The 72,089-nt window shown below is 38.4% G+C and overlaps 2 protein-coding genes across 3 annotated transcripts; one reads left to right on the forward strand and one right to left on the reverse strand.

Moving 5' to 3' along the window:
* Nucleotides 1-19,670: 19,670 nt before the first annotated feature.
* Nucleotides 19,671-25,683, reverse strand: LOC110713235 (keratin, type I cytoskeletal 9-like). 2 transcript variants are annotated; one of them, XM_021891697.1, is made up of 3 exons: nt 21,356-25,683; nt 20,016-20,149; nt 19,671-19,912 (listed from the first exon to the last, which is right to left on the reverse strand). In XM_021891697.1, exon 1 carries the CDS (start codon nt 25,294-25,296, stop codon nt 24,640-24,642), a length of 657 nt encoding a protein of 218 aa, XP_021747389.1. In that variant the 5' UTR covers nt 25,297-25,683; the 3' UTR covers nt 19,671-19,912; nt 20,016-20,149; nt 21,356-24,639. The 2 variants fall into 2 exon arrangements, with proteins under 2 accessions (XP_021747389.1, XP_021747388.1); XM_021891696.1 differs by having other exon boundaries at nt 21,109-25,683.
* A 5,869-nt stretch (nt 25,684-31,552) lies between these two features.
* Nucleotides 31,553-31,897, forward strand: LOC110713187 (uncharacterized mitochondrial protein AtMg00750-like). The gene has a single exon (XM_021891652.1). It carries the CDS (start codon nt 31,553-31,555, stop codon nt 31,895-31,897), a length of 345 nt encoding a protein of 114 aa, XP_021747344.1.
* Nucleotides 31,898-72,089: the final 40,192 nt, after the last annotated feature.

The raw sequence follows: 72,089 nt of genomic DNA on the forward strand, positions 1-72,089 counted from the left end.
CATAAATGGCACGGATCAAATTCCCCCAAGATAAACTTTTGGTCATCCTCGAGCAAAACAAAATCCAACCCAAGGGAAAAATGAAGACATTATTCAAGCAAAGAAAGAAACAAGAAAACTAGAGAAGATGGGAATATACACTAACTCACTTTCGTAGGAATCACGGTCAATTTTAGCAACTAAAGACAAGCCATTTAAACCCCTAGATTGCCCTAGAGGACGAGTGATGCTCTTGTAAAGGTTTCCTAAGAGATTCACCTATAACTCTCATAATAATACAAACAAGGCAAAGCATGAGAAGAAAATCAAAACAAAAGAAGAGCAAACACATGTTCATGAAAGGACTTTTCCAAATGTACAAGCACAAGTGAATGCAAATCTTTCTAAACAAGTAAAGGAGTGCACGTTCCAAGATACCCGAGGTTGATTGAAATATAAATATGCTAAGCATAGGAACTAGCTTTCGCAATCCACTTTCATCCCAAACGGTCTTACCGTGTTCTCCGTACTAGTCTCATATCTTCCCTTAGTGAGCATCTCAAAAGTTCCTCGATGGAACCGAAAAAAAGAGATAATTTTATGGCTACTCGATGTCTTGACAATGCATCCCCTCTCCTTAGGCTTTAACTCATAATGCCCTCCCCCGATATGTGACTCAACCTCCAGGTCAAAAGGGCTTTCTCAAAGATTGTAACATAAGGGCAAAAGGTTAGAGGTAGGCCTTTTTAAAATTTGGCGGTATTCTTAATTAGTGAAGTAAAGGGTGATCAAACCTTCTCCTCATAACCAAGCAATCGCCACAAAAAAACAAACTAACACCCCCAAGCTTATTCAAAGCTATTACCACAAGCATATATACAAAAAGCGTAAACGCTTCTCCCCCAAGCTTAAAGGAAGCATTGTCCTCAATGCTTGAAAAGGGGAAAAGAATCACATAAAAATATTTTTGATTTTTCTTATTTTCATTTTTTTTTAATTTTCATTTCTTTCAAAGAAACTGTCCATGCCTCTTTAACTTAGGACGGATTTTACAATTTTGCATTTATTATGTCATTGCCTCTTTTGACTTTGGACGGCTTTTTCCATCATTCATTTGCCATTATTCACACAAATATAAAAACATAAACTTGCTTTCAAGAGAACCAAATATCCAAACTCCTCCACCACAAACTCCAACAATAATAATCAATTGCTTCACAAAAACCAAGAATGGAAACGAAAATGAAACAAAAGGCTCAAGATCTAAAGATGTGGCTTGAAAAGAAGGGAAAAGGCTCAAATGGTTAGCAAGAAGGCAAATGTAAACCTAAAGAACTAAAAAGAAAAATAAAAAACCTAGAAAAGAAAAATTACCACCCCAAAAAGATGCCTTTGTCTTCCCTAGTTGGTTCGGTCTTGAGTTTGAGAATTATGAGTCAAGATTCTTGATTAGGTCCGCAATAGTCAAGGATCCATGACGCTCATCCAATTATATGTTGAAGGCTTGAAAAATAATGAACCTCACATGGATGTAGCAAAAACTCACTATTGGTGTCAATTCGACTATAGGAAGCAACTACTAACTTGCCACAAACAAGTAGAATCCGGTTTCATGGTTCCACTAATTCTAACCAACTACCTTAGCATGCTTTGATAATGCTTTATCCTAGAATCAACCAAGCGTACTCTCAAACTGTGCACACCGTTACCATTTAAGAAGAAAAGCATTCAACTATACAAGTCCAAAAGTATTATGTCCAAATCAAGAACACAACAAAGATACATTGCAAATTTGCCTTGATATAAACAAAAATCTTATTGGGATTTTTCAAAATAAAGAAACATGGAAAAGCATATACAAAGGTGCATGGCATATATGAATCAACATCCCACCAACACATGATAGAATACCCTCCCCAAGCTTGAATGAGACATTACACTCAAACATAAATCCATGGGAGGGGAAAGCAAGGAGATTAATCCAACAATACCAACACAGGTCCAACAAGGCATCAACCATTAGAGATAGAGAGCAAGGAAAGATATTACCGGATTTAGGTGGGTGTAAATACCCGCAAATGACCCAAATTAACCTTTCAAAGCTAATTTCCTCAAGAATTAAAACTTGCTTTCTATATGCTAGCAAAATAGGAGTCAATCTTTCTTGATTCTTGATTCAAACCAATGCACCAAAATATATCTTCAAGTCATGTACCTAGAAAAAGGCACACAAACATTTCCATGAGAGAAAATCTATTCTAAAAAAAAAAGAAAATGAAAGCAATAAAACACGGGTTTCTTCCCGAGAAAGGCTTGCTTAAGGTCCAAGCTTGACCGCTCTAGTAAATAGTATTGCAACGAACACAAGAGCTTGTCAAATGCACTACTAATCATTTCATAAGATAAACGGTAGGCAAATGACGGGATAATAATGTGCAACAAGATTATTGAAAGTAAGCGAGAAGGGAGATGCCAAAAGAAAGAAGAAGAGGGATCAAAAGGAAAAAGAAGAAAATAAGAAAAAAAAAGGGGGAATAAAAGAATGGAAAGAAAAAGAAAAAGGCAAATCCTCCTCACTAAAATAATTTTGGGTGGGAACATCACCCTTTTCCTCAATTGGGGACAAATCATGCACTTAAGACTCGTCAAGATGGGAAAGAGGGTCAGGATTTTCAAAATCAATACTCTCTTCATTCTCAACTCCTTCACCATCACTCAAATGCTCACCAATGGGATCCTCACACTCTCTTTTTTGCTCAAAATCATCATCATCATCCTCAACACACTCATTAAATTGGGATTTTTCACAAACAAGCATCAAGGATGACAATTGGCTTTCTAACTCTTCTCCTCTTCCCTTTTCCTCCTCAATACGCACCTCATTGTTTTTCATTATCTCTAATTGACCTCTCATAAAATTAAGAATCATCTCCTTACTAGGCCCAAGCTCATTATCAAGCTCAATGCACCTAATTTGAGACTCAAATATATCAACAAGAGATTCAAAAGATGTAGAAGGTTAGGGCTCAACAAGAGAAGAAGAAGTACAACCACGATTGGAAGAATCAACATTAAGGTCATGATCATATAAATCACATTGGGGAGTGGGGGAACAATCAAACACATGAGATTCATCATCAAGGGAATGAAGCACGTCATAAGAAGGCATGGTAAATAATGAAGAATATTGAAACACACCATTAGCATTAACTTGAGCATGCACTTCAGCATCATGAACAAAAGGGAAAATAAAGTTGAAATCATGTGTTCTTGGTTCACTTAAGGGATCATGTAGCATATCATGGGAATTCATGCTAATATTAGAAGAACCAACACATTGCATATCAATATTAGAATGACGATTACCCATATCATAAACATCCCTAGCAAACCAAACATAAAAATCCCAAGCATCATCAATTAACAATGCTCTAAATCTACCATCATGCATGCATTTAACTTCATTTCTAGTTTTCTCATTAAAACCAAAATAACAAATCTCACAAGCCTCCCAAATATTACAACAATTATAGTCTAAAAATCCCTCAAGTCTAATAAAATATTCACAAAAGGCTCATTGTCAAATTGAGAAAATGATAAACATGCCATTTTTTTATTTTTTTATCACAAAACAAACAAAAATAAAATAAAAGAAAAATATATGCAAAGACCTAGACTCCAGCAATAAAAAACACTTAAACATAGACACCGTTCCCGGGCAACGACGCCATTTTGACGAGGGAAAAACTAGGTCGTTATCTAATTCTCCCTTGGTCAAACTAAAATTATAAACACTTAACAAACCTAAAGAAGAGTATATAGGCAAGTCAAGGATCGAACCTAAAGGAACGGTAATGTCAAGCACTTTCAATTATGCATCTAAGCTAGGTCAAAATCGAAGGTAAGAGAGAATACTAACAACTAAAAAAAACAAGTAACCAAACAAATAAAACGCTAGGAACGAGGATCAACAAGTAATCATATCAATTGCAATAACTTGGAAAGAGCATGGAAATCAAAGGTTGTGAAGACTAATGATAAGAGCAATCAATTGGAATCAAAGAGCTATCTCCTGATTGTTAAGCTAGGGTTCACTATGAATAACAAACCAAGAGAATCACAATCAAAACCAATTGATAATTGCAATTCCTAAATCAATTGTTCGTGTCATTAGCAATTACAATGCAATCTAGCATAATTCTCAAGGCCTAATCGAATTACACACATGCAAACCTTCATTAATCATTTTAATCTCAACAATCAATCAACACAATTCCCAAATTAATCACAATTAATCATACAAGTTTCACCCAATTCCTAGCCAAAAACTACTCAAATATCATCATATATCAACAATCAACTGAAGGAATCAAGAATCAACAATATATCAAGAACAATTACACTAATTAAACATCAAACATCAAACATCAAAATCAAACTAAACAAACATGAAATTAAACAAAGCAATAAGGTGAGATAGAGTTAAGAATGCTCATTGATAATATAGAAGATCTTCAACACAATTGTCACCCTTGTATCTTCAATCTCTCAATCACCATTGAAATCCTTCACTTTCTCTCTCTAAAACTACTCCTAATCTAGAGAGAGGAACTCCTAATCTAAGCTAATCCTCCTTAGAGGAGAGAGAAACTATTCTAAACTAAAGTATTTCATCTATGAAGAATAAAGAAGGTCGTACACTATATATACAAAAGGAGAAAATAAAAGAAATCGTAAGTAAAACCCAGAAATCCGCGCCCACAGAGAAATCGGTCGCGCCCGCGGAGGAGAAAACCCCTAAACTCGCGCCCGCGGGGTTAGGCCCGCACCCTGCCCTTGAGAAGTTCCTGCATCAAATCAAGAAAATTTGGGCAGTAGCCACCCGCGCCCGCGGCTTGCCCGCGACTGAGTTGCTGGGTGCGTGGCTGCTCGCTGCGCGCAAGAACGCTCGGGGCTGCTGCGATGCGCGGCTTCTTGGTGCTTGCGAAGTTTGCTCGGCTTGGCTGGACTTGTGTGCTTGGCTTTCCTAACTCGGCTCCGTTAAATTCCTTGAATGCACTTGAGCTCCTTCCTTGATTATTAAATCCGCGGGAACTCGACATACTTACAAAACAAGACAAAGAAACGGAGAAGCGAGAGAAATAATCGAGAAATGAATAAAATAATAAGAAAACCATTAAAAGCACACATTTCTCTAAACTAACACACAAACACGCAAATCGAGCATTATTCCTTAAAAACACGACACAAGTAACTAAAAATGAGCATAAAAAGGAAACATAGCCTAAAGGTGCCATAAATGGAACGGATCAAAGACCGATCATATCGGTGATTAAGGGCTTGGTTCGTGGAATTGGTCCGAGAATCGGACCAAGGTAGAATAAATTTTGGGCCATAGAAACAATTGTAGCCCAAAGAAAAAAAGAAGAAAGAGTTTCGGCCTAGAAAGACCGAGCACGATCGGGCGATGCCTAGAATGTAGAGTGGAGAAAAAAAGGCGGGCCCAATCGGGCGGCTCTTCACTCGATCAAGCGTTTGTTTTCCTAGGTGGTTTAGAAGTCTTCGTTTTAGCTAATCTTAGGCTTAGTATTTTAAGTTCTTTTATTAGCTATATCATTACTTCTTTCATACTTAAACTTTAGAGAGATTCTTAGTTGGTAATTATTGTTGAATTCAAGTTTTCTCCTTTTAGTGCAATTTCATAATTCATTCATTCGGTATTATTTCTCGTCTCTTTTATTGCTTTGTTCATTGCTTTGTTAATTTGTGTTTTGATTCCAATCATGTCATATTCATATGCTGATTAGTTTAGATTTAAATATGTGTGAGAATTTTAATTCTAGGGTTCTTAGGGATCCATAATTAATATGAAGGGATAATTTGTTGGTGTTGATTACTAATATTACATGATAATTTCTTATTGAATTGTTTTAATTCTTTAAAATTTGATTATGAATCAATCAGATGTGATTTGATTGTAAAAGTATAGCAATATTGAATTGATGAATCGAGCATATGTTAATTTGATATTAAAGACTATTTTCAATAGGAACTTAGATCTAGTAAATTGCGAGAGCCTGTTAGATCTATGTTGATTAATAAGTTGCCAGAGCTTGTTAATCATGTTATATGTGCAATATTAATTGTTGATGTGTTTTATCCAAGAGTATTAATTATTGGTGAACCTGCGACCCAAGGCTTTTTATTATTGATTTCTCCCTAATTATTATCCTTTGTTTAATTCCCTTAAAAAATAATTTGGTTAATTAATAGTTTAGATTATATTGATTAATTAGGAATATATAGACTTGTTTCCCTGTGAATTCGACCATACTTCCCTATCTACTTTAGTAAGAGGACTTAGGTAATACTTTTGATTAGGTGATACAACTTTAGCCTATCAATGTCCAGAATAAGAGACTGATCCTAGATATAATACCGCAAATCTTGTTCAATGTAGAAATTGAAGTGTAGTAGGTGAGAAGGGTTGCAATGCATTGTCATTCTCCGAAAGAGTTTGGAGAGAGTTTAGTTTTTTTTTTCTTTTTTTTTCCAAATGTATAGAGAATAAGGAGTTGTTTAATGGGTGTTTTCACGGTTGTTGTTACACGCGAACCATTGACTACAAAATTAAAATGAAGAATTTTTGCTAGCATGTGCTTGCAACGTATGGGAGAAGAATAAGAATATAGGAAAGTCACCGTTGATTTTCATTGACATCTCTTGGTATATGAAATACGGGATGTCAAAAGTGTTAATCGAAAAGTGTGATTTTGGTAGAAGCTTTCTGAGAAGGAAGTTTAGTATGGTCACCATCATTTGTGGGCATTGGTAAAGGGTTTTGATAATGTATCCATGGTAGTAGCGGAAGCAAGAAAAGATGGATATCAAAAGTTCATGATACCATGATATAGTTATGAGAAAAATAATAATGTTGGAAAGCTTGATTATATTGAAGAGTATGAAAGAGTATTTATTGTGTATAAGTAAGCATTAGACTATGACTAGATACACTAAACAATAGTTGAGGAAATCTTTGTCAATCAACCTAATTGTGTAAATCAAGGAATAATGACATTTATAATATCATTATCCTTTACATTGTTATCATAGCCAATAACAAGCTCTTTTACCTATGGAGTACCCATTCCTACACCCACAATATCAAGAAAAATAGATTCAAAGCTCTCTGTGCTGATAAGTTGACGTTTATTCACTCTAACTTGAGACGACTTATCTCACGCTTCACAAAAGTATTAACAAAACGTGTGGGATATCGACCCAAAGAGATTATATATTGAAGATTCAACTCTAAGAATGGATGACATAAGGTGGGTGCTCGTTGGGGATAATACAAATGCAAAGAGAAAGAGAAGTTCGTTGTGTAACTGCTAGTCATAGTTTATCTTTTAATTATTTGTAAATTTTTTTTTCGTTTTTTAATTTGATGTAATTTTTTTATGTAATTTGGAGTTTGGATTTTTAGAGTCTTGAAGAAATATTGGAATATTATGTTTTCGTATTTATGTTTTTAACTTTGAATATTCTTGTGAATTTGACTAATTATAAATTTTTTAGTCAACCAAAAAATTAACCTAAAGTTTCGGGAAATCTAGACCACATGTATTGCGTGACTGTTCCTATACCACGTTCCTGTAACAATAACCCTGAAAGATGGATTTTTATCAAGCATCCAATTAACAAATGCTTTTGTGAGTTCTTTTTTGCTTTCTCTAGCCAACCAGTGCCAAGCCTCATTTGTTTTTTTTTAGCAATCTTTTTAAAGTTCTACTTCACGGGCTCTCAATCTTGCAATCAAATTTGAAGGTGGTTGAATGGCTACAATCGGATTTTTTACGAAAGTAAGCTTAATTGGCAAACAATTTACCAATCTAGACGCGTGGCCAAACTATTTACGAAACTGAGCTTCTGACATAAAACGCTGCCTCGGTCAGCGTTTTACCTTTGGTTATTATTTTTTTTTATAAAATTTCGTATTATGTGAAATACAAATTTAAAAAAAATAATTGGAAATACAGTAAAACGCTGACTCAGTCAGCGTTTTTCTTGTATCCATAACAGAGAAAAACGCTGACTGAGTCAGCGTTTTATCTGCTGGCTGAAGGCAGCAACAGCAGGCCCCCAACAGCAGCCAGTGCAGCCCCCTTCCACATCCACCAACACCACCACCCTCCTCCTCCACATCCTCCACCACCCTCCTCCTCCACATCCACCACCACCATCACCCTCCTCCTCCACATCCACCACCACCACCACCACCACCACCCTCCTCCTCCACATCCACCACCACCATCACCCTCCTCCTCCACATCCACCACCACCACCACCACCCTCCTCCTCCATATCCACCACCCTCCTCCTCCAAATCCACCACATCCACCACCCTCCTCCTCACATCCACCACCACCACCACCCTCCTCCTCCACATCCACCACCACCATCACCCTCCTCCTCCACATCCTCCAACACCTCCACCACCCTCCTCCTCCACATCCACCACCTCCACCACCCATCCTCATCCACATCCACCACCTCCACATCCACAATTTATTTTGAACGAAATGAGTCAAACGTGGACAAATAAGGAATTTGAAATTCAAACAAGACATAAATTCATTCAAATAATTATTAAAATAATAATGTAATGTAAGTGTTATGTACAACAAACTAGAGAAGGTCATTACAACAAATAAATCAGATAATTATATCCTATGCTGACTCATCAATTTGGTGTAACGGCTCTCTATCCTGTATGTCCACTCTCGGCCTTTGACGACGGCTGTAGTGACGGACCGTGGTAAATGGGTTCGGTCGTACTGGAGGAGTCAGCTGGCTAGAAGATGGGTCATCAGGATGACGTAAGGGCGCGGAACTACGAATGTCGTACTCCTCTGCGCCCGTGAATGACGAAGGATCACCCCCACAGCTACTCTGGCCAGCCTCGAACTGTGAGTGACTAGAGTGGCCGCCATGATCGTCCCGGGGGTGGACGATATAGGCGTGACCATATCTCTGCAAGGTAGCCATGCCCATATCTCGCACCCGCTCGACCTGTGCTCTGGGCGGCTCAGGTATGCCTGGAAGGACGTCCGACAGTGTGTCAACCATCGCCGTCATATCTAACGCCTGCAGTAATTAAGGATGGGTTAGTTGAATGATATACAAATTTAAAATTGATAAAGATAAGTTAATCAAATACACTTACATATCCCCTGATCACGTCAAAGGATGGATGGTAATGTGCGGATGGCGGTGTGTAGCTGGGGTTAATGAAACGCCGTGTAATCCGCATGTACCACTCCATGTATGGATCGTATGGATCCATAACGCCGTGGATGGGGTCACCAGTGACGACGAACTCCAACTGTCGATGCCACAAGTCAATGTACTGGGCATGCACCGTCCGCCAGTTCCTGTCGCTCTTTCCCCGACGGTCAATGCGGTGCAGCCGGGCACTAGTGTCACACTGCTGGGGGACAGTCTGTCGTAGTCCAAACTGTCGCATGAATCGATCTGGTAGGTGACCCTCGACGACCTCAAAACAGATCAGGGGGACCCTAGAACGCCACTGCGCCTGATGATCTAGCAGATGTGGAGGCATGGCAGCAACTAAATCAGCTTCATACGGGTCCTATGTCATCTGCGATAACACATAAAAAGTAACATAATAAACAGGTTAGTGCATATTAAATATGTTAAGAGTATACATAATAAATAACAATTTCATAAACAAATTAAAGATTTCACCTGATCCTCGGTCAGTCGATCAAGGGCGTCTCGGTAGTACGGCAGGCCCCTCGCCGCATGCGCATATGTCAGCTTGGGGACCGCCCATCTGCAAGCGTACGCCTTGTCAGCGGAAGACCGTGGTGGAGGAATGTACCGCTCATACTGCTGGTCCTGATCCTGCTGCCCCTGACGATGTATAGCAGGCCTACCTGGCCTGCCTACATGGATGTGCTCCCAAGACCAATACTGGACATCAAACACACAAAACTAGGTTAATTGTAAACTAAGTAAGAACTTTCCGAATTAAATTGTTAACAGATAGGTAGGTTACCTGAAGCAAAAATAACGGTCCACTGATCTCACGAGAACCCCGGCGGGATGCTCTTCACAGATGGCAATACAACATCGCCAGACAAGCACTGCCCCAGCTGTAGCCACGAATATGCTCCCAGTCGTGGTCTACCAGCTGCAGGTAAATGATCTGTAAATGGCTGCCACTCTTGCCACCGAACAACACACCCGAGATGAGAAGAAAAAGGTACGCTCGAGCATGTCTCGCAATAGTGGCCTCATCAGCACCATCAGGCAACACACGAAAAGTGTCGCGTATCCAGCCGGTCCTCAATCCGCCGCCCCTGATATTGTCCGGTCTTGGCTGAACCCCGAGAACCTGAGCTACATAAACGGGGGGATCGGCCAACGCAGATCCAGACACCGAACTCCCATGAATGGGAAGCCGTGTGAGTATCGCCATGTCTCGCAACGTCACGGTCGCCTCCCCAACAGGTAGATGGAAGGAGTGCGTCTCCTGCCTCCATCTCTCCACAAGCGCAGTAACAAGCGCTAGGTCAACCTCTCTGAAAGCCATCCGATGTATACCCATGAAGCCAGCGTACTCCACGAAAGGCAGAATGCGGGGATCGATAACCCAATCGCCAAGGAACGCAACAGTGTAGTGACTGCATGTCAGTATGCCCGCCGGATCAACCGACTGACTCCAAATGTCAACGCTACGATGTGTGTCATGTAGTGTAAGGACAGAAGGGTCGGTGGGTCCGGGTGTCCTATCTCGGGTGTCCATGGTATCTGTTCATAAACAGTTATAATCCAACAATTATAAAGTAAAAATTACATATAAGTGATAACAAAATACAAAATTTCAAATCTCATACTTCAATCTAAAAATCCAACTGTTACAATCATTTGAAATGTAGAAATACAATCACCATACTATTCTACTACATCACTCTAGATAACAGAAAAAATAAAAAATTAGTGCCCGGTCGATCTAGAGGGACACGATCTCTTGTTGTGACCCTGCTGGTGACAGAGGCCGCATTTGCTCGCGGGACGGTTGGTCTCATCCATTTCATTGCGTATGCGTCTTGACTTAGGGCGACCTTGTCCTCGTACCATGCTGTTGTCGGGAATGAGTTTAGGCCCTCCATTCTCTCTCCATGTCGTCTCACAAGGGATAGGCCAGAATTGGGGAGCGTATGTGTTTGTGTAGGCCTCTGATTGTAGTACCCGGTCCACCCATGGCCGCTCTGATGTCGAATACTTCACACAAACTGCTAGAACATGAGAACATGGGAGGTGGAAGATCCGTGGTTTATTGCATGTGCACGTTCTTAACTGAAAGTTAACAGTATGTCTATGGCCTCCTTTTCTACCAATTTTATCTCCCCTCTTTGTTTCAACTTGATATATATGCAGTCGACGGTTATACGCTTCCACTTTGTGATATCTAGCCTTTGCAATTTTTTCTCCATAATGGATGTGACTTTGGGGGAGTATGCAAGTCCCTGTTCAGATCTAGTCTGAGATAATTCCCTTCTATCAGTGAAATACTTATTGACTCTGTGGAATGTTAATTCAACAAGGGACATGATAGGTAGAAATCGAGCACCCTTCAACACATTGTTAAATGTTTTTGAGAAGTTCGTAGTACATATCCCATATCTGCGACCAGCATCGTGAAACAAAGACCACATAGGCAAGGGCACTTGGACAATATATTGTATGGCCTTGGTACACGCCTGACCGATCAAACTCATATCAGCTACCAGTTTTCTTTCCTGCCTTTGGTACGCAGCAGCCTTGAACATATCTCTCATGTCGTTTCTTCGCACGTGAGTCTTCAAGTTAGAAGCCAAGTGCCGAACATAAAACCTGTGATAGGCTCGCGGCTCGGTGAATCCAACGTTAGGGTCATTCATTGCTGCAATGATCCCAGCATTTCGATCAGATATAACACAGAGGCCATCTCGTTGAGTGACATGAACCCGAATGCAGCCCAGAAACCAAGACCAGCTGGAAATGTTTTCCCCTTCGACTAACGCAAATGCAAGCGGAAATACTTGGAAGTTTGCATCCACACTTGTAGCAACCAACAATGTTCCTTTAAATTTCCCGTACAAATGCGTCCCATCGATACAGATGACAGACATACAATGTTTAAAACCTTCAACACAAGGGCCGAAGGCCCAAAATACTCGTTCAAACACTTCCATGTTGCTGTAATAAACATCGTCTACCAGAGCTTTGTGTTTCCATACAACAACGGTTCCCGGGTTTGACTGTTTGAGTGCTTCCATGAAGTGCGGAAGTCGGCCATAAGAACTCTCCCAATCTCCAAATACTTCAGCTATGGCTTTCTCCCTAGCATACCATGCTCTTCGATAAGTAACGTCGAACTGAAAATGCTTGGATATGAGTTCCTGTATAAATTCAACTTTCAAGCATGGATCTTTCTGCACAAAAGACTTCACAAAATCGGAAATTAAGGATGAATCCAAGTGTGCATGATCTGTAGATAACACTTCAGTGACACAGGTGTCCCGGTGCGGGCCTTTGTATGTGACTATGGTAAAGGTATCTGAGTGCTCACTTTTTTTGGTGCCTCGTAGCGACCAACCACAATTCTTCTTGCACCGCAGATGAAGGACCTTCTCATTCGAGGTCACTGTGGTGTAGAATTGGTTCCTTTGTATAGAATACTTCTTCACCATTTCCTGAAGCAGTTTCTTATATTCAAAGAACATACCCTTCTCAAACTCCCCCCCGATCACAAATGTTGTATGACTACCTGATTCGGCCCAATATTGATTAACCTCATAATTCTCATTTACTTGACTTAACCAAGGAATAGGAGTTCTAACCATGGCCTCCCCACCTTCCATGTCTGTAGAATCAACATCCATGTTATCCAGAATTGGTTCCTCCTCTTCGCTCTCAGCCTCATCATTTGTTTCCCGGAGCGCATCATACAGAGACAACTCGTTATTCACCATATGTTGTAGATTTTCAAGATATTCACCAATGGTTAAGACGGTGATGTATGATCATCATGCTGCGTAGGTGAATAACTTTGGAGTTGCATGGGAGAAGATATAACTGTGTTCGATGTCGAAGGCCCAGATTGGCCAAACATTGTCGTAGATGTTCCACCATATAGAGGTGAAGCTATATGTGAACTCAACGGCATCTGGAACCGATCGTCATGAAGCAGTCTGCTGAAGGACCCCATCCCATATTCAGTTGATGGAATGTCTTGTGAGGGCATTCGGAAGGACTCTGTGTAACCGGAAAAATAGGTAGCTTGTTGATCTGGTCGAGTACTTTGTTGCGTACACGTAGACACTATTTCTACATATATCTCATGTGGATAACCCCTCATTAAAACAGCGCTCCTCAAAGCTTTCAAATGTCTATCGTTAGAACAAGGTAACACTTGAACCGCATTATTAGTCTCAAACCTCATTTGAATGTTAAGTTGTATATTCATTCGGTTTAAGCCAATAATGCTATGAACCTCGTTCATCAGATCGTTGAAAGTCATGTCTGGTCCAAGTGGCAATGGTTCCATATTTCCACCACTATACTGGACATTCGGTCCATCAGACACAAATTCACCCCCCATCGGCATAACAAAGCTGCGTTTTGTGCAGCCATATTCTATACAACAACCAAAAACACATCTTAATTGCATGCAATCTCCACCAATTCGCACAATAACAACCAAGAAATTCACACTACAAACATAATTAACCATCATTGTTCCAATTCACATAACAACCAAAACAAAGTACACAACGAACATATTCACACTAACAACCAACGTATTCTACATAACATAATTTTCGTAATTAAACGACAATGTAGGCTATTTTATCAAATTAAAACAACAATTTCATCAACAATATCAACAATTTCATCAACATTTTCAACATTTTTACCAAAGATTTCCACAATTTCATCATAAACTTTCTTACTAAACTAACATCAATTTAGGGCTTTTATACTAAACTATTATCAAATTACAACAAACTAACTTAGAATTATCAACATAATTATCAATTTACATCAAACTAACTTAGAATAATCAACAACATTATCAAATTAAAACAATGTACTATATAATTATCAAACTAACCTAAGTTTTAAAATTTTAAAAACAAATAAGTGAGAAGTACCAAAAATGTGATTATAAAGAAGAGGAGAGGCGCGGCGGCAGCAGGCAGTAGGCGGCGGCGACGGTGGCAGGCAGCAGGCGGCGGCGGCAGCGACGGCGACGACAGAGCTTTGACGAAGAGTGAATGCGTTGCGTGAGGAAGGGTGAGTTTGAGTTTTTAGTTTTGAGGAAGAGTGAATGCGTTGCGTCTGCCTGAAAGAATATACCAGGCAAAACCGCTAACTGAGGCAGCGTGTTTCTAGTATTAATGAAACGTTGCCTCAGTCAGCGTTTTAAGGCCTGTTATAGCCTAACACAAAAACGCTGACTGGTGCAGCGTTTTTGTGTATTTCAGTTTTTTTTATTTTTTATTTTGTATTTCACAAAATACATAATTCAAAACAAATTAAATAAATAAAAATGAGGAAAAACGCTGACCGAGACAGCGTTTTACCTCAGAAGCTCAGTTTCGTAAATAGTTTGGCCACTCGTCTATATTCGTAAATAGTTTACTAATAAGGCTTAGTTTCGTAAAAAATCCGCTACAATCCTAAATTTTTTTGAAATATTCTAACTTTTGAAGAAATTAGAATATTTTTGGCCTAAACGACCAAAAATTTGGAGAAACCCTAGAAGAGAGGAGGGGGGAAGAGGAGAGGAGACGAGAGGCGTCTGTTTGTCACAATTTAGCTACAGTCCTAATTTAGCTACTACCTCCAACATTGTAGTATTCACTACTACCTTTATTACATGCATCACGGTGATAGTCAAACTCATAGTGCATTCTACTTTATCGTGCAGAAAATTCGATTTCTAGATCATCAACATCATCATTATCATTACGTATTAATCTTCTTAATTCATTCTCAACCTCCATCAATTCTTTGTTTATCTTTTTTCTTATCTTTATAATCCATCAATAATGACATCATATTACCTCTATTTACACTTGCCGGCACACTTTCACATGGCGCAACATCACCTTTCTTATGAGCTAAATGTTGTTTCCACCTTGTTATTCCTCCATTAATTATTTTATAACAAAATTTACACTTTAATTTACGTTTGTTAGCGTCAATTGCTGCTACAAATTTCAGACCAATATCTTCATCTCTTGGTGCCATTAGTTTGAATCAAAGTGCTCTAACATTTTAAAAACATTTAATTATTATATATCATATGTCATATTTATTATTCAATTAAAATCATTTAATTATTATATGTCATATTTATTATTCAATTAAAATCATTTAATTATTATATATCATTTGTCATAATGCATCGTTAATTTTTTAGAAAAAAATACTACATTTCACTCATAATAAGAATGTGGCAAACTTTTCTATACAAAAATTGAAAAACTAAATAATTATCCAAAAATTATAATGCTAATATGCCATCTACAATTCTACACACATGGAAGAGTATCTAGAATATTTATTTCTGGTCAAATGTCAAAATAACAATGCCTTTTTTATTATAAAATTAAAACTTAAACCTACTAGTAAAACACTTCTACAGCACGTTTCATAGTAAACACAAAAAAAATAGTTCATTCTCTCTTTCCCTCTTTATCATCCTCTTTCCCTCTATATTTCTTTATCGGATCTGCTCCACTATTCTTCTTTGTATTTGTTTTTCTTCTCATAATTATCTAATTCAATATGACTTGGAATTCGGATTTCAACAAAAAAATAAAAAAATCAAACTTGCTCGAACTGGCCCGTGGTGGGTGCATCGCGATTTTTGCTAAAAGAGTACCACACTTTTTAAAGGTTTTTCTACTCCTTCTATGCTTGGATGCTTGATTTGGTCTCCAACAAGTCAAATCTAGTATGTTTTTCAATTGTTGATTTTCTCTGAATAGTTTTTTCAAATTTTGGGGATTTTTCTTTATGCTCTGAAATGTTCTTGAGCTTTTTCTCTTTCTTCATTTTCTATACATCACTCCTTCAATAATTCTTGTGGAGTGGACAAAAAAAAGGGTCATTATTGATGTGAAGAATGTAGTAGATAATCTCTAAAAAAACTTGATAAAGATTAAAAATGCATGCAATAACGGAGGATTCATTAATGTAACACTTGGCTTGACCGATATGGACCGGTTGAATTATTGCTGTGATTTAATAACCATTACAAAGCACTAAATAATGTTTATATAAAATTGAAATCTGCTACGTATCGCTTGCAACGTTACAACTCGATCGCATTTTGATACCCTGTTGTAAATAAGTAGTATTGCAAAAAATTTCTTGGTTCGATGGTAAGGATACATGGGTTTCATAACAAAAGATAGGGGTTTCACTCTTATTAAGAAAAAAAATAAATGTCTTTTGCCAGTTGTACCCCATTACTTTATATAGTATTCCCTCCGTCACTTTATTACATCCCTATTTCCTACTTTTACACGAGAATTAAGGTATGTGAAAATTCCTTAAACAAAATAATTGGGAAGACAGAAGTGCAATGACAACATTAAATAAGTTAAAGATAATCCCTTTAAATAAAGATGTACATGTCAGCGAGGAATTTTAAAGGGAGGAATGTTAGGCGTGTAGAAATTCATAACAAGGGGTATTCATGTAATTATACATATGTACAAACGAATGCATATTCTGGTATCATGAGATGATCAAATGATACCATTAAATAAAGTGATACTATATATGCATATAATGGTATTATATATGCATTCAGTTGTACTAAATTTATGCATAAATAGTACCACTAAGAATTCAATGGTATTTTATAAACTTTTAGTGGAACAATTAGCACGTGGCCCCCCATCACGTGATACAATCCGACCAAAAATAGGTGGGATCCACCTACAGACCTCTCTTCTTATCCCTCTCATCTTTTCTCTCTCTACCATGTATTTTTAAAATATTTTAATCAATGTTATCTATTTACAAATGCATAACATTCTTCCATTTCCACTTCCTCACATGTCAGCAATCCATGCCAATAAAATAATCCATACCAAACAAAATAATCCAATCACATTCAATGCATAGGACAAAAATGGACCAATCACATTAAAGTTTTGCTTGCACATGGATTCACCCCATAAATTTATTTTGGTGAAATTTTCAGAATCCCGCCACTTTATGCACAATAGGGAAAGTATATAAATAATCTCCACTTTTGAATACAATTTCCATTTCTCATAATCACTTTTAAAAAAAATTAAAAAAAAATAATAATTATTTGGCATCATTGCCTTGTTCTTCCATGGCTTCAGGTTTGGATTTAAATCAGCCTCCAAATGATGATGTTAAGCTTAGTGATGATGACAACAATAACAATAGTGGTGATGATGAAATGGAAACTAATGGGGGACTTGGTATTGATTTGAACATGCATCAACATCATAGCAACACTCATCACCATCAAAATGGTCAGCAAGGTCAGCATCAACCAAACAATGGCAGGCCACCAACTCATTATAAGCGGAGAACAGGCTCAGTACTGAACAGAGGTTTAATGTCCTCATATTCCTCTTGAAGAATTCTTATGGGTACAATTTAAACAGGAGCAATTAAACAAGCAATGCAACAATTCAATTCTTGTAGAAAGATAGTAAGTAAATTGTGGCATGATGCAAAGTAGCAAAAGGAGGAAACCAACAATTACAATCCATGCACAAAGTATCATCTTGTAGGAAGGAAGAGGGTGCGAATCCAGAAGATGCAATCAGTAAATTGATCATTGGGGAGTGGACTTTCATTAGAGATGTTGCAGAAATGCTACAAATATCAAGAAGTACAATTCTAAGGATGATTCAGAGAGCTGATATAAAACCACACACTAATCCACTAAAGCCAAAGATGACTGGAGCAAACAAGATCACAAGACTAAAGTGGATCCTTAGATTGTTGATGGGATCAACACCATGAAAAAAACCCAGATATTATCCAATGTATGACTTCGTCCACATTGATGAAAAATGGTTTAATTTAACCAAAAAAATCCAAAGGTATTATTTAGCATAATCAGAGAAAGGTAAACACTGAACAGGTCAATCAAGCACCAAATTACTAAAGGCTATGTTTGTATAAATAACAGCTAGACCAAGGTTCAGAGATGATGGAAGTTGTTACTTTGATGGGAGATTTGGTAAATTCCCATTTAATTTTCAAGAGCCAGCCAAAAGGAATTCAAAGGACAGAGAAAAAGGAACAATCGTGACTAAAGTAATAGAATCAGTTACAAAGGAAACAATGAGAAGGATGCTCATTGATAAAAAAAATTTAGCAATCAAAGCCAAGTGGCTAAGTGATGGCACTTCAAATCCCATCTACATACAACAAGATAATTGCATAACACATATCATAAAAAGATGATCTTGAGTGGCAACAAGTTTATCAACAAGGGAAATTCACTTACATATTAGTGTTGCAGCCACCTAATAGTCTAGATTTAAACATCTTGAATTTAGGTTTTTTCAATTTCATACAGACACTTCAACATAAAAAGATGCCAAAGAATGTTGATGAGTTACTATCAGCAGTTAATCAAGTATATTATGAGTTAGAGCCTTAAACATTGTGTTTTGTGTGGGTTACACTACAAGCAATAGTGAATGAGGTGTTAAAGGTGGAAGGAGGCAATGACTTCACTACCCCAGATATGAACAAGGAGAAATTACTTATGGAAGGGAAATTAGAAGAAAGGATGCACGCACCAACTTGGGTTGTGTTACAACCATGGGAAGCATGTTATGGGGACATAGGTGAACCACCAATCGATGATGAAGGGATCAATTCAACACAAAGGCAGCAACATGTTACACCAAATGATATTGAAAATATGCAGGCACATGTCAATGAAGTGATCACAATTGAAGAAGAAGACAACATGGAATACATTGAAGCATACCCGGATGTTATGAATGAAGACCTAGCCTACAGGCATCACAAATAAATGATGAAACATTATGGGATGAATCACAGTGCATGTCAAAGCATAAGACAAAAGCATGTGCTAATGACTATGAAGCTTCATCATCTAAACAGAAGAAGTGAAGTACGTATTCAAACTAATTTAGTGTAAACAACTTTTTGGGCACAACACTACAATTTCCAGAAGTCACTAGTAGAAAAAATGCTATTTGTAACTGGCGAAATTGATTTTTTGTAACTGGCATTGTTGGTTGCGATTGCCACCGTTACAACTAGTGAAAATTATTTGTAACCGGCTAATGTTGGTTACTAATAATATACTATTCATAACTGACTTAACCTAACGCCAGTTACAAATAGTCTATTTTTCAAGTTAGAAATCATACTATTCGTAACTGGCATTAAGTTACGCTGGTTACAATTAGGGTATTATTTGTAACTGGCATAGCCTAACGCCAGTTACAAATAGAATTTTTTTTTAAAAAAATATATATTATTATTAACTAGCATTAGATTACGCTAGTTACTAATAAATAAATAATTTTTTTTCAAATAATTATTTGATTCGATACAAGATTGGTAATATATCCTACCAAACGACCCATCGGCAAATGGGTTATAACCTGCTACAATTCAACAAAATAAAGATTGAATCGTACATACATACATCAACAAAATAAAGCACCAAATATGATCCTCGAACAAAACGTGTCCAATTATCAAATAAAAATGTTTAAGCTAATGTAACATATTGCATACATCTAAAGCCTTTTTAGACCATATTCTTGGATCATTATATGAAGCAATGCAACATTAATGGATACCCTTTCTGCAAGATTAATTAATAGAGCAAATTAGTATAAGAGCAAAATAGTTGCAGAAATTCATTTAAAGCAGTAAATAGACAGCTAAGGGGTAACACAAATACTTACTACAGCCAAGGCACAGAATGAACACTCTCTCCGGCACGCAGCTTTCTCAAAGGACCACATGTTATGAGTTTTCTCCAAAAAACACAATGCCGAAGAGTGTCCCGAAGTCTCATAAGTACGCCATCAACTCTTAGCTATATAGAATTTAAACCATGTTTAGATAAGTATGTAGACAGATGAAACAACATATGAGTAAAGATCAGTATGCTCCCTGTATACAATTATTTTTCATCAACATGTTCAACAGTTCAGTAGATATTGTCAAAAAAAAAAAGCATGTTCAGTAGATATAGAATAGTTGCAGCCTTTGCATGAAACATCTTGATCTCTCTGATATTAACTGACCTTGACAGGAGCAAGTTCCTAAAGAAAGATTATGTCCTTTTTAAATAAAATTCTTAAGTTGCAGCATTGGCACCATATAAGAATTGATAATCTGCATACCTTAGAAAATTCTTCACAGTTACTTTTAATTTTATCAATCTTTACCTTCAACTGAGAGTTTTCATTCAAACCAATTTGAACTCAGAATTCAGATGAGGACAGAAACAAAATATAAGCAGTTAAATAAAGAAAAAAAATCATAAAAATGCTTCATTGATTTGATAAATTAAAGGAAATAAAATTAAGCTAATTCTACAAGCATTATAAAACAGAGATAGTAACACATTCTAAATTTGCTACGGAGAATTCAAATTATCGCCTATGACAGTCCATGTATATAATTTATTTCAATTAGGATTATGATGACACAATCATAGAGGTGGGTGCAAATTTATTTGCTTAATCGATTAAAATACTGGTTACAATTAAGAAAACAAGAATGATTGAATATAATGTGTAGTCTATTCATGAATTGAATATAGCCTCGTCTTCCATGATCTATACACACAGTATGTGCACAAAACAAAGCAAAAACTGCAGCACAACTTGGAACAAAATCGCATACAAACAGCAATAACTATTAACTCTGACTAAAACTGACACGGTTGCGGAAAACAGTCCATTTTAATAGCAAAATAACTCGAACAATTATGACATTTTGCAGGCAGAAAGTAGACAAAATTTCACCCAAATTCAAAAAAATAATCACCTAAAAAGACCTCTTAACGAAGGAGAACGAGCCTTCTGAAGTTAATCGAGCAAACTGATCCTCCGAGAACAAGTGCGACTGATCAGTAGCTTTAAGGGGTTATGAACACAATAAAATATCAAAATTTAAACGCTATGAACTAGTATTTTATGGAAATGTTTGTTGCTTTATCTAATTATATATAATGTATATAAAATAGACAATATTATAACTATATATACACACGTAATAATAATATACCAAGTACCTTACATTGCATTGTTTGAGTTGCAGAATGCAGGGGAGGCAGCAGAAAGAGGGGGGCAGCAGTAATGGACTAATGGAGCAGCAGATCGAAAGTAGGGAGTAACACCACGGGAGCAGCAGAAGGGGGGCAGCAGCAAGGGATGCTAAATAAGTCGTGCTAACTGGTATTCGGATACGAACTATAGGCACATCTTGCCAAGGATAGTGATCTAATGATGGTTGTTAGTTTGTTACAAGTCTTACTACTTATAGGTAGCAGCAGGTGTAACAAATTCAACAATAGCAAGGTATTAGTGTCAGCAACAGCTTTAGCATGTCAGCAACTAGCTATAACACTTATACTGATAATAGTTAGAATCAGTCGCTTGTTTGTTTAGTATAATAGCTTCATTCAATTCCGTGATACACAAAAGCTTTATGAATACTCAATCTATAATTTTTATACATCAAGATTCGATAAAATTCCCTGAGCTGACAAAAGATCAGCAAGAAATTCAGAATAAGATAACTCAGACACCGATGACCGATCTTCCAGCTCCTCAAGTACATTAAAATATAGCAACCATTTTCCATATATCAAAAAACCAAGAAAGGTAAGGAGTGAAATGAATTTTCAGTCTATCATATACAAACAAGCAAGTAAAATAATGAATTAATTGATGTGGTCCTGTAAATAGACAACACCAGCATTAAAGAAAGAAATATGTAAGCTATAACAAAATAAGCGATTCTAAGAGCACATGAACCTCTAAGTTCCTAGGTGAATTCCCGGAAACATCTATAGCACTATGTTGAAAATTGTTATTCACAGTCGATATAAACATCTCAATTAACTTGCACACACAAATTTACACACGCTTCAAAGAGAAAAACAGCAGCCTAACATACTCGGCTAGTGTACCCCAATTAGAGCCTTTATCTATTAAACCTCAATCAAAATAAAATCACACCAGAAGACATAAATCCTTCCTTGAAACTGAAATCAGATCAAATTAAGAAATAGCAGACCAGCAGCAAATACAATTCTAGAGTATATCAAATTCATACATAATCTTAGGGTATTCGACTTTAATAAAAAACAAAATTCAATTCCAATATTAGGGTGTAATTTTAGAATTAAGATTGGGAAAATTAGAATAACCCTAATTTGAAAAATTACATACCTTTGAACAACGATATAGAACGTATTTTGCTGAACCAAAATTCGAAAAAAACAAAGTAATTATGATTGGAGCAGTTTGTTGGAGCAAAGGAGGAAGAAGCTGTGGAGGATACAGGAACCTCTGTGTCGCGCCAAAGAACAATGAAAGTGAAAATAAAATTTTTTAAGTATGTGTTTGTTTTTAAGGAAAAGTCTATGTTTTAGTGTTAGATTAAAATTAAATAAAAATAATTTTTATTTTTTTTGAAAGAACTAATAACTTGCGTTTAAAAACAAGTTACTAAATAATATTTGTAACTTTCTTCAAAATAATAATAATAATAATATTTGTAACTGGAATTTGTAAGTTAGTTATAAATCTTTTGTCAAACTTTAACTGATTTAATATTTGTAACTGACGTTTGTAAGCTAGTTACGAACTTTTTGGTCAAAGTTTTTTTGACTTAATATTTGTAACTGGCATTTATATAGTTCGTTACTAATAAAACTTCAAATAATGATAAACCACATATTAGTAACTTACATTTACTACGCCGGTTACAAATATCATAAAATTAGTAACTGGCATTATTTTAGTCGGTTACTATTAATGCTTTCGTAACTAACATAACATACGCCAGTTACAAATAGCACTTTTTCTACTAGTGAGTAAATGAAAGAATATAATCTGTTAATCTTATTTTGTCTTATCTTTCTTGGGGGGTAGCAAAGTTAAAAACTTTTGTATGAAATTGAAATTGTATGATCTATTTCAAATTTATAATGAAAAAACTTAGTTGAATTTACTTTTGTATTTCATTTTCTTTATTACTCACACACTTATGATAACATAAACATGCAAAACAATCATCTCAGAAGCCCCCATCTATCACTGATCAGCACCCCTTTACTTATTCAACACATAAGCCTACAAGTCTCAACAACCAAGTGTATATGGTTGGAAGCTAATGACAAAGTAAATTAAATAAAAAATGGGATAATAACCACAAATACTGGAGTCTCATCATTGATTAAAAGAAAATGAAAATAATGGTCTCAAATTTCCCATACCAATCATTGACCATTAACAATAATTTCACAACAGCTATGCCTAAAGAATGTTCATCCATCAACACAATTATACTCTGTATTGAATGATGTTTGTCAATGGCAAATGCTATTGGAAAAGGTCTCGTTGAAGTGACTATCATCATAGACTATTCATAGAAATAATGGGAAAAAAATGGACAGAGTCATCAAAACAAGTACATATATATATATCATAATTGTTCTCAAAAAAAGGAAACAATTGGTTTTAGTCTCAGTTGTCCCCAAAATACAATCATTGACCACAATCCCAAGTAAGGAATAATTCTGCCCAAAGAGTTGACACTCAAACACATATGATGATTGGGTGGACTTAAACAATGGCAAACACTATACCTCACATAATGAAAAGTGTGGTCTCATAAACCCAAGGCTTTCATCATAGACTTTATCAAACTTTGACAGTAAATGGACAGAGAGCAAAGGTTTAAGATAATAATCATACTCATGCATCTGATAAAACAATAATACTCCAAAACCAAGTAAATGAATGTGGTAATGACCACTACATGAAGCATAAGCATCAAGTAAATAATGCATCACATCACCAAATTTTTAGCATCATGAACAAGGCAATCATGCATCAAGTAAATGAACAAGGCAATCATGCATCAAGTAAATTATCATTCCAGATTAATAATAGTCAAACTCATATTAAACACCAAAAGCGTACTGAGATTAACAATAATATCTAGCCATACTCATGCTAAAACTCCCACTACTAACACCAACAACACTAATACTCCAATCAACACCACCAAACACAACATGTGACAAAACTCCTGGCCAGCAACAGATCACAGTTGCTAGCATCCAACCAAGTTTTACAATCTAAATAACCTAAACAATATTAAGATGAATTAATTAAACACATAAGTAAATAGAGATCAGGAAACTTAGCTATGTGATTCACAAGAATCACTTGCATATCCAGAGGCAACACCATCAACTTGAGGGGAACTTGATTGACAAGAATCACTTACGTATCCAAAGAAAGTACTAGGTACATAACGATCAATGGGAAAATTTTCAGAATCTCATGAATCAGAAGCATAACAAATAGGGTTAACAGGGGGCTCAGTTGGTTGCTTGGCCACAGATTGAACCTCCTCACCATCTTCGATTCCATCTCCACAACCACCAATTCCATAATGACTATTATTCTCCCAAGGATCAAGATACCTACCAAAACAATCCCTCCAAACATTCAAACTATAGGAAACATTCAAACTATATGAATTTTCACCACGACTAGAAGTAGTAAGATGACAATCACGATCGCTACACTCATATGGTTCATCATCACCACTCATATCATCCTCCGTACAATCCCCAAATGCTTCATCAAGATCAAGGTAATACACAGAGGAAGGTGGGAACTTGTGGCTATTTTTAAGGTTCACCTTCTCCTCATCATTACTACGGTAACATGAACCACCGTTACCACCACCATCGGAACCACCACCATCGTTACCACAACCACCAATACCACAACCACTGGAACCATAATCATCGTGACCATACCCACCCTTACCACAACCACTGGAACCATAATCATCGTGACCATACCCACCCTTACAAACACAACCGTCACCACAACCATCCTGACCACGCCCACCCTTACCACCACCACTGTAACCACAACCACTTTTACCATAACCACTTGTACTACAACAAGGAGATTTTTGGGACATTTTTAAACAAGCTAGGAGTGAGAAAATTAGTGGAATTACCTTTAAAATTTGAAGAACCACACAAATCCATCTAAGAACTCACACATATGCAACCAGATCGGATTTTTAAGATGACAGAGAAAATAGAAATTAGTAGCAAAAATATCATATCTACACCATACAAGTCTTAATTGGGTCTAAATAAAAAGGGGGATGCTGTTGTTGGGACTATCTGCTGCGAACAAGGAATTTTTTTCTAAAAATTAATCAATTTGTGCAACTAGTAGAAGAATTAAAGAGGTTGAAGATGAGTTTAGAGAGAGAAACAGAGGAAGGAAGAACCCAGAAGCTTGTGGAAAATTAAGGAGAGAGAGAGAATATGTCGGTGTGAGTAAATTCCCAAAAGAGTCAACACAAAAAATAAGAAAGAGAGTTGACAGGTGAGATTAAAATGAGGACATGTACACACCTAAAAATGTCTCCCCGAAATCAAACCCGATGATGAACAATTTATCACCTCCATTATTGGTTGGGTTTAGTATTTGTAGACATCTAATTTTGGCCTCCTGTCTCGACAGGAAGTGCAATGACGATAAATAAATTCATCTTCGTGTTGGATCAAAGTGAAGAATACTTATGGATAACTGGTTAAGCCACAAAACACAAAAGACTAGCCCAAATTAACGAAAAGCTAAAACAAAGGTCCAATTAACTAAACCTGATCATAATTAGGCTTAAGCCCGTGCTTAAACCCTAACAATGACGGATTTAGGAGCGCCTAGGTTAAAACTTAGTGCTGCCGCAGAAAAAGCCGCGCGCATCTCACAAAGTCGCGCAGGGCTGCCGCGCGCAACTAATTCAGTTGCGCCCGGCACCCAGCGCAACTTTCAGAGTTGCGCTGTGGAAGATTTGTAATTATTCGGAAAAAATATAAAATCGAATCTTACCATAAAGCCGCGCGCAAGACAATAGTCGCGCTGCACATAGCAGCGCAACTCTATTACTTGCGCTGGGATGCCGCGCGTAACTTCATTAGTTGCGCGCGACACCTGCTGCGGCAGAAAGCTCGAAACCCTAAACCTAATCCTTCTCTATAAATACGAGCCTAAACCGAGGCTTCAACAGACGGAAATTAACCTAAAACTCTGGTGAAATAACTTGTGAACTTGTGCAACCTAGCCCTCATGTCCTAAACACTCACCCTTTCGATACTTTGTTACTACGGTGGAGGTTCCCCAACAAGAAGGTGTCCATAAGTGTTCTAAACGAAGATCTAGCAAAGAGAAGTGGTAAAATCCCGAGCACTTAGTTAAATCACCTTTATTTTTCTTGTTTAAAAGGACTTTAATTAATTAATTAGTGTTGTTTGATCACTTTTAAAATAATTAATTAATCAATTCCACATAGTATCTTGCGTTAAATAAAGACTAGAATTGAATTAAATAATTGTTGGTTGATCACTTAAGCCAAGATGAATCTTGTTTATTTATTGTTCTTTCACAAATATTATTAAATAAGAATAACGACTTTTACAATGTAATTCCTACGTGAATTAATGCTTGTGAATAAAATCAACTAACATAATTTTAGGTATCGCGTTGCATATATTGTTTGGTGATGAAATTGTGAAAAAGGGAGAGCTAGTAGAGGCCGTACTAGGGCTAGGATGACGATTCCCCTCTAAAAGGAACATTATCTTAGTACCCTCGCTCCCGAACTCATTTCTGGTTTATAGACCAATTTGGGCATGGGTAAACTTATGATTTGTGCTAATTATTCCATGAACTCCACATGGAAGAAAGGCATGAACGAGGTTTATGAGTTTTTCCTAAAACTTATTGGCGACTCCTACTTGTTTCTTATAAAAAAACGTGATGATGGAATCAATTCTAATTCAAGGTCCCCCCAAACAGTCAGGAATTCAAATCCTACTACACCTTAACAACTGTAAAGTCCTAGGCTTTTAAGTGGCCAAGGGCATTTAAGGAGATTACCCCTTACGATGGGATCACCCTCCTTACAATATTTAATCCCAAGACTTCTTAAAAAGTCATATTTAATTAAATCCAGTTTTAAAAATGGTCAACAGATCAATGTTTAGTCAAATCATAGTTTAATTTTTATTTTAGCCCAAACCTTTTTATTTATTTATTATTATTATTATTTTAGCCCAATTAATAAATGAAAAATCAAAATAGCCCGAAAATATGAATCGACACTTAAAATGGCTGAACATAATTAGGGCAAAAATGTACTTGAACGGAAAAAGGGACATAGGATCTGCCACGTCATAGGATATTCTACCGCGCCACGGCATAGTTCCCCGTGACACGGCGCCAGTGTCGTGACACGGGACAATCTCGTGTCTTTTCCGCGTAAACCCTTCACGCGTTTTACTTCCCGTAGGTCAAATATGTCCCGTGTCACTCCAGAATATCCCGCATCACACAAATATTACTCGTGTTGCGGCAGTGTTTTTAGGGTTTTTATCCTTTTTAGGGTTTCGTGTGTTCCATCTACTCATTTTCCATATAAATTGCTTTTAGGGTCCTTTAACCGGTTGGATTTATTGTTAAATTGCTTCCAATATTAATGTTTATTCTATTATTATTATGATCAACATTTTGCATGTTAAAGGGAATATGTAATTGAAAATCACGCCTAATAAGATAATTTGGACAACCGATTTAGGTTCCTTTTGATCTTGTCATTTAACCAAGTGATCACGATATTTTAGAATTCGATGTTACATTAATATTCAACCAATTTAGCTTAATAATAGTTTGAAGCAAATTAAATCTTTGTTTTCATGCCTTTGAGATCACAAGAATCAATTTTCACTATAAGAGTCGAGTAGAGGCCAATACGGGCGAATGTGACTCCATGACTCACTTCGTACCATCATCCCCGATCCTCCTTTCGTGGTTCCGAACCATATAGAGTTAGTAATCTCATGGATGTAGGGAATATTTCATGCCATCCAACACTTGAGCCCCATTGTGATCATACACTTAAGCATGGTGGTGTCCAAAGGGAAGGAAGCTAGAGTAAAAGAGTCGCCAACAAGTTTTAGGAACTTGTAAACCGTTCACAGGGTGAAGGTTACACCCCTTAACGATCCAGGAGATCGTTAACTCCAATAGGTCTAGAACCATGACTGGAAGTTCGGGGATGAAGTTACAAATCCAACCTAAAAGAGATTGAACCTGCTCTAATGATAGGCCTCTACTTTATTCTTCTCGTATACATGTGCGCTTTCTGACTAACATGCAATCAATAGGTTAACCCTAAACCTGTTTAATCTATGTTTGTTGAATATTAATGCACAAACAAATCTATAAACAAGATTATTAATTATCTTATTAAGTGTGATTACAAGTACAAATTCCCTTTAAACATGCATAAAAGGCGTGATTAAGCAATAACAATAAATATCAAGCAACATAATAACAATAATCATAATTATAATCATGTTAAAACATAATGACATTAATAGCAAGATCCTAAACATGATACTAAAAAGATTAATAACAAACCCTAGCATGTCAGTATACATTAAAGATCAAAGCTTTAACCCTAACATGATACTAACATAATATTAGGAAAGAAATAAGAAGCATCATCATACTTGATATTAGAAATATTAATTAACCCGGCCTAAACATGATACTAGGAAGCAATAAAACATCCTAACACGATACTAGGAATCAAAATAACAATCTAAGCATAATTTCTATATCAAAAGATCAATAAAACAATTAAAGTACTTACTTTGATGTCTCGTACCTCTTTCTTTCACGTCTAGGGCGAAGGCAACTTCGAACTTGGCTAGGTGTTTCTAAAGATAATGTATGAGGAATTTTGAAAGAGGGAAGGTTTAGAAAAAAAAAGTAGAGAGAGAAAAAAAGGCTTCTATCTTTTAGAGAGAGAGAGAGATTGTAGATGTAGATGATTTTAAAACAGGGAGATGCGACCCCTATTTATAGGAAAAATAGCACGGGATCAATGAAAATCATATTCGGAATAAAATACCTCCTGTCGCAAACGACAAGAGCCAGCGCCAAACGACAAGCTCGTCGCCAGGCAACGAAGGTCAACGCCTAGCGACGACTCTATCGTCTCGCGCTGGTCCAAAAATCAACGCGCTTTTCCACGCGTAATTACCTTTAACACTGGTTACAGGTAATTAAGCGTCTGAGCAGCTTTCAAAATCAGATTTAATATATTTTATTCTAAATAAAACATCTTTAAAATATAATTAATAGGCCCTCCTCTAGATCATCGGGCCACCTTAAAAATCATTGGGCCTAATTTAATTTAATCCATAATTTCCTCACATTTCATCAGAATTGGGCTTATAATATATCATTGGAAAGCTCTTTTCGATCCCAATCCAACTACACTATTATTGGACCCTTATTATATACCAAACCAAATTGGACTGGCTATTTTCATAAATAGGAGTAAGAAGAGAAATATTTTTGAAAACAGTAAAAGAAATATTTTAATAAAAACATTCTCATCACTAGACTTTCCACACTTTTGCTTTGTTCGATAATCAAGCGACGTGAAAGGTATTCATCAGTGGGTTTGGTTTGGGGAGACACATTTCGGTGTCTACAATTATGAATGCGGTGTAACCTTCACGGGTCAATCATTGTTGCCTATCATTGTCCCTTATTCGTCGTTGCCTTTTATGATCCGTGAATGGTTTACAAGTTCCTTAAAAAGTTGTTGGCAGCTCCCTACTTTCCTTGTCCTTAATCGTGTCCCGAATCGTATGTCAATTCCCACTTCCTATGAGTTCCAAGCATATTCACCACATGCTTTAACGTAGGCGCACTTCGAACAACGCCTACAAGACAATATGGGAATTAAATTAGGACAATTAGGGTATTTGAGTAAAAAAAATACATGCCAAATAAGGAAAGTTTCTAGCAATATGCACTTAATTTTGGTCATCCCAAAAAGGAATACAGGCATGTAATAAAGGGATGGAGGGGAGTATCCTTTAAATTATTAATTTTTTTAATGGATGACTTAATAAATTCTTAACTACAAAAAAAATGAGAATAGGCAGCACACATAATTGTAACAATTTGACAAATGTTGTCTTTTGTAGTAAAAGGCAATAAAACATATTTGTTATCTTGATCTTGAAAAATGTATACTACACTAATGAATTTACGTTTGTTACCGCCAATTGCGCACTTCTCTCAGCCAAGTAGGAGATTGAAGGAATTATGTCTTCAATAAGTACAATTACTAGATATATCAAGGATGACTATTATGGAGATAATAAGTTTATTCTTTTGGGTCGTCATTGTATATTGCTAGATTATGATAAATGATCTTTGGGCTAGTCAAATAGTCCAAACCTCTAGAATGGATCCTATGAGGTCACACAACAAGGGTATTGGATTAAACAAGTTAGAGGTCCATTAATAGGCCTCATGAGGATATGACTAACCATGAATAAGATTGGGCTAGAGTAGTTATGTTAGAGTTAGGATTTTGGGCTTGACATGGACTGTTATTTAGAGATGTGATTTATAAATAAGGTACATACCTAGGGTTGCAATTAAGTCACAATTAACTTACATTTAATTGGACATCAAGGCAACCAATCCCAAAACACTAAAGCTCTCTCTCTCTCCTCATGCAAACCCTTCCCCCCTCGTCGTATGTAAACACGGCCACCTTCCCTTGGTGACGTGTGGTGCCTCATGGTGGTGGTTTTTGGCTAGCTTATTCCTCTCCTCTCCGTAGAAGGTTGATTGGAAACATTCAGTCACGACTAACTAGCATTAGTGGAGGTTTAATCCGTGCTCGTGGACCAAGTAGAGGAATCACGCTTGAGGTTCTTTATCTCCCTTGTTCTTGTTCAATTATACATGGAATCACGCTTCAAAGGTATAATTACTTATTATTTATGTGTTATGCAATGTTTCCGTTTGATAGATGCTTATGAATATGATTCATACAATTCTGCTTATAGTATCTATATTCATGCACACTTGTATGCACTCGTAGAGCAACATCCTTGGTACACCGATTTTGCAAATTATTTGCGGACAGTACTCTACCTCCCAAATTGTCCTACGAACAGAAAAAGAAATTCCTTTCTGATGTTAAACATTATTTTTGGGATGATCCTTTTTTGTTTCGTGAGTGTGTAGACAGATTATTTCGTAGGTGTGGTCCCGAATGGGAAGTTCATGGTGTTCTTATTAGATGCCACAACTTAACTTATGGAGGACATCCTGGCCCCACCAAAATGGTGGATAAGATCAATGAGTCAGGATTCTACTGGCATACCATGTTCAAGGATGCTAACTCTTTTGTGAAGGCTTGTGACTTTTGCCAGAAAAGTGGCAACATCTCGCGGCAGCATAAGATGCCTCAAACAAGTATATTGGAAGTTGAAATTTTCGATGTTTGGGGTGTTAATTACACGGGACATTTTCCTTCTTCATGGGGAAATCGATATATACTTGTCACCGTCGATTATGTATCCAAGAGGGTTGAAGCCATTGCCACACCTACTAATGATGCCAAGGTGGTCCGTAGGATTTTCAAGAAAACTATCTTTCCTAGAGATTTGGAGTACCTAAAGCGATAATTAGTGATGGAGGATCTCACTTTCAATTCATGAGCGGAAGTTAAATACCCTTCTCAAGAAGTATGGTGTATACCATAAGACAAGTTTAGCCTACCATCCCCAAACTAGTGGCCAAGTTGAAATTTCCAACCGTGAGACCAAGGCTATGATGGGTTTTGATGAGTCCAACTCACCGCGGAAGAAAACCCAAGCCAAGACCACACTCACAATCAATATAATCATAAGACATAATTAACTTAATTAACAAAAATTAAGGAAATATTAATTACATTTGACGTGTGCTTCGCTCGTACCCCCGAGCTCTTACTTGAGAAAGCCTTTATTCTCGCACGGGCGAAACCGCCAACGGTATCCAAACAGAACTCGACCCCTACAAGGTCCAATTCTTAGAGGTTAGCTAAGCCCGACCTAATACTCGAGTAATTATATGTGTTTAAAGGCTTTCTTAATGGAGATGTCTTTTCTAACACCTTCCTCAAGTGATTTTTCCCATACCCCAACTTGGATATTTAAAGGGAAAACCAAGAGTGAATTCCTCTCTCCCATTAATGTGGGAGAGTTGGTAAAATCAATCTTCTTTCTTTATTTTTAAATCAAAAATAAAATTAAATATCAAACAACTAATTAATCAACAAGTGGCACATATAGGAAAAGAGTTAGGTGAGGACGACAAGGAGGGGAGGGGACCAAACTTGATCCCCAAGGACCCCCCTAAGAGTCAACCATCTACATACTTCAACCACCAATTGGTGGCTGCAACGTGGCACCCCGAATTGGGCACCAAGGCAGCCGGGTGGGCTGCTGCCACGGTCTAGCTACTGCTGGCCTTGGCTTGCGGCTTGCGACTACAGCCTCGGCCCAGCTAGCTGTTGGCCTTAACTTGCGGCTGCTGCCTTTTCCCGGCTGCCACGGCTAGCACCATGCTACCCATGGTGTGCTAGCACGCACCAGCCATCCTAGGCTCGGCTTAGTGCGTTTGCTAGCAACCTCGACTATACCAAATGTCCCTGGGCATCGGCTTTCTCGGGGCATTCCGATCTTAGGGGTATTTCGGTAAATTGTTGATTAGTTAGCAATTTTACCGTCTCGTCTTTTATTTCGACTCGACTTTTGACGCTCCAAGCTCGAAATTCCAACGTCTAAATATTAATTATTCGATCGACTTTTTAATTCCTTCCAAATTAATCGTTGTGTCGGTTCGTTAGTTGCTTGGGTGTGATCTGAAGGGTTCAGTCAAGATTAAGATGTAATATTAATTACTCATTAATATTACTGATCGTAAGCGGCCTCCACCTATGCACTCCGATCACTTGGCCTCACTAAATAATTAGCTTTCTAATAATTCGGAACCTACTATCGGAATAATACACTTGTTCGAAGGACACCACTCCTATCAGGCCATTCTAAAGAAGATGGTAGCAAAATCTAGTAAATATTGGAGTGATAAGTTGGATGACACCCTTTGCGTGTATAGAACCGCATTTAAGACCCCAATTGGTACTTCACCCTATAGAACTGTGTATGGTAAAGCATGTCACCTTCCGGTGAAATCAGAGTATAAAGCATATTGGGCTATTAAAGAGCTATATTTGGATGCTAAACTAGCGGGATAAAAGAGGCTTCTGCAACTCAATTAATTAGATGAGTTTAGGTTGATAGCCTATGATAGTGAACGTTTTTACAAAGAGAAGACCAAGAGATGGTACGACAAGATGATCCTCCCAAGAGAGTTCAAAGAGGGTGATTGTAGAGAATATTTCAAGCATCCCACACTTGAGCCCCACTATGATCATCCACTTAAGCATGGTGGCGTCCAAAGGGAACGAAGCTAGAGAAAAAGAGTCACCAACAAGTTTTAGGAACTTGTAAACCGTTCACAGGGTGAAGGTTACACCCCTTCACGATCCATGAGATCGCTAACTCCGTAGTGGTCTGGAACCATGACAGGATATTCGGGGATGAAAGTACAAATCCAACCTAAATAAGATTGAACTTGCCCTAAAAATTGGCCTCTACTTTATTCTTCTCATATTCATGTGCGCTTTTTTACTAACATACAATCAATAGGTTAATCCTAAACTTGTTTAATCTATGTTGGTTGAATTTTAATGCACAAACAAACCTATTATTGGTGATCACTTGAATTATAATCATATTAGCCTAAACAAGACTATTAATTATCTTATTAAGCGTAATTACAAGTGCAAATTCCCTTTAAACATGCATAAAAGGTGTGATCAAGCAATAAAAATAAATAATATCAAGCAACATAATAATCACAACCATAATAATCTCAAAGCATAATAATATTAGCAAGATCCTAGGCATAATACTAACAAGATTAATAACAAACCCTAGCATGTCACTAAACAATAAAGATCAAAGCTTTATCCCTAACATGATACTAACATGATATTAGGAAAGAATAGAAGGCATCATAGAAACATACATGATATTAGAAATCTTAGTTATTACCCTAAACATGATACCAGGAAACAATAAAAGCATCCTAACGTGATACCAGGAATTAAAACAATTAAAGCATAATTTCTATATCAAAAGAATAATAATTAAATTACTTACTTGGATGCCTTGTTTCTCTTTCTAATAATAAAATACACGCGTTAGTAACTTCAAGGAAAATAATAAATCAAACAATTAAATTAAATAATTGAAATAGATATTTGGTACCAAACCCTCAGAAATTGTCAACCTTTCACGTTTAGGGCGAAGGCAACTTCAAACTTCACTAGGTGTGTCAAGAACTAATGTATGTGTAATTTTGTGAGAAGGAAGGTTTAGAAAAAGAATAGAGAGAAAGAAAGTTTCTAGCATTTAGAGAGAGATGATGGTTATGAATGATGATTGTGAATGATTGAAAACGGGGTGATACGACCCCAATTTATATAAAAAAATAGTCCAAAAACGATAGAAAATAATTCAAGTTCTATATGAAATAAAACTGGCATCTATCGCCAGGCGACAGACATTAGTGCCCGGCGATAGACATTAGCGCCAGGCGACAGACTATGTCGTCTGGCGATAAACTCTATCGTTTGGCGCTAACTAAAAGATAAGATGCGCTCTGTACGCGGAATTATGTTCTTAATATGATTAAGCAGCTAATTCCGCGTTGATCAGATTAAAATCAGGTTTGTGACAAATCACTTATTTTATTCCAAATAAAACTCTTAAAATATAATTATCAATCCTAATCTCATTATAATTCAAACTTCTAGATTATTCTAGAAGATTTAAATCATTCCTAATAAGTTTAGGAATAATAATTAATAGGCCTTCCTCTAGATCATTGGGCAACATATAAAATTCATTTCGAGCCAAATTTAATTTAGGCCATAACTTCCTCATTATCCATCGGAATTGGGCTTATGATATATCATTGGAAAGCTCCTTTCGAACCCAATCCAACTACACTAATATTGGACCCTTATCATGGACCAAACTAAATTGGACAGGCTATTTTCATAAATATAGTGTAAAAAGAAATATTTTCAAAAAGAGAAAGAAAGATATTTTAATAAAAACAACCACATCACTAGACTTTTCACACTTTCACTTTGTTCAATAATCAAATGACGTGAAAGGTATTCAACACTGGGTTTGGTTTTGAGGAGACACATTTGGGTGTCTACAGTAGCAATAGGGACGGAGAATGATTCTAAAAGTTCTGCGATCCTAAATCATTCTTCTAATGCCGATACCTGCAAACTAGCATTAGTTAAACAGATTAAAGAGTTAGAAACGCTTATCTTGCACCGTCAACAACACTTCTCTAGAGTAACCGATTTGTTGTTGTATTATTGTTGGTAATGACCTCCACAGTGCCTCGTGAACACCATCTGAAGGTAATAGTGCCTCGCTATCTTCATTTTCTAGTGACAATCCTCCACAGTGCCTCGGGAACATTGTCGAAGTTGACTGTGCCTCGCCATGTTCAGGGGTTGCGGCAGTGCCTCGCCGCTATAGACAATCTCCTCTCTGCTTTGGGACATCGTCAAAGACCGCTGCTTGTAGCTATCTTCAGTTGTGGACGTACCTTGCCACGGTTGTGCCTCGCTGGTGTAGACAATCTTCTCTCTACCTTGGGACATCGTCGAAGACCGCTTCTTGTAGCCATCTTTAGTTTTATGATGATAATATTCCCAGGAAAGTTATTAAAGACCACCGCTTGTTGATCCTCAGTGATTTACTTCGCTATTTGCTTATTGCATTGATCCCTTGGGGGTGATGACAATCCTCTCTTCTTTAGGAATAGTTGCCAACACAACTCTTGAATGATTTACGACAATCCAATTTAGGGAAAGTTGTCAATTCTTCGTAACAATCCATCCTAGGAAATGTTGCCACGATGAAGCGACAATCCGTATCTCGGAAATTTTGCCAAAGTTCAAACTTGGGAAAAGTTTCCAATTCTTCGTAACAATCTATCATAAGAACCTTGCTACAATCGACAATCCACGTTTTGGAATATAACTCTTGAAAGCAATCCACCTTGGAAATTTTCCAATATTATGCGACAATATTTTGGGAAAATATTGCCACAATTGACAATCCACGTCTTGGAACATTTGCAACAAAGAGTCAATCGACAATCCACCTCGGGAAAATTTTCCACTGCCGAAATGAATGGCAATCCACGTTGGGTAACCTTTGCCGAAATTTTAAGATGAATAGAGACCTACAAAAATCCTTTGGGAAATTTTGCCATAGGGAACTAGGTGTATGACAATCCAATCTCGAAAATATTGCCAACGATTTGGTGAATGTATGATAATCCGAACTTGGAAAAAAATACCAAATAGAGGATAAGCGCGACAATCAATGCTTGGAAACATTGCCAGTTTGAGATGACAATCCAATCTTGGAAAATTTGTCGTTTTGGTGATGCGCTTCTTTGTAAACCATTAATTCGGTGCTTGCGATGAGCCAATACTTAGGCGCTTTAAGCTAGGTGAGATGATCATTTTTCAAGCCAATCACTTATTGTGATTGTAATCAAGCTGACTACTAATCATGTCAATTTTCTTATAGGGGCTAACTGGCGTACCAAGGAACCCGAATTTGCAGTATAAGGTTTGCATAGTCATTTATGGGGGCCACGCATCCTGTAGCCGCACCGGCGCGCGCTGCAACGCTTTGTCGCCAAGATTTTGCTCTGCCTTCAGGTGACAGAAATTACGCTTGGAGACAACTCTATCGTCTGACGTTGGAGTCGATTTTTTCAAATAAAACCCCTTTCTTCTCCATTTCCGCTACTGCTACTGTTCGTTGCTTGGTTTTGCTCCAGAAGTTCACCTTGGTCATTTCCTTTTAACCAAATCCGCTCAAATATTTTTGCAAATTTAAGATCTTCATCTCTAATTTACGAATCCATGTAAGTTTTTCTCAAACTCCTCTATTTAGGAAGAATTTCATGCATTTATATTTGCGGTTTTTCACAAAATCTAGGAATATTCTTGCTCGCTTGCTCTTTGAAAGTGATAGCTTCCATGGCTTGAAACTCTGTCAAAAACACTATCCTTAATATTTTATCGAGTCCAAGTTAATTTCCGCAGAGATCTTTCATCTTGGGAAATTCGCGATTATTACTATTCCAAATGAGGTACTTGATCAAAATCCGGATGTGCTCAATCAATCAGCCTGATTGTCAATCTAACTGCGATCGGGCCGACTCCAGTTGATTTGCTAAGCCATTTGCGTCCTTTTGCTTCAAATCTTTTGTAAAGGTTGCTCGTACCTGCATTTATATTTTGGGTTATAGGACTTTGCTCATCTTTTCTTAGGGTTAACCTAGGGCTTAGTGTTGCTTTATTCATTACATAATACTTAATGTGTTTGTAACACATATGACTTGTCATGACTCGACTCAAAGCGTTTTGACATACATGGCTTGACATGACTCAAGGTATAAGCTCGACTTAATGTGATTGGCCGACTCGAGGTCGATTCAACTCGATGTGACTCGTGTGTGCAGAGTATTGACTTATGACTCAATGGGTACATGACTTATGGGTGCATTCGACTCGAAAACGCAAAAAAACAAAAATTGCCGTCATTTTTGTGGAGGGTACCGACTTTCTTTCAAAAAAGAAAGACGCAAAAAAGAGAAGAGTAAAGTGTTATGATGCATGTCGAATGAGCATAAACAAATGTATGTGTCGATGTCGTATCTTAGGGTGTGTACCATCCTAGGATATCTCCATGGTTGATTTGGGATGAAAGTATTTAGGTAACTTAGGCACGGTGGCAAGCACTTCATACTTCGTGATGCAATGATGACAAGGTATGCTTCCACGTTATGTTAAGATTTTGTGACAATAGGTTCCTAAGGGAAGTAACATTTGGGCATGTATCTGTGACGTGTGTGAAAATGATACTAAAGTTAGGCTGCAAAGGCTAACGGTATGGAAAAATATTATTTCAAGAAGAGTCAAATGATGGTGACTCTCAGGCTAGGTAAGCTAATGATTTAGGGATCAAGCCCCTAAGTCTAGCTCTAAATGGATAGGGATGAGCGTCGGAGATCCCTTCACATGATCATGGTGTAAGTATGTGAATATGAATATGAAAACATTTTTATTACGGCCGCACTTCACCTCGATGTGAGGTTGCCTACGTAACCGTTAGGAATCAAGCCAAACGTAGCTCTAGCCGAACCTTGCACAAGTGTGCGTATACCTCAAAGAGGTCTTTTAAGGGCTGTAACTTGGTTAGGCTAAAGGTTGAAGAAGAAGGGGATAAAGGCTCAAGACCCTAGATAAGCCCCAAGGTGTGCAATCTTGCATTTTGAAATCATTATATTTTTATGCTTGAGGCTTCTTTACTTTTTAACTCTCTTTCTTTTGTTTATTTATTTGCTCTCATTTTTTTTTGCTTTTTCATTTTTTTTTATTTTGATAAGTGTGGGCAATCCCGATCATGCGGTCTATCACTCACTTGGCATTCATGTTTCTCAAGTACAGTACCAAACACTCGATAAGAGACGCAATCTGAGACGTGTTCTTATCAAAGACATGTTCATGTCAATCACATTGGAACACTTTCCCTAATGCACACTTTTATTGTTTTTACTTATTTTAATTTTTTGAAATTACTCAAGCTTTTGTTTTTTGAAAATTTCATAAATTGCACACCATCCCATCCCAAGGTTAGGTAGATGCGGGTCGAAAAAAGAAAAGCATGCCGTTAGACGAGGCTCAAAGTGGTTTATCAAGAATGGATTGTTAATTTGAAAGGTGAAGGTGATATGATAGGCTACAAGGGGTGCCTCAAATCATCCGTATACCTTGTGCTTAATTTGACCTTCTTTTTTTTTTTAAATGCAATAATCATATGCAAGAAAATAAATGCTCATTTTACTTAAAAAATGAAGGGTAGAAATTCTTAGGAAAATAAAAGGTATTGTAGACAACCAAATGTGTCTCCCCAAAACCAAACCCAGCGATGAATACCTTTCATGTCATTTGATTATCGAACAAAGCGAAAGTGTGAAAAGTCTAGTGATGAGGATGCTTTTATTAAAATATCTCTTCTTTCTGTTTTTGAAAATATTTCTTTTCTTATCCTATTTTTGAAAAATGTGCATTCCCGTTTAGTTTGGTCCATGATATGGGTCCAATAATGGTGTAGTTTTATGGGGTTGAAAAGACCTTTCCAATGATATATTATAAGCCCAATTCCGATGAATAATGAGGAAGTTATGGCCAAAATACTAAACTGGGCCCAAACCGTTTTTACTTACGGGCCAATGATCATGTGGAGGGTCCAAAGGTTTAATCCTATTCCTAAACTAATTAGGATTAATTAGAAGCTTGTATAAGTTTTTAAAAGATCTTAATTATCCTTTTTGAAAAGATAAAATTAAAGAATTTGAGTTAAATAAAAACTTTTCTTTTATAAAAACTTTCCTTTTTCTGAAATCCTAATCTTATTCGAATTTAAAGATATTCGAAGACAATCAGATATTATTTTTGTGCCTCATAATCTTTATCCAAATCTTATATGGTTGTATAGATATTGAAATTATCTTTCCAATTATATATTATAATATTAATTCCGAGCTATAACAAAAAAGATATGAAAGAAATACAAAACTCTATCCAAAATTGACACCGTCCTACTATTTCGGACTTATATTTTTATCTACAAAATATTTTAATCTGATTCTAATTGGGTTAGAAAGTAGAGTTCAAGATCTTTTCAACGACATATTATATGCCTTATTTGAACTTCTGGATCAAATGATATGATAAAAACTAAATCCAAAAAAATTGATGTCCATCGAGTTTTATTTCGATTCGAATTCGGATTCTTTTCTTATTCTTCGACCCTCTTTTTTCCTATAAATAGAGGTCATATCTCCCCTTTTTCAAATCATCAACTCTCATCAAGAATTTTTTGATTCTCTCTCTCTTCATAGCCTAGCCTTTTACAAACACAATTCCTCATACATTAGCATTAGACACACCTAGCCAAGTTCGAAGTTGCCTTCGCCCTAGATGTGAAAGGTTTAATTTCTGAGGGTTTGGTCCCAAATCTCTATTTCAATTATTTAATATAATTGTTTGTTTATTATTTTTCTTGAAGATACTAACGTGTGTATTTTGTTATTAGAAAGAGGTACGAGGCATCCAAGCAAGTACTTTAATTGTTTAATTGATATTTTGATATAGAAATCATGTTTAGATTGTTATTTTAATTCCTAGTATCATGGTAGGATGCTTTTCCTAATATCATGTTTAGGGTAACAACTAAAAATTCCTAATATCAAGTATGATTGTTGTGATGCTTCTTATTTTCTTTCTTAATATCATGTTAGTATCATGTTAGTGTTAAAGCTTTGATTTTTATTGCTTAGTGACATGCTAGGGTTTGTTATTAATCTTGTTGGTATCATGCCTAGGATCTTGGTATTATTATTATGCTTTATTTTTAACATGATTATGATTGTTATTTTAATTATGTTTGATTGTTATTATGATTGTTATTATGTTGCTTGATATATTTATATGTTTATTGTTATTGCTTAATCACGCCTTTTATGCATGTTCAAAGGGAATTTGTACTTGTAATTACGCTTAATAAGATAATTAATAATCTCGTTTAGTGTTAATATGATTATAATTCAAGTGATCACCAATAATAGATTTGTTTGTGCACTTAATATTTAACCAACATAGATTAAACAGGTTTAGGGTAAATCTATTGATTGCATGTTAGTCAGAAAGCGCACATGAATACGAGAAGAATAAAGTAGAGGCCTATTATTAGGGCAGGTTCTTTCTCTTTTAGATTGGATTTGTACCTTCATCCCCAAACTTCCAGTCATGGTTCCAGACCTATTGGAGTTAACGATCTCCTGGATCGTTAAGGGGTGTAACCTTCACCGTGTGGATGGTTTACAAGTTCCTAAAACTTGTTGGCGAACTTTGGCTCTAGCTTCCTTCCCTTTAAACGCCACCTTACTTAAGTGTATGATTACAGTGGGGTTCAAGTTTGGGGTAATGCTTGAAATATTCCCTACATGTACCTATGCTAGACTTATTGGGGAAAGAAAGAATAAAAGAAAATAGAAAAAAGAGGTCACGAAATCTTGTCGTTGAAGCTCACCTCGTGTCTTTTGTTTTATCATCACTCAGTCTTCTTTCCATTTAGAGGTGTGGGAAGCTTGTTATTATCAATTAGATATTGGATGACCTCTTTTATCTTCCAATAGCTCTCAGCAGTATGACCCCTAACTTGATGGTACTTGTAATGTACATTTGGATCCCAACTAGACAACCTCTTCTCAGGTTAGGGATCTTGGATAGGTATAATGGAAGTAATGAGTCCCGTGGCATGGTGTCGATTGAAAGCAGCATCATAGCTAATCCCAACAGGAGTGAATTCCTATATTAGTTGCTTTTTAGGTCCTTGATTATCCATGGCTAAGACTTCATTAAGGTTAAAGGTACCAACAGCGTTACTAAAGTAGGTGTTTTCGGAAGAAGAAGGATGGTCGTTCCTCTTTCCTTTCCAGCCACTGTTATTATTGCTACTAATCTTGGCCTTCTTGTTGCTCGGAGGAACATGAAGGAGATTTGAACCAATGAGGTCTTGAACACGATCCTTGAGGGAAAAACACTCTTTAGTGGTGTGACCATTGCCTCTATGATATTGGCAATAGGATTTTGGGTCCCAATTGAAAGAGCGTCTCTCAGGTACTGGATCTGGAATTGGACCAATAGGGTGAATGAGACCTTGGCCTTGGAGGTAGTTGAAAACTTCGCTATAAGTCATTTCTATTGGTGTGTATTCATCAATGGTCATATGCATAAAAAAAGGTTCTCATTGGAAAGACCATCTGTAATGAGTCAAAAACATAGGATTTTTACACGTAGAAAATTTGAGGAATATCTTTCACAACTAGAACCGGGAAATAATGCTGCAAAAACGGGAAAATCTTACGAACACATAAAGCTGCTGAGGCGTGTAGGAATTGGCGTCTAGAAAACAGAGCCTGTCGCTGAAGATATGGCTCTGTCGTCGAGTGACAATTCTATCGCCAGGCGAAAGGGCTATATCGCGGTGACAGTCCCTGTTGTCTAGCGCTGCGTTCTTCCAATACCGAGCCAGAAATATGAGTTCTAATTTCGACCAGTTCTAGCACTGTTGACTCGGTTCTACTTCCTGATTGAGTTTTTCTCATTTTTTAGAAACCCATATGTGTTCTACATATGGACATAACCCTTTGGGAATTCATGCTCCATCTACCTGATTGAACGCTCTGAGCAACAAAGGGTACATCCGAGAATGTTGAATTCACCAAACCATGGAAGCGAGTTTAACTCGCGGAGTCCCATCCACTCGCGCCAACCCTTCCAAAGGTAAGGCTTCCACGCAGTGCATCCGGAATCATAACCATGGACCCTCTTTGACTAACCCATATCCCGAACTTTAGAGAGCTAGAGCCATGGTTAGGTTGCAAACTCATTGCATCATGTTGTGACTACTTGACTACTTGTGCATTATTTGCTTGTGCATACTTACATGTGATTAAACTAACCGTTTGGTTTGACTTGTAATTATGAATATTTTAAATAAACTAACCAAGGACTAAAGGACTTTGCTTAATTAATTAGAGCTAAAAAAATCCTTAAAATCGAGTCATAGTTCCTTTAAGTCAACCCAGATTTTTATTACCGTATACTGCACAAGCGTCAACTTGTTTTGGTCATATCCAGAGTTCTAGGAAGAGTTACGAGTTTTAAAACTTATGGATCTGTAGCCCCAAGTTTTATCTTTAATTTGGAGTTGGTTTCATCCCAATAAGAGTCACAGATAAAAAGTTATGACTAAAATACCACAGCCTGCCCAGTTTAATGCATTTACGTGAGGTCTTAACTTAGTCTTTGCTTGAGTCTAGTCACATAGTCTAGTCACATGGTCATGACAGAAGTCTTAACACTAGTCTTAGCACACAATTCTTACATACTATTTTCACACCATGACCATGTCTTAGGTTCATGCATGAGTCGGTTTTTTCCGTCATTTGAGTTGGGGGTACATTCTATTCCTAATTTTTTTATATCTCTCCATCTACATCATCTTTCCATGCTCTACATGATTTCTCCATATCACAAACTTCATTCTTCCTGCCTTCTTCCATCCATGCATGTTGAATCGAGTTTGACTCATGGGATTGACAAAAAAAAAAAATGAGGGTAATAATGAAACAAATGCACAAGTCAAGCTTCTCACCAAAATTTCATGCTTTCTTCTTCTTTTTTTTTAAACCCTTTCCCCAATGAGTCTAGCATAAGCACCTTTCACTTTCCTTAGATTTATTTTGTAGGATTTTTTTCGTTTTCCCTTTACTCTTTAAATAAAATGAGCATTTATTTCTTGCATATGATCATTTCATCGCATTGCATTGCATAAAAAAAAAATAAATAAATCATTGTCAAACTAAGCACAAGGTATACCAATGATTTGAGAAACCCCTCGTAGCCCATCATATCATATATACCCTTTCAAATATACAATCCTTTCTTGATAAACCACTTTGAGTCTCGTCTAATGATAGACCTTTCTTTCTTCAACCCACATCTACCTAACCTTGGGATGGGATTGTAACTTGTGCATTTCATAAAAAGCTTGAGTGACTGAAAAAGATTAAAATAGCAAAAATAAATAAAAATAAATAAAAGTGTACAAAAGGGCAGGTGTTCCAATGTCTTTGACATGAACATGTCTTTGATATGAACACGTCTCAAATTGCGTCTCTTATCGAGTGCTCGGTACCGTGCCTGAGAAACATGAATGCCAAGTGAGTGATAGACCCCATGATCAGGATTTCCCACACTTATAAAATTAAAATAAATGCTAAAGAAAAAGAGAGAGCTAAAAAAAATGAATAGAAAGCCTCAAACATAAAAATACAAAGATTTAAATGCAAGGTTGCACACCTTGGGGGCTTATCGAAGGTCTTGAGCCTTTATCCCCTTCTTCTTCAAACCTTTAGCCTAACGACGTTACAACCCTTTAAAAGGCCTTTTTGAGGTATACAGACACTTGTGCGAGGTTCGGCTAGAGCTACGTTCGGCCTGATTCCTAACGGATACGTAGGCAACCTCACATTGGGGTGCGGCCGTAATAAAAATGCATTCATGTTTACGTTCATAATTGATCATATCAAGGGGATCTCCTATGTTCATCCTTATTTACTTAGAGCTAGACTTGGGGGCTTGATCCCTACATCATTAGCCTACCCAGCCTAAGAGTCACCACCATTTGACTTTTTTCAATATATTTTTCCACACACTTTGCCCTTGCGGCCTAACTTTAGTGTCACTATCACACACTACACAGACACATGACCAAATATACTTCCCTTAGGAACCCTTTGTCATGAAATATTATCACAACGCAGAAGCATACCTTGTCATATCAATCATCATTACATCACAAAATATGAAGTACTTAGCCTCCGCGCCTAAGTTACCTAAATACTTTCATTATCGAGTCAACTAGGTTAGTCTAAGATGTTACAATCCTTGTACTATGAGAGACAACTAAACGAATTAAGCTCATTCAACATGCACCTTCAAAAACTTCGCTTCTTTCTTTTTTTTGCGCCTTTCTTTTTCGGGAGAAAGTCCGTAAACTACACAAAAATGAAATGATGGAAATTTTTGTTTTTTCTGCATTTTGAGTCATGTACATATCGAGCTTCATGAGTCAATACTATGCACACACGAGTCAACCTCGAGTTAGTCAGTCACATTGAGCCAAACTCAAGTCAATGAGTCAAGCAACATAAGCAAAGTCCTATAACCCAAAATATAAATGCAGGTATATTCCAGTGAGCAAGAACATTCCCGGATTTTTTTTTCGAAAAGTTGCGTATGAAAACCTGACTCCAGCGTCAGACGACAAAGTTGTCCTCTGGTGACAGAGCGAGGATGCGGCGACAGTGGAGGCAATTTGATCGAACGAAGACAATTTAGTGGAGCAAAACATGAGAGCCCTCTTGCACATTTGAACGAATTCGAAAAATATTGCAACACGATCAAGGTAAATGGGGTAACTCCAGAATTTGTGAGACTAAAGCTATTTCCTTTATCCTTAAGGGCTCTTGAATGGCTTGAGAAAGAAGTAAGGCCGAACTCCTGGAGAACTTGGGACGAGGTCACTGCGACTTTCTTAGGGAGATTCTACTCTCAAAAGAAGACGGCCGAGGCAAGGTCTTTGATACAAGGTTTCCGTCAACGGGCTAGTGAAACAATTTATGAGGCTTGGGACAGGTTTAAAGAATATCAAAGGGAGTGTCCCCATCATGGCATTCTGACATACCAAGTGCTTCAAATCTTCTATGGGGGCTTGATCCTACAAGGAAAGACTAGCCTAGATGCGGGAGCGGGTGGCCCGCTTATGAACAAGACGGAGGAGCAAGTCATAGAGATGATTGAGGATGTTGTGAGGCACCACATGGATTGGCAAGAAGGAGAGAGAGAGTCTCTAAACAAGGGAGGAAATGTAATTTACTCCGTTGATCACCTTAATGCCATCAACAATTTGACGTCCCAAATCGCCAACCTTGGCAAGGAGATGACGTCCATCAAGGCAAAACTAGAGACCTCTAGTTCAACACAAGAGAATCCCTCCCAATCTAAGGGGAGAGGTATGAATTCTAACTCTTCTACTTCTAATAACATGCCACATGGGTGTTTGTTTTGTGAAAATTGTGGGTCATATGATCATGATACCTCTTCTTGTAATTATGATTCCCAACCTCAACCCACATATGAAGATGGTAATGATAATGAAAATGAACAAGTCAATGTCTTGTCTTATGATAATAGAAATAGGAATGACAATCAAAGATACTTACCACCTAATCAAAGTGAATAAGGGGGAAATTCCTATAACGAAAGAGGAAATTATTATGATTTACCATAACCAAAACCAATGGGGAAATAGGAACCAAAGGGACCAAAAATCCCCAAGGTAAATACAACCAACAAGGTGGTTATGGTAATCATAATCATAATAACCAAGGAAACTATGGGAATCAAGGACAATATCACCAAGGGGGAAACTCTAATAATCGAAACAATTGGAACAACAATAATAATAGAGGTTCTTCTAATCAAAATACTTCCAATTCGAATGTTAGAGGTAATAGAGCTTCCCAATACAACTACTATGCACAAGCACCACCTAGTAGGTCTAGCTTGGAAGAAATGATGGAAAGTCAAACTAAAATATTCAATACTTTCATGGCCTCTAGTGAAAAGAAATTTAGTGAAGTCATCACCCATAATAAAATGCTTGAAACACACATTTCTCAATTGGCCAATGCTTTGAAGGAAGGGACTAGCACTTCTAAACTTCCACCCCAAGGACTAGATCCTAAGAGGCCCATAAATGCCATATCAACAAGGAGTGGTAAAGTGTTGGAAGAAAGTGTTCCTAATAGAAGCAATGAGAGAATCAACATGAGTGAGCCTCCACTTGAGAGTGATTTTGAACAAGAGAGATAGAAAAACCATGAGAAAAAGAGAAAGAATGTGAGAAAGAAAAAGAATTTGAGAAAGAAAAAGAATGTGAAAAAGAGAAAGATTTTGAAAAAGAGAGTGAAGAAAATTGAGAAAAAGAGAGAGAAATAAAACAATTGCAAAAGCTACCATATCCTCACAAATTTGTTAGAAACAAATTAGATGTGCAGTTTGGAAAGTTTCTTGAAACATTGAAACAAATTCACCTTTCAATTCCTTTTATCGATGCTATCAAGCAAATTCCTAACTATGCTAGGTTTTTGAAAGATATTTTGAGTGGAAGGAGAAAGTGTGAATTGGTGGAAACGGTTAATCTCACCGAGAATTGTAGTGCAATCATCATGAATAAAATGCCACCGAAATTGAAAGACCCCGGTAACTTTTCTATCCCTTGTGCTATACATAATATGCAAATTGATAATGCTTTATGTGATCTTGGGGCTAGTGTTAGCTTTATGCCATATTCGGTATATCTAAGACTTGAGATAGGAGAACTTCTACCCACCAACATAACCTTACAATTGTCAATCGTTCCATAAAATTTCCAAAAGGTAAGGTAGAGGATGTTCCTTTTAGGGTGGGAAAGTTTGTAATCCCGATGGATTTTGTTGTGTTAGAGATGGATGAAGATGTGTGCATTCCAATAATTATAGGAAGACCTTTTCTTGCTACTTCGGGCGCTTTAATAGATGTTAAAAGTGCTAAAATTTCACTAAAAGTAGGAGATGAGGTGATAGAATTTGATTTGAATGGGAGCATGAAATATTCAAGCTCTAGTCTTGATAATTGTATGATGATTGATACTATTGATTCTATTGTGACTTCTATGCATGAGCACTTGCTCACTAATAACGATGCCCTTGAAAATGTCCTTTTGAATAAGGAAAAGATAGCTGATCAAGGCAAGGAGATGACATTGTATGAAGGAATGCTTGAAGGAAGTACAAAGGAAAGCATTGAGCAAGTATGCATGGGAATCACAAGCGATGATGCTTTGGAAATAGCTACCTCAAGAGAAGGTAAGGGTGTTCCAATGGTAGAGTTAAAACCTCTACCATCACACCTAAGGTATAAGTTTTTTGGTCCTAATTCAACTTTTCCGGTAATTGTGAATTCTTCTTTGAACGAGTGCAAAACTCAAATGTTATGTAGTGTTTTAAGAAACCACCAAGGTGCTTTGGGCTATACCATTTATAACCTCAAAGGTATTAGTCTCGCTTTATGTATACACCACATAACACTTGAGGAGGGTGCTAAGCCTTCCATTGAGAGGCAAAGGAAACTCAATCCTCAAATGGGGGAGGTGGTGAAGAAAGAAATCACCAAACTCCTTGATGCCGGCATCATCTTCCCCATTTCGAGTTAGAGATGGGTTTCCCCCGTTCATGTGGTCCCTAAAAAGGGAAGAATGACCGTAGTTGAAAATGAGAATGGTGATCTCATTTCAACTAGAACGGTGACCGGTTGGAAGATGTGCATAGACTATAGACGTCTAAATGCATCCTCTAACAAGGATTATTTTCTTCTTCCTTTTATCGACCAGACGCTTGAAAGACTAACCAAGCACAATTATTATTGCTTTCTTGATGGTTATTCGGGTTTCTTTCAAATCCCCATAAACCCGGATGATCAAGAGAAGACAACTTTTACTTGTCCATATGGTACTTTTTCATATAGGAGGATGTCGTTTGGACTTTGCAATGCACCGACACTAGTGGAAAAAATCTCATTCGTAACAGGCTATTTGTAACGGGCAAAGCTTTGCCCGTTACAATTAAGATATTTGTAACGGGAAAAATAGTGTCTGTTACGAATACTTATCTATTCGTAACGGTCAAAATAGTGTCTGTTACGAATACCTATTTATCTGTTACAAATACCTATTTATTCGTAACGGGCACTAATTTGTCCGTTACGAATAAATAAGTATTCGTAACGGACACTATTTTTCCCGTTACGAATACTATATTACACGTATGCCCAAACTTGGCCCAAATGATGAGAGGAGCCCAATACTTGGCTTTGTAGGGTTTCACCTTTTTCTCTCTCATCAATCCCTCACTCCCACTCTCTCTCCTCCCCTCCCCGTCATTCACCCCTCTCTTCCCCTCCCCGTCATTCACCTCTCCTCTCCTTCCCTCCCCTCTCCAATACTTGAGCAGCGATTGCTATCATCTTGAGACGAGAAACTTGATCGGCGACTTCATACAAGAGCTCCCAAGCGGCGCCGTTTTTTGGCGGAGGTTTAACCGGCGGTGACGAGCAATTTAGTTGATTTTGTAGAACGAATTAGAAGAGATTATTAACATATTACCAGAGGTGTAACCGGCGGTGTCCTGGAGAGTAGACTGAGCGAGGTGGCGAGTCAACTCGGCTAAGAAATCATTAAGCTTCTCGTCATTGTTGCTGTCACCACGTTCAGTCTCAGTGGAGCTAATCGGCGAGTCAAGGGACGAGTTAGGGTCAAACCTAACTACTGAAGAAAAATTCTTAGATAATTTGGGATATCTTTGCCATTTTAGATCGTGAGGTAAGAAGTCCTTCATCAATTGTTTTTTTCCTTTTCTTAAATTGATTTCTGAGCATCTAATTGTTTAAATTCTTGAATTTGTTCTTGTGAATTCTAATTTGCTTTATTTTTTTCTACATGCAATTTGTATTTGATTCATTTTTGGCATTTGGGGTAACATTGGGTAGTTTTGGGCATTTATGTATGATTCATTTGGGGTAATTCATTCAGTACATTATCTCCATGTGCTTCTGTAAGTTTATTCTTGTTCATATCATTAATTTCTTGGTATTATTGCTAATTTTTGTTAAGCAATTGAATTAGGGTTTAGCTGCAAATTTTGTGATTTAATTTGGGTAGTGATCAAAATGTCGATACTAGTAGCTGGTTAAATGTTTAGGTATTCTAGTTGAAACGCGCCCAATTGAAGAGAGATAATGATTCTATAAGAGATAATGTTTGATTAGTGATTTAATGGTCTGCTAAAGTTGGATTGCTGTGTTACAATAATTATAAAAATAATAGTTGTAGACTGCAATGATTAGTGACAATGATTCTGTAGCTGGTGGTGTTGGAAGCTTATGAAAATAATTATAATGTCAAAATAATAGTTGGAGACTGCAATGATTCTTGGTCAATTGATTGCTAATCTGAGTAACTTGTGAGATATTAAGTTTATCCTATGAGAATTAAGTTTAAAGAAAGGAAACAGACCCATTTGGAATTTTCAGAGCTTTATAGTCTTTTCTGATATGCAAACAATTGCATTTTCATCAGCTTACTAATGTTCTTGTTCTTGGTTGTTGTATAGTAAAGTTGTTGATCATGATTACAACCTTGTAGCAGTGTAGTGGTCTCTCAATTTTGTATATTGTGCATCTGTGTATTAATATCTAAAAGTATCTTTTAAATTAATGTTTGCATCAATTAGGCCACTCAAGAGCAATCTTGGAAACATGAAGCGTACCTGTTATTCCCAGTTCATTTGGATGGAACTTTGCTGGACAACTCAACCACTATGAAAGCTAATAAGGCCCTTCTGGTGGATTTAAGTTTGGCTGAAGGTAGCTTAACTGTACAATGGCAAATAAGAGGAGACAAGTGTAATTTTTTTTTTTTTAAACCGGGAAAACAAGTGTCCTAGAGATTTGGTTTAATTTAGCTGTTCTTTTAAAGTTTTATTTGGTAGTTTATTAATATTAATTGTATATATTTTTTTTTTAAAGAAATATTAATTATATACTATATTTGTATAAAAATATATACAGCTCGAAGAAAATGAAAAAATGGTGTGCAAAATCCAGCATTTTGCTGGATTTTTTTTAAAATTTAAATATACAGTATTCGTAACGGGCAAACCATGTCCTATTATGAATAACGGGGTTATTCGTAACGGGCACCTAAATCCCGTTACAAATAACTTCATTATTCGTAACAGGCACCTGAAAAGCCCGTTACAAATAACTCCATTATTCGTAACGGGCTTTTTGGGTGCCCGTTACGAATAACAAAGGCCATCCGTAACGGCCGCATACGTAACGGACGCTGCCTGTTACGGATGGGCAGTTTTTGCCCGTTACGGATGGCCTTTTTTCCACTAGTGCGGCAACCTTCAAAGGTGCATGATGAGTATCTTTGGAAACTTGATGATTTCTCGGTAGGGGGCCTTTCATTTGAAGATTGTTTGTCCAATTTGGGCAAATGCTTAACAAGATGTGAGAAGGTCAACTTGGTCCTAAATTGGGAAAAATGTCACTTCATGGTTGAAGAGGGAATCGTCCTTGGTCACAAGATATCAAGCAAGGGGATTGAGGTCGACAAGGCCAAAGTTGAAGTGATTGAAAAATTTCCACCTCCAATTAATGTGAGAGGAGTAAGATCCTTTTGGGGCATGTCGGGTTCTACAGGAGATTTATCAAGGATTTCTCACAAATTGCTAGACCCCTAAATGCTCTTCTTCAAAAGGATGCCATCTTTATTTTTGATGAAAAGTGTCTTCAAGCTTTCAACAAATTAAAGGAGGCTTTGATCTCTACTCCAATTGTGCAAGGGCCAAGATGGGATTTTCCGTTTGAACTTATGTGCGATGCTAGTGATGTTGCAATTGGAGGGGTGTTGGGACAAAGAATTGAGAAGAAACTTAACGTCATTTACTACATGTCCAAGACCTTGAATGAAGCTCAACGGAACTACACCACAACGGAGAAGGAGTTTCTTGTCGTGGTACATGCTTTTGAGAAGTTTTGGAACTACCTCATTGGTTCCAAAACTATTGTTTATACCGATCATGCGGCTATTAGGTACCTTGTGGCAAAGAAAGAGTCCAAACCTTGCCTTCTTCGATGGGTCTTATCTCTCCAACAATTTTATGTTGAAATCCGGGATAAGAAAGGGGCCAAGAATGTGGTTGCGGACCATCTTTCCCGATTAGAGAATGTGAAAGCTAGTGATGATGAAATCCCCATTTGTGATGAATTGAGAGATGATGTGCTCTATATCTTGAATGAGAAGAAGCTTCCATGGTTCGCCGATTTGGTGAACTATTTGGCTTGTGGAGAATTCCCTCCCGATTTCTCCAAAAACCAAAGGAAGAAGCTAAAAAGGGAAGCAAGGCACTATCCCATTCTCTACAAGAGAGGAGTAGATGGTTTGCTCCGTAGGTGTGTTCCGGATGAGGAAGTGCAAAATGTGCTCAAGATGTGTCATTCCGATCCTTGTGGAGGGCATATGGGAGCAAACAAAACAGCATTGAAGGTTTTGCATAGCGGGTTGTGGTGGCCTCACATCTTTAAGGATGCTTGGGGGTTTGTGAAGACTTGTGTCCGGTGTTAACGAACCAGCAATATATCCAAGAAAAATGAGATGCCTCAACAACCGATTCTTGAGCTAGAGGTATTTGATGTGTGGGGTGTTGGTTTCATGGGGCCATTCCCTACTTCTTATGGAAATCAATACATCCTTGTGGCGGTCGATTACGTATCAAAATGGGTTGAAGCCATTGCTTCCCCATCTAATGACCACAAGGTAGTCATGAAGATGTTCAAGAAAGTCATATTTCCAAGATTCGGATTTCCTAGAGTAGTGGTAAGTGACAACGGTTCACATTTCGTTCATAGTGCTTTTCAAAAGATGCTAAGAAAGAACGGGGTTCACCAAAGATTCGGCCTTACCTATCATCCACAAACTAGTGGGAAAGCGGAAGTGTCCAACCGTCAAATTAAATTAATCCTTGAGAAGACGGTTGCAAGGAATAGGAAGGATTGGTCGGAAAATCTTGATGACGCTCTATGGGCATATAGAACGGCATACAAAACCCCAATAGGCACAACTCCATATCGTCTTGTGTATAGAAAATTTTGTCATCTACCGGTGGAGCTTGAACACCGAACTCAATGGGCAATCAAGAAGATTAACTTTGACTTGGCTAGCACGGGAGAGAAAAGATGGCTTGATTTACATGAGCTTGAAGAGCTAATATTGGAGGCCTATGAGTGTGCTATCAACTACAAAAATCGCACCAAGGATTGCCACGACCACAATATTGAAAAGAAAGCATTTCTTAAAGGCAATAAGGTACTCCTCTACAACTCTAGGATGAAATTGTTTCCCGGGAAACTTTTATCAAGGTGGAGTGGTCCTTTTGTTGTCAAGGAAGTGTTTCCTCATGGAGCCGTGGAAGTTTGGGATTTGGATGGAAAAAGATCCTTTAAGGTGAATGGGCATCGCCTCATGCTTTACAACAAGGGTGCTCATGTCGGTGTATTAGAATCAATTCAATGTAATCTTACCTCATGAGTGTGAAGGTCGTCAAGCTATTGACGTTAAAGAAGCGCTTCCGGGAGGCAACCCGAGTAAAAAAAATGACAAGAAGTAGAAAATGAGAAATAAAACGATGAGTGAGCGAGAAAAGAAAGAAGAGTGTTGGTGATATCTTATTTTGGCTAACATTTGATTGAATTATGTTCTTATGGTTTTGATACAGGAAAAAAAAGGAGCAAAAAGGAAGCAAATAAGTAAATAAATCAAGCCATAAGTAGTGAGGAGCAGGCGCTCCTCAACATTACACGCCTGCTCCTCACAGGGTGAAATTCAACAGTCGAAACAGAAGGTTTTCAAAACTTAAGAGCGGGCGCTCCAAGGAACTGCATGCTTGCTCTGAATCCGGGAGCGGGTGCTCCAATATTTGCACTCCCGCTCCTCACAGGGTGACCCCTTTTGAAAGAAAAAACATTTAAAAAAAACAGTAGGTTCTCCAACAATTAGGAGCGAGCGCTCCAAGTCCCTGCACGCCCACTCCTCCAGCTGAAGCGGGCGCTCTTCCATGTTGCACGTCCGCTCCTCAACGAAAACCAAAAAAAAAATTGTCAATATGTTTGCCCAGGTCTGGAGCGGGCACTCCTCCTTACTGTACGCCCGCTCCACCTGTCCGGAAAAAAAAAAAAAAGAGAATCTTACTCCTTTTAATCTCCTTCACCCATTTTCACCAATCATTCTTACATTCATATTCTCTCTCCTCATTCTCATCTACTTCTCACTCTAAAAACCCTCATTTCTCCAACTTCTCTCTTCATTTTCATCATTAAATCTTAACTTTCTTCACTCAAAACTCACAAATTCTTATTCTCCATCAAATTCTCTCTCCAAAAACCACAATATTTCACAACTTTGGCAAAAATTTTAAAGACCCACAAGTTGAAATTGAAGAAAAACAAAGGAAAAGGGCCAAGATTTCTAGAGAAGGAGGAAATTTGGGTAAATTGGAGGATTTTAGAGTATTTTCATACTCTAATTGGTAAAATCTTCTTCCCTACTTCACTTTTTCTCTTAAACCTTAGGGTTTGTGTTCAATCTTCTTAAATTTGTTTATTTCATACATGTAGTGTGATTATTTGCATGATTAGGTGATTTATAACAAATTAGTTGCTCTTGAAAATTAATTGGTGAAATTTTGTGAATAATTATTGGAGAAGGAGAATTGTGATTGATTTCTTGTATAAGCTTGGTGAAATTGTGCATGAAATTTGTGTGAATTATGATGGAATTGTGAATTAGTTGTGTTGGAATTGTTTGTTGGTTTTATTGGAATTATATAGAATTGTGGAAACAGGTACTTGGATTAAATCGAGGGTTTGAAGTTTCGGAGATTGTTTGTGGCGTCTTGTGAGTTTGTGTGGTGTTTTGAGTTAACTTTTTAATCCAAACCTCAATACAAAATGGTTCTTCGTTTATTTGGAGGTGCGGGAGGGAAGAAGAGGAAGACTACTTCCGGCATCCAAATAAACGAAAATCGTCATTCTGAAAGCCCAACCGAAACCCCAAATGAAACAATAGATCAATCCAATCCTCCCCCTTTAATAAAAATACCCGAAAAATCCAAAGGTTACCACAAAAATCTATCCACACAAAAAATGCATCCAACACAATTCTATGACCAAGATTCGTGCCAATTGCTAGGAATAGACGACGGAATTCGTCAAGTGGCTGCAAACTTCAGATGGTTAGAGTTCCTTAAAAAAAGGGAGGAAACATTCGAATCGCTCACTCTCGAATTCCTATCCACCCTAACCGTGAGAAAGACTAGTGGGGAAGGAGAGCCCATTGAGTGCGAGATTAAGTTTAACATGTTCAATAAACCTCAAACCATAAGCTTAACTCGCCTCAATCAGATATTCGGGTGGCCCGTGAACAATAAAATAACCAAACCCGATAGTTACAAGCTCACCAGTTACGACGAATGTAACTGGTAGAACACTATCGCAGGGTACCCCACATTCACGTCCTGGTCTAGCCACGCTAGCCATATCATCCACCCCGTACTCCGTATATTCATGAGAATTATGGGGTATGCTTGCTTCACGAAGCAAGATATCGGGAAGCTAACAAAAGAGGAGATTAAATGCCTCTTTATAGCTTTTCGATTTGAGGGGGACCTTGAGGGGAACGTGAATATGGGGTACATATTCATTAAGCGGTGCTACGATATCAAGATGACCACGGAGTTGGCGGGTGAGATTAAGTGCGGTGGGATGATCACTATCATCGCCAAGGCATTGGGTTTCACCGGTTGGGTTAACCAATTAACCCCAATTGAAGCCCAAATTCTCTTGACCTTTTCGGTTTTGCCACAATGAATATGATTGTGGAAATCCGGGGAAATGTGACCACCTACTCTTGGTTGGTCAAAGGGAAACACCGTTGCATTCTCCCTAATGCGGCGGTGATGAACACCGTGGGAACCACTGGCGGATCATCTAAGGGGCATGCCAGGGCTTGGCCCCCCTTAGATTTTGATCCAAAATGTATTCTACTAAAGTTATAGCTAAGGTCCTTGCATCACATTTCAACCAATAACAAGCTATTTCCTATTGCATATCCACATATTCCATGTATTCCTTTTTTTTTTTTTAAGAAATGTATTCCTTAATTTAAATCATTTTTTTTATTGGTATAATCCCACTACTTGATGGCTTTACAATAACTAATTTTCATACTATTATGAATTATATCAATTAATTAATTATTTTAATCTTTCCTTTTTTTTAATTGACACAATTGTTCAAGTCTCATTTCTAAAAAAATTAATGACATTTCATGTACTAGCTATTTTTTCATTGTAATCAATCTATATACTTTGTATATATTTCACTTTAATTTGATAAGCTTTTTAAATTAAAATAATGAAATAGATTTATACTTTGTTTATTGTTTTTTTTTTTAATTGCAATGTCGTTAGAAATTTCATACTAACTATTGCACATTTTGTGTCGTTAATTTTGTTATGATAATTTAGCATATACGTCGTATATATAGATTATCCAAGTAAAGCCTAACATGATACACCAATGTTTTTTTTCTAATGTATTATCACAAAGGTATTTTTGTGTGAATAACATAAAATTTTCAGTGTTGTAAATATAAAAAAGAGCAAATACAATATACTTGGCCCCCCAAAAGAGAGTCATCAAGATCTGCCACTGGTGGGAACCACTTGGTAAGTGCCAAATGAGCCACTCCCCGACAATGTTCCTGACCTTGAACAACCATCTCAACCCCGCCGCCATAGCATTTCTACCATTCCTAATTTTATGGGAGGTCAATCCTCCTCCTCATCTTCCTCCTTCAACCTTGAGTCGTCCTTCCACCACCTCAACCTATCTAACCAAAGAATTCTTCAAGAAAATGAATATCAAAGTTATATCTCCCAAATGTCCTACCAAAACCTTGTTGAAAGGGAGACTTTCTCCCCTATGTCAACTATCCTTACCAACCTGTTCAAGAAGGGCCAGTTGCGGGTTGAAACGACAACCAACCCACCTATCCATATTGGCAAGGACCCCGTAGCTCCATTTCGGAGCTACGTTCCTTCCCTCCCTACGATTATACACAACCCGGAGGTTGTTATTTTAGGGGGGACCCCTCTTACTACCACGTCCCCGAGACATGTGGTAGAATGACTCCCGAGGACATCGATAACCACCCCCACAGGGGATACTTCGGGTTTCCACCCAGTTATGATGGTGGTTAGGGCACTAGTAATGCACCGGATTACGGCCATTACCGTAATTGCCCCAACTATGATTTTCCTCCCTATGTGGATCAACCTTCCTACTCCGACAATGTAGATCCTAGATACAATTTCTTGCCAATGCCAAGTAGGGAGGAGTGATCAGGAGTAGGCTTAGACTTTTGATTTTACCGTTTCCTTCTCTCCTTTCCCATCATTTGTAACACCGAGGGTGGTGTCGAACTCTAGCTTGGGGGGAGAGTTCCTCTTTGTGTCCATATTTTGTGGGAATAGTATTCAAATGTCTAGCTTGGGGGGAAGTCTAGGGGGTTTTTGTGCCTAAAAGTAGGTTTTGGTGTTGGTAGGATATGTGCTTTAATTTCTTGTGATGCTTTATGTGCTATGTATGGAGAAGTTTGAGTTTGTATGTGGAATGTTTGGCATGAAAGGCTTAGTTTAGCCTTTGGGACTTGTGGTAGGATTCATATGGTTTTATGTTCTAGATTGCATGCCTATTTTAGGTTAGTTGTTGCCCTTTTCATGATTATATGGCATGCCTAGGCTAGAACAATTGCATATTGATGTTTTTGTCTCACTTCTCCTTATGTGTGTGCTATTTGGAGCATCTTATCTATGACTTTGATATGATTATGCTTTGGTTGGTTTGTATGAGGGTTGGTATCATGGTTTGATTGGTATTGCTCTTAGCCTTTCTTGATGATGATCTTTGATGATGATTTGTGTGGATTAATGATGATGGTTTTCCCTAATATCCAAATTTATTTTTCTTATCCTCTAACCCCTATAATATCCAAATTCCCTAATATCCAAAATCCTAATATCCAAATTCTTTAATTTGTTCTCCTTTCCCCCTTTTTCAGCTTTCTAAAAAAAATGAAAAATGAGCTTTGAAAAAAAAATAATAAAAAAAAGAGAGAGAAAAAATGAGTTTCCTTGCCTTTGATCGGTTTGCAATGATGATATTGGATTGTATGTAATGGATTCTTGTTTTCTTTTTGTAATAAAATTCTGAGCATGGTTTAGATGCCCTTGGTTGAACATAGAATTGGCTAGTTTAGGCTAGTGTGAGAATAACTTTCCCAAATGTACCAGACTTAAAGTCTAGGTTTGTGGTAAGATGGTGTCGCTTATCTCAAAGGAATTTGATCCCCGAAAGGTAGTATTTGATCCCACATTGTTCCAAAAAAAGTGAGGTTTTAATATTTTTCAAGCCCACTACATTTTGCATGAGTGGCAAGGATCCTCTTTGATTTAGTACCTAGATCGAGAACTTGAGTCTCAACTCCCAAGACCGTGGTCTAAACCACTCTTAGTATTGATAAATGGTGTCATGCATTGTTTATTCACAAAAGGTTAAGGCATTTATTTATTTATTTTTCCCCCTTATTTCTTTTATTACCATTTCCATAGTTTAATATTTTTTTTTTTAGTTCTTTGTAATTAGTAGATAGTGAAGTAAATACCCAAGTTTTGTTTTAAAAAAAAATGAAAAATGAAAAGAGAAAAAAAAATGAATGAAGAATAGAAAAAAAAGGGGGGGGGGGGGAATGTCAAGAAGTAATGTATTTTCACCTCCCTAGCAACCAAACAAGCTTGGGGGTGTACTCTTAAAAGTCCATTCATGGTTGTAACTTGGTTCAAGGTTAGGAGCCTCTTAAGGTTTGCTCTTAACGATACATTCTAGTTGGCTCAAATTGCAAAACACTTCTAGTTCTATATATGCCTTAGCTTTGTGTCGTAGTCCTTGAGTAGTGCAATAATTAGGAGACTAGTGGAAGCCATTGTCGGTGGAGGGAGTTCACTCACAAGCATATGGAGAAGGTATTTTTTTCATTGAGATGTCAAGTGTTTTTGAAACCCGCTTTATCTATGTTTTTCCGGCTCCTTCGAGGAGTCACGAGGCACTACCATTAGGGGGGATTTGAACTTTTTGATAAGGACTCAGTAAGATGTGTTGAATAGGCTTGAGTTGAGTATTTTCGGGAAGGTTAGCTAGGCCTTGGCTAGCCATGACCGTGGTTGATCTTAGGCATATACCTCATGCTCGAGTTTTATTGCTTAAGGATTCTTAAATCTATGCATGTGCTTTTCTTTGAGCAAATTAATCTTGGGGTTTGTTTTTGGGCAATGTGAATTGCTCGAGGACAAGCATCAGGCTAGCTTGGGGGGATTTGATAAGTGGTTTATTTGACCACTTATTGTGTTAATATAAACCCAATTTTGCATTCATTTCCCCTCTTTCTAACCCGTTTTTTAATGAAATTGTTTTGTCTCGGCCTTGCCCCCTCTTGGTTTGTGTTTGTCCATGTTTTGCAGGTCTATTAACTCAATTTGGCAAGCATTCGATGCATGGTTTGTGTTCAAGGCAAGGAAATTAGAGAATAGAGAGGGCGCTCCAACTGGAGCGAGCGCTCCAAACCTTCTGCCAAGTTTCTGCCAAACTTAATGCAAAGTGCACCCTGTGAGGAGCGGGCGCTCTTGGCCGTGGAGCGAGCGCCCCTCCCCAAACTTTCAAAACTGTTTGTATTCTGAAGACAGCTGGAGAGGGCGTGCAGCATTCTAGAGCGGGCGCTCCTTCGCTGGGAATCCATTTTCTTTTGACGGATTTCCTTATGTGTTTCGGGGAGTATAAATACTTCCCCTTTAGTTCATTTGTAACTTAGACAGAAATAGCCTTGTTTTTAGAAACTCCTCTTAATTAATCATTGTAATAGTTGGTTTCAAGATTCATCCTCAAGAATTGGCACTTTGTATTCAACATTTCTAAGCTTCAATTAGTAACTTCCTTCTACTTTTCTCCATTCAATTTCTGATTTTATTTGTTCTTTCATGATATTTAAATCTTCTTAGTTCTTGATAATTTGTTATTGGATGATAGTTATTTCAATTGTTAATCACTTTTCCCTTATTATTGAAGAAGTTAGAACCCTAATACTTGTTTGCATGTTGATAAACATGAGTTGCGAGTAGTCTACTTGCTAGGGGTTGGGTGAAGCTCAACCTTTTGGGTTAATTATGCAAATGTGGGAGAAACATTGATGTCTGTACTGCAATTAAATTGATTATATGAGCTTGCTTGTTAGTTCTTCATGATAGGATTAGCTACCATTGACATAGGATCTTGATAGCATGATATGCTCAGTTTGACATGGGAATGTAAATTGAGTATGTCATTACTTATTGCAATTTAATTATGTATCGTTTATTGCTAGACTAATGAGGAACCTAAGTTTAGTAGTGTGAGTTGTTTTCTAATTGCATGAGGTCGATTTTACATATTGTCCTTGCTATACCTTGTCTATTTTACTCCCCGTTTGCCTAATTGCCTTAGTTGAGTGGATCCCATTCCCTAGTGTCTTTAATCCATCAATTTTGAATCATAGTTTGTTTGTCTACTTGACGAACCCCAATTGACCATAGACTTCGAATTAGCTTAAGTGTTAAGAACTTTAGCAACCATATCCCGTTCCTTGTGGACCGAACTCTTACTTATCATTATGCTTGGTTTGTAAGGTGTTTGCTAATAAATGTGTTTGATTGAGTGTGGAATGTGCTAACGCTCTAACGCCCATCAAAATGGCGTCGTTGCCGGGGAGGGGTGTTGTTGATTGCTAGGTCTAAAGGGACAAGCCTAAAGTCATACTAGGTCAAGTTTGATCAATTTATTTAGACTTTAATCATTCATATTAATTAATTAATTTAGAAAAGTCCTTTAGTCATTAATTAATTCATTTAGACTTATTCACAAATCAAACAAAAGGTTAGTGGAAACACTTATAGGTTATGCACAAGCAAACAATGCACAAGTAGTCAAATAGTCACAATATGATGCAATGAGTTTGCAACCTAACCATGGCTCTAATTCTCTAAAGTTCAAGGATATTGGTTAGTCAAGGAGGGTCCATGGTTATGAGTCCAGATGGACCGCGTGAAAGCCTTACCTTTGGAAGGGTTGGCGCGAGTGGATGCGACCCTGCGAGTTAAACTCACTTCCACGGTTTGGTGAATTCAACAATCTCGGATGTACCCTTCGTTGCCAGGAGCGTTTGATTGGGTAGATGGAGCTTGAATTCCCAGAGGGATATGGCCATATGTAGAACATATGGGTTTCAGAAAAAAGGAAAAAACTTAATCAGGAAGTAAAATCGAGCAAACAGTATTAAAAACTAGTCGAAACAAGAAGGTAGATATCTGGCTCGGTATTAGAAGAATTTGGCGTGAGACAGCAGTGCCTGTCGCAAGACGATGGAACTATCACCAGATGACAATTACGACAATTATTGTCGCAAGGCAACAGAGCCATCGTTTGACGATGGCACTGTTTTCTCAGCGTTAATTCCTACATGCCTCGGCAGCTTTCTGTTCTTGAATTTTCCAGTTTTTCGCAGCGTTATTTCGACTTTAGTTGTGAAAGATATTTCCCTAATTTCCTACGTGTAAAAATCATATGTTTTTGACGCATTATGGATGGTCTTTCCAATGCGGACCTTTTTATGCATATGCATATAATGTTAATCAAAATTACGCACATGAAATACTTAGAATTTTTTGAGTCTCATCCACTCATTCTAAATTATTACCAAAATAAATTTTAGGAATTAAAATAGAAATCCTCCCCAGTGGATTCGCCGAAAAAATGTAGGGAATATTTCAAGCATCCCACACTTGAGCTCCACAATGATCATACACTTAAGCATGGTAGCATCCAAAGGGAAGGAAGCTAGAGAAAAAGAGTCGCCAAAAAGTTTTAGGAACTTGTAAACCGTTCACAAGGTGAAGGTTACACCCCTTCATGATCCATGAGATCGCAAACTCCATAGTGGTCTGGAACCATGACTGGATATTCCGGGATAAAGGTACAAATCTAACCTAAAAGAGATTGAACTTGCCCTAAAAATAGGCTTCTACTTTATTCTTCTCATATTCAGGTGCGCTTTCTGACTAACATACAATCAATAGGTTAACCCTAAACCTGTTTAATCTATGTTGGTTGAATTTTATTGCACAAACAAACCTATTATTGGCGATCACTTGAATAATAATCATATTAGCTTAAACAAGATTATTATTTATCTTATTAAGCGTGATTACAAGCACAAATTCCCTTTAAACATGCATAAAAGGCGTGATCAAGCAATAAAAATAAAAAATATCAAGCAACATAATAATCACAATCATAATAATCTCAAAGCATAATAATATTAGCAAGATCCTAGGCATGATAAGATTAATAACAAACCCTAGCATGTCACTAAACAATAAAGATTAAAGCTTTATCTCTAACATGATACTAACGTGATATTAGAAAAGAGGAGGCATCATAGAAACATACATGATATTAGAAATATTAGTTATTGCCCTAAACATGATACTAGGAAACAATAAAAGCATCCTAACATGATACTAGGAATTAAAATAATTAAAGCATAATTTCTATATCAAAAGAATAATAATTAAATTACTTACTTGGATGCCTCGTATCTCTTTCTAATAACAAAATACACGCGTTAGTAACTTCAAGGAAAATAATAAATTAAACAATTAAATTAAATAATTAAAATATAGATTTGGGACCAAACCCATAGAAATTATCAACCTTTCACGTCTAGGGCGAAGGCAACTTTGAACTTGGCTAGGCGTGTCTAGAACTAATGTATGTGGAATTTTGTGAGAGGGAAGTTTTAGAAAAAGAATAGAGAGAAAAAAAAAGCTTCTAGCTTTTAGAGAGAGATGATGGTTGTGAATGATGATTGTGAATTATTAAAACGGGGACATACAACCCCTATTTATAGAAAAATAGTCCGAAAACGATAGAAAATACGTCAAGTTCTATACGAAATAAAACTGGCATCTATCGCCAGGCGATTGACATTAGCGCTCGGCGACAGGCATTTACGCCAGGCGACAAACTCTGTCGTTTGGCGGCAAACTCAGTGGTTTGGCGCTTATTAAAAGATAAGACACGCTTTGTACGCGGAATCCTCTTCTTAATGTGATTAAGAAGCTAATTCCGCGTTGATCAGATTAAAATCAGGTTTGTGACTAATCACTTATTTTATTCCAAACAAAATACTTAAAAAATAATTATCAATCCTAATCTCATTAGAATTTAAAAGAACTTTCTAGATTATTCTAAAAGATTAAAATGATTCCTAATAACTTTAGGAATAATAATTAATAGGCCCTCCTCTAGATCATTGGGCCACATATAAAATTCATTTCAGGCCAAATTTAATTTAGGCCATAATAACTTCCTCATTATTCATCGGAATTGGGCTTATAATATATCATTGGAAAGCTCCTTTCGAGCCAAATCCAACTACACTATTATTGGACCCTTATCATGGACCAAACTAAATTGGACAGGCTATTTTCATAAATAGAGTGTAAAAAGAAATATTTTCAAAAACAGAAAAAAAGATATTTTAATAAAAACAACTACGTCACTAGACTTTTCACACTTTCAATTTGTTCGATAATCAAATGACGTGAAAGGTATTCATCACTGGGTTTAGTTTTGGGGAGACACATTTGGGTGTCTACGGTGACAAAGTTTTGTTTTTCGACTCTAGACTTAAACTTTTCCCAGGAAAGTTGAAGTCAAGGTGGTCAGGTCCTTTCACTATGAAAAGGGAAAATAAATTCGGTTATGTGGAATTATACGATGATCATGGTGGTGAATTCAAGGTAAATGGTCAAAGACTTAAGCTATACCATGAAAGGACTATGATTGGTGCAGTTGAATTACTTCACCTAATTGATTCTGTTCCATCTTGATCAACATATGGTAAGAAGGTCGTGCGGGACCTAGATAAACTAGCACTTTGCGGGAGGCAACCCGTATCTTCTTGCTTTTTATAATGGTTTTCTTTCTTTCCTTCTTATCTGAGAGGAGAGAGGAGGGAATTCAATCTGTTTTAGAGTTTTAGTACAAGATTGGAGAAAAAAGAGTTAGTCAAATGTGGAGCAAAAAGAAGAAAAAAATCAGACTCCTAATGTTGTAGCACGTGACAGGCTAAAGTGGTATCACCTAATCAAAAAGAGTACCTAAATCCTCTAACTAATGTAGATAGGGAAGTAGGGTCGAATCCACAGGGAAACAAGTCTTTCTATTCCTAATTCATTAATATAATCTAAACTATCAAGTAACCAAATTGTTGTTGTGAAAGGAATTAAACTAAGGAGATTAAGAATAGGGAGAAATCAAATAATAAAAGCCTAGGGTCACAGGTTCACCAATAATTCATATTCTGAGATAAAACATGACAATCAATAATCAACATTGCACCTATAACATGATTAACAAGCCCTCGCAATTTATTAATCAACATAGATCTAACAGGCTCTCGCAATTTACTAGATCTAAGTTCCTATTGAAAATAGCCTTTAATATCAAATTAACATCTGCTCGATTCATAATCCAATTGTAAGAATTAAAAAAATTCAATAAGAAATTATCATGCAATATCAATAATCAATAATAACATATTATCCCTTCATATTAATTATGGATCCCCTAAAAACCCTAGAATTAATCTACTCACACATAATTAAATCTAAGCAAATTAAAGCATATGAAAAAAGACATGATCATAATTAAAACAAGAAAATAAACAATAAAGAGAGAATAAGGAATACCAAAGAAGGAAAATATGGAATTGCACTAAAAAGGGAAGAACTTGAGTTTAACAATAATCACCAACTAAAAAGCTCTCTAAGGTTTGAGTATGAGAAAAGAGAATAATGAAAGTGTAAGTGTTTAGGGTGAAAATACCCTAAGACACGTGGCCCAATAAAGGCTTGACACGTGTCAATCTTTCAACGGTCTGCAAAGGCCCAATCCCTTTGCAGACACGTGTCCCTTATACCCTAATTGAGGTACAGTTCTCCCTTACTATAAATAGTAAGGGTAGACCTCATTTATGACACACATACATTAATTGCAACCACACAAAAAAACAAAACAAAGCCCAAACCTACTGAAACGCTCTCAAACCGAGAAGCTTTTATTGTTCTTATTCCACTTCGAAAAGATACTAACTTAATCTTCGGAGGCGGAACTCCCACCCCCCATCCGGAGTCTCCGTTACTTGTGCAGGTACAGGCGTAAGAAGGAAGTCTGCTAGGAAATTGTAACTCTCCCGAAGGACAATAAAAGACCCCCAAACATCTGGCGCCGTCTGTGGGGAGAGTACTTTCTAGATGACATCTGAGCCTATACTACCTGGTAAAGGCAATCTGCCTACTGGGGAGGTTGAGGTCCATTCGGACCAAGATACAGCCGATAACTATGACTTGGAAGCCTACACTGCTGCGGATGGCTCTTTGAGGACCAAGAACACCCGTTCCAAAGATAAGAGAGAACGGGAAGGGAACCAGGCGGCTCCTAGCAAGCCAACTAGGGGGCCGCTTGGGTTAACCTCTACCGCTGGAGACTCCCCAGTCTCCAGAGATGAGCTCATGAATATGATGATGAGCTTCAAAGGAGAGATCAAAGGCCTTCTGGACTACACAGCCGGCCCCCGTAAGGGTCAGGCGGAAGAAAGGCGTCACGGTAAAAAGACAGCCAAAACAGTAAAGGGTAGAGCATCTACCCCACATCCGAAGTCAAACATGCCAGCTAGGCTCTTTGATTTCTCAAAGATGCACACTCCTATAGATGGAGTCAGAAAGCCCGTCCGGCACATTCAGCCGGATGGAACCAAGAAAGTCTATTCTGATGCCCGGACGCTCATCCAAGATAAAAACTCAGCGATCCGAGTCGGCATCAACATCGACCTTTCGAGACAGCTTCAATGCCACCTCAGGAAGGCACTCGAGAACAAACAATGACAGCCGGACGAGCGAGGTTTCCGCTCGATCCGGCCCCCATATGATCCAACCGGCAGTGCATGGAACACCGTATACGCCCTTTGGATCCCCCTATGCACAGGCAGGTATTTTCGGGGGGCAGCATCAGCCGCCCGTCCAGCCTATGGACTGGCAGCTCTGGCTGCTCAACCTTGGGGAACAGCCAACGGCGTTCTCCAGAGAAATCACCGAGATGACCCAGCCGTCTAAAATCAAAAACGTGTTGGTAGGCGCCTACGACGGTACCACCAACCCGGAAGATCACCTTATGGCATACACCAACCTGATGTATTTGCAGGGTTTGGATGACGTCGCATGGTGCCGGTGCTTCCCGGCTACGTTGAAAGGGATTGCTCAACGTTGGTTTGGTAACCTCCCAGCCGGATGCATCAATAATTTCAGGACCTTGGCCTACTGGTTTACGTCCAACTTTTCTATGAACATCCCTGCCAAAAAAACAAGCCTTGATCTAGGGGCAATACAACAGGGAGACAAAGAGGGGCTCCGGTCATATGTCAGGCGGTTTAACCTGATGAGGATCCAAATCCATGGATTGTCTGGATGACGTTGCCTATACTGATTTCTTCAAAGGCTTAAAAGATGGATCAACTTTTAAGTTTGACTTGGTTAGGAAGAGGGTCTCCACTCTTCACGAGGCACTCATGAAGGCGGAGGCCTACATTCAGGCAGTGGAATTGTGTGCTGTTAAACTTCCAAAGGATTACAAAAGATCCGATAAAAAAGAGAATCGGCCTACCCAGTCGGCCAAAAAGGAAGACAAGAGAAAGGGGGTATGGGCGGCAGACTCATCCGGACAACCTTTCCAGAAAAGGAAGAGGTCGGATCCGTATGTGCCAAAGTACGAGTTCAACAAGGACTGTGCCTCCATTCTCAACGAAGTAAAGGACCGGTTGAATCTTGAAAAACCGTCTCCTATGAAGAGTCCTCTAAGCGCCCGGGATAAGAGCAAATATTGTCTTTTTCACGAGGAAATTGGCCACGACACTGAGGGTTGCTTTAGCCTCAGACGGCTCTTCGACCGGCTCGCTGATGAGGGGGCTCTCAAATCTTATCTTTCCAAGTCAAGGGGTACTCCTAAACAAGCAAGAGGACCACCCCCAAAGAAGACGGCTACTCAATCGGATACGGATGAGGAAACCATCCTGACCATAGCCGGTGGATTTGCGGGAGGTGGGCCTACCATCCGGGGCACAAAAGACAACATTCGGAAACTGGTCAACTCAGTGGATGAGGGCCAGTCGTCTGAATATTCATTTCCGGAAGTTAACATCTCCGAGAGAGATAGGGGCGAGGTCAGGCGGCCTCATGATGACTACATAGTCATCGAGTGCAAAATCGCCAATCAAAGAGTTGGCCGGATCTTGATTGATACCGGGAGCTCATCCGACCTCATCAGCTACCGGTGCTTGGAGAAACTCAAGTATAAGCCCAGTAGCATGCTTCCGGCCTCATACCCTCTTGTAGGTTTTGGGGGAGGAGTAGTACATCCGGTGGGAATGATTGATCTACCCATCCGGTTCGGAGAGAAGGGTAAGGGCCGGCATATGGTTGTCAAGTTTCTTGTTGTAGAAGAGCTGACTGCCTACAATCTGATTATTGGCCGTCCAACCCTTAACCTCTCAAAGGCAGTCATCATCCCATCTCTAATGTTGATAAAGTTTGAAAGGGATGATGGCACAGTCGGTTCCTTGAGTGGGGACCAAAAGATGGCGAGAGAGTGTTACCTCTCGGACATCAAACCAACGCTTGACACAGGCGGTCAAGAGAAAGAAATTGTTGAACTTGACGACTGTGATCAAAGCTTACCGGCTACAAAGCCAGCCGGTAAAAAGAGGAAGGCGGACCAACTGGCGCCTGTGAAGGAGAAACAATAGCAATCACTGTCCGGGGAGAGGACAAACGTCCTTCGCCCTCAGCCGGCTGGAGAAATAATTGATGTTGTCCTTGAAGACAGCCGGCCAGACAGAACCGTCAAGGTTGGAACGGCTGCGTTTGAAAGTTTGGGATCAGATTTGCTCCTTTTGCTGAAGGAGTTCAAAGATGTGTTTGCCTTTGAAGTAGAAGAGATGCCGGGTGTAAGTCCGGATCTTGCTGTACATAGACTCGCTGTGGATCCTAAGAAGAAGCCGGTCAGGCAAAAGAAACGGAACCATGGCGAGGAAAGGTCCCAGGCGGCAGTAACCGAGGTCAAGAAACTCTTGGATGCTGGATTCATCCGGCAATGTTACTACCCGGATTGGGTAGCCAATGTCGTCCTTGTGAAAAAGCCGAATGGAACCTGGCGGATGTGTGTAGATTACACGGACCTCAACAGGGCTTGTCCAAAGGATAGCTACCCGCTTCCAAAGATAGATCATTTGGTAGACTCTACAGCCGGCCATGCCCTGATGAGTTTCATGGACGCCTATTCCGGCTTCCATCAGATACCCTTGTGGAAGAAAGACCAAGAGAAGACGTCTTTCGTCACAGATCAAGGGCTATATTGCTACACGGTGATGCCGTTTGGGTTGAAGAATGCGCCTGCTACTTTCCAGCGAATGATGAACTCGGTCTTTTATGATCAGATTGGAAGGAACGTGGAGGTGTACATTGATGATATGATTGTCAAATCAAAGCTGCAGGTGAATCATCTAGCCGACCTCCGAGAAACTCACCACCCTCAGACGGCATAAAGTCATGTTAAATCCAAAAAAATGCGTCTTTGGAGTTGAGTCCGGGAAGTTTCTTGGATTTTTGATTGATCAGAGGGGCATAGAGGCCAATCCGGACAAAGTACAGGCGGTGATTGACATGCAGTCGCCACGTACCGTCAGGGAGGCTCAAAAGCTTACCGGTTGCCTGGCGGCATTGGGGAGATTCCTCAGCCGGTCAGGTGACAAGTGCCTGTATTTCTTCCAAGCAATCAAAAAGAGGTCAAGGTTTGAATGGGGTGAAGAGGCTGAGGCGGCATTTCAACGGCTGAAGCAACACCTGCATTCTTTGCCAAGATTGGTGAGTCCCCTACCCCAGGAGGCTCTCTACATGTACTTGGCCGTCTCGGATCACTCCTTGAGCGCCGTCCTCCTTGCTGAGAGAGACGGTAATCAGCTCCCGGTATACTTTATAAGCCATGTACTCCGGAATGCTGAACTTCGTTATCCCATGATCGAAAAATTCAGTCTGGCTTTGTTCAAAGCAGTCAAGCGGCTGAAACCGTATTTTTTAGCACATCCGGTGACCGTTTACACTGATCAGCCGCTCAAAAGGCCTATGACCACTTTAGAGTCATCCGGAAGAATGATTAAATGGGCTGTGGAAATCCAAAGCTTAGAAATCACTTTCGAACCCAGGCGAGCAGTGAAGGGTCAGGCGTTTGCCGACTTCATCGTTGAAATGACAAGGCCAATACAGCCGGATAAAACTGATGAAGTTTGGAGGGTTTATGTAGACGGGAGCTCTACGCTGAATGGTTGCGGAGCGGGTGTAATTATTCACTCTCCGGAGGGGGACAAATACGAGTATGCTCTACGATTCAAGTTTCAAGCTTCGAATAATGAAGCTGAATACGAGGCCCTGCTAGCCGGTATCCGCATGTGTAAGGCAGTCGGGGCAAGGAAAGTTGACGCATGCTCAGATTCCCAACTCATCGTTAGCCAGTACAACGGTGACTACGAGGCCACCCATCCGGTGATGATTATGTATCTACAGGCGGTCAAAGAGGAGGCTGGGGCATTTGATGAATTCAACCTAAGTCAAGTACCCAGATCCGAGAATAATCAGGCGGATGCACTATCCAAACTTGCATCCTCTGCCACATGTGATACGCCTAGATCAGTCTTCTGGGAAGTCATGGAAAAGAAAAGCATTGAACATGACCCCATTGGAGTTCTAGATCGAAGCTCCACTTGGATGGACCCCATCCGGAATTACTTGGTAGACGGCACTCTACCGGAAACCTCATCCGAAGCAGCTGCTCTTAAAAGACGAGCATTAAGCTTCGCAATGCACAAAGGTGAACTGTTCCGGAAGGGTTACTTGCAGCCGCTATTCAAGTGTGTTACCCCAGAACGGGGCAAGGAAATACTGGAAGATCTTCACGCCGGCTTCTGTGGATCTCACATTGGCGGGAGGACCCTCGCCAAAAGAACCCGGCGGCAAGGATACTTTTGGCCTACACTAGAGGCGGATGCATTAGATCTGGTGAAAAGATGCGACAAGTGCCAGAGGTTCGGCCGGCTGATAAGGCAGCCGGCAACTGATTTGACAGCTATTCACAGCCCAATTCCCTTTGCAAAATGGGGCATGGATATTTTGGGGCCATACACTCCTGCCCCAGGCGTCAGAAGATACATTTTAGTGGCTGTTGATTACTTCACCAAGTGGGTTGAGGCCGAGGCGTTAAAGGGCATCAAAACTAAGGATGTCATCTCCTTCATTTGGAGAAATGTCATCACCCGGTTCGGTGTACCAATGTCAATGGTCTTTGACAATGGCATCCAGTTCGAAACGCCTGTCCTAAAGACTTGGTTGCAAGATCAAGGGATTTCCCACTACTTTGCATCCGTTGGCCGTCCGCAAGCAAACGGTCAAGTTGAAGCTTTCAACAAGCTCATCTCAGGCGGCATAAAGAAAAAAATCGAGAAGGCAGGCGGGCTTTGGGCAGAAGAGTTAACTCACGTTCTTTGGTCCATCAGAACTACTGAGAAGGGGTCAACCGGTGAAACTCCATTCCTTATGGCATATGGCACAGAGGCGGTGCTTCCCATTGAATTATATGAGCCAACACTTCGAATCATGTTGTATGATGAAGAGGCAAATTGGGAAGCCATGCGCCTGTCTCTGGATACTCTTCCAGAAAGAAGGGGCAACGCCGCCTTGCGTCATGAAATCTACCGCCTTCGAATGACGAGGGCCTACAACAAAAGGGTGCTTAAACGCCCCCTCAAAGTTGGAGATTTTGTATTACGGAAGCTTGAAGCAACCGGTAGGGCATACGAACAAGGGAAACTAACCCCAAACTGGGAGGGACCCTACCGGATTTTTGAAGAAGTTAGAAACGGCACATACCGCCTGGAAACCCCAGACGGAATGCGGCTGCCTCGTACCTGGAATGTAGATAACTTGAAAAAGTACTACTTCTAAGGATTGAAATGTGAAAGCATATAATTTCCATTCATACAATTGTATTTGCACCTGTCTAGTGCAAGAACACAGACGGAAGAACACTTGTTAAAACCACTGCTCCAAAAAGAGCAGTCATCCGGTGACACCCATCCGGGTGAATCACTGAAGAGAACAGCTCCCTTCTGGGTGGAACATTGTTCTAGCGATCCAATAACTCAACGGCATTTGTCTAAAAACAATTTTGCAGCCGTTAGAAATGATCCTTTGCATCTAGCATTCATCCGGCAAGGACCCAAAAGAGGTCCATCCGGAAAAATGAAATTCCTAATGGGCCACCGTAACCACCTAAACGGTTTTACATCCCATCCTATATATAATTGTACCAGACGGGGCAAGGTTAGGTCAGTCACTGACCCCCCATCCGGCCTCCATGAAACGGCTACCAGTCTACTGTTAGGAAACAGGTAGCCATTTCAGGGGCATATTGTGGTATCGCTTCTTCATCCGGCATATATAGAACGGCTGAAATACTTTTAAAAATGCATAAATAAAAAAAATGCTAATAATAGAGATAGAAAAACCGACTGTGTCGGTTAATAGATTAATTGAAATGTTAGCCGGACCCCTGTCCGGGAAAGATACATCGAAAATACACGGCACGCAGGCCGGTAAAAAAAGAAAGAAAATATCAATCTTGTTGTTGCTCTTGTTGCTGAGGCTGCTCCAACCCTTGAGCTTGCCCAACCTGAGTCTCAGCCGTCTGCTCTTGCAGCTGCTTCGGCTGGTTTCCCATTGGCACCCCATTCGGCTCTGACCCTAACCCCTTCTCAGCCCACTCGTCGAAAGGAGGAGGGGCAGGAGTGCCGAGTACTCGAGCTTCATAAACTTCAGAAGCATACAAGTAACGGAGGTTGAAATAGTCAAAGTCAGAGTCCGGATGGATGAGGTCCCAAGCCAGCTTCATGCGCTCCTCGCAGTCGGCTTCATTCTCTGTAATCAGGCGGCTGAGTTCCTCGTTCAGCTCCTTTTTGTGGGCCGCCTGAATATTAGTGAGTTGGACAGTCAGCTCGCTGTTCTTCTGGCGGAGGTTGGCATTTTCCTTGTCAGCTCCTTCCAGAGCTCTGA

This window comes from Chenopodium quinoa, unplaced genomic scaffold, assembly GCF_001683475.1.
Source record: "Chenopodium quinoa cultivar QQ74 unplaced genomic scaffold, ASM168347v1, whole genome shotgun sequence".
Lineage (NCBI taxonomy): Eukaryota > Viridiplantae > Streptophyta > Magnoliopsida > Caryophyllales > Amaranthaceae > Chenopodium > Chenopodium quinoa.

Bases quoted from the DNA above. Each gene is read 5' to 3' on its own strand.
- LOC110713235 (XM_021891697.1), bottom strand. From the start codon at position 25,296: ATGTCCCAAAAATCTCCTTGTTGTAGTACAAGTGGTTATGGTAAAAGT.
- LOC110713187 (XM_021891652.1), top strand. From the start codon at position 31,553: ATGGTGGATAAGATCAATGAGTCAGGATTCTACTGGCATACCATGTTC.